We start from the raw sequence: 70,220 nt of genomic DNA, 5'->3' as shown, positions 1-70,220 counted from the left end.
ATGAAAATTATCACTCATACGCTGGTATACGCTGACATACGCCAGGGGAACGTTAGGCATAGGTTGTATACGTTTCAAGCACGCTGGCATACGCTGGCATACGCTGAGGCAGAAATAAATTTTTGAACATGCTCAAAACTTTTGTGCGTATGGTTAATACGCTAAGCATACGCTAAGCATACGCTGAATACGCTAGAGGTACGATATAGGTACGTTACTGATAGGTCGAGAACGCTGGACATAAACTGCCATATGTTGGCATGAAGGTGTACCGTACAGCTAGCGTATTTATAGCCTCCGCCCGTCTGCCGCCTCCATCTCCGCCAGACGGGCGGAGATGGAGGCGGCAGGCAACTGACGATTCACGGAAGCGCTCAGGAGGAGGAGTTGGGGATCTTGATCGCTCAGAAGCATGTAACTCATCAGCCGCAGGTGCATCAGGCATTTCAGCAGGTTTGGGTGAGAATGATTCTTGTGTTTTTTTGCCTTTTCCTCGGCCCAGGGCCGGGCAAACGACGATTGCTTCTTGGGAGGCATGATCGAGATGAATGTCTCGAGAGATGTTGATAGCGCGTCGTCTACTGCAATAATGGAGCAATGTGGAAAGGCTGCTGAGTTAATGGCGTTGCCCCTGGCAACCAATAGCGTCTTCTGCCAACATGGCCGACCGGAGTCACGTGACTCCTCATTCTCAATAGGCGCGTTGAAACGTACGCTGGGCATGCGCAGTTCATATGCTACTCATACGCTAGTCATTCTTTATTTTCAAGGACTTTGCGTGCGTATGATTAATTTTCATACGCAACTCATACGCTTCTCTCATACGCAACAGTGTGACAGGGCCTTAAGATATTCATGGGTTTATGTGTCGTGTGTTATCAAATGTGATCAGAACCGCACGGGGCAGCTTTCCGTATGGTCTCGCGGTCTCGTTCAGACTGTTATGATCCTGGCTGTCACACAGCAATGAGTAATGTGTGTAACACTAACTGCATGAATGAGGAAGACTTCCGCTCAGATGTCAGAGGACTTACACAAACGCTGAAAACACAGCTACATTATAAGATAAGGGGCTCATGGACTTTTCTGCACACAAACTTAGCTAAGCCGTTTTTTTAAGCGAAGATGACACAGCGCCACGCTCGAACACGCTAACGCCTCTGCCGCCATCTACAGACCAGAGACACGAATTTCTCAGAAGCTACTTACGTTGGAAGCCTGAAAGTATTCGGCTGTTTACAAATGATGCAAAACCTTTCATACGAGCGTAACGCTCATATTTGGTGGCCGATTGTCGCATTGCAGCCGAGTCGCAAGCACTGCATTTAAAACCCCACCAGTCTGAGAATTGAGTTGCCAGCGTTACCATGGGAACTGCAATACCCACATACACAGTGTGAGCTCTCGTAAGATCAACTACACTTTCTTAGCTCATTTCAACATGAACAGTGATGGACTCTGAATCAGGGGGATCCAAGAGACCCTCTTAAAGAAGTTTTCTCAAGATGCTCAACTTAAACAGAAGTTTGTGAAGTGTAAAAAAAAAAAAAAAAAAAAAAAAAAAAAATCTGTCACTCTGTCCAACATGTACGAGCTCCCGCGTTTAGGCTACCTTTAATCTGCGTTTAGACGAGCGTTTTAGGGTGAAAATCTGCGTGCATACGGAAACGCAAAAGTGTGTGACGTTTCATATTTATCGATGCAGTAAACACCCACAGCTGTCTAGGTGGCCTGCTCTCTCTATGAACTTCAAGAATTTCGAGAACGTAGTTCATATTTTTGGTCTGTTCTTTACTAGTCTCGCTCATCATTGCTGTTATCTGATGAAATGACGCTTGAAAGTCAATTACCGCGCCTAAGGCGAGTTGAAAGTCCGCAGGGACGGACATGTTGATAGCCTACTGATGTGTTTCCCACGGTTTTCTGGCGCTTTATTATGCTTGTCACGTCATTTCTATGTGACGAGTAAACGCAGTTTTGCGTTTTTCATCCTTTACACGGTGGAGCGTTTTCAAGAATTCTACTCTGGAGGGCAGTTTCACTTTTTTGCGTTTTCATGCCCCCAAAACGCTGTTACCATCTAAACGATATAGTGCATCCGCAAAAAGGTTTTGCGTTTTTAACCCCTTTTCGTTTCCGTGTAAAGTGCCCCTAGTTTCACTGGAAATATTGAAACCGGCCTCTTGGGCATACGCTTTGTGTTTGCTTTGATCTAGTGGCTCAAAGTGTCCTGCGACTTCTCACACACCGTCAACGACTCTGCGCACATCCATCACGTATGAAGGAAAGGCGTACAAAACTCCAGCCGGCCGATGCGATGAGAGACCGTGACCCGCCAGGTCCACCGCCACATATCTGCATTCTGATGGGAGGGACGAAGAGAAACCGAGTCAACATTCCTCCACTTATATACAAATACGTGTAATCACACTTGAAATTTCTTTACGTTGAATTTGAGCGGGCTGGCTTCAGTCGAAGGGACAGAGCATGAATGTTCGTCACAGAGACCCCACAGATCTTAGTAAATGGCGTTAGATTCAATTCAGGTAAAATTTGATTAAAAAAGAAAAATGCTGAAATGGGGGCTCGGTTTTTACTTTTTAGTTTGAGGCAAAACATAAAATTTCTGTGAAAATATGGGGAGCAAAGCAAGGTTTTACATGAGCAGTGTGAGATCAAATGTGTTTTCTGGTACCTTTTGGTAGAAGGGGAAGGAGGGTGTCGAATGTACCGCAGTTGTCAGCCCAGCCGTGCAGGCACAGAACCGGGTGACCGTGATCAGGACCCCAGGCTTTACCCCTGATCTTTCCCCATGGCACCGGCACAGAGAGGTCTGAAACTGGAGGAAAGAAACGTTTTACAGACCATCAACAATTCTGATCACCGACTTGCACATTTCAGCCCGTCAAAGTACAGGATTTGCTTTTTTTGCTCTGCTGTCGGTGACTGAGACAAAGTGAAACTATTAATGAAAGTTCATTAGTTTAACCATACCTCGTACATTTCAAAAGCGATAATAACCCAGAATTTTTTGACTAAACACAATATGGCGTATTTCACGTGACCATTTCCCTATTTTCATTTCCTGTTTTTCTTTAACTTCCCCTTCCTCTCAGTCATAATATTATTTTATTATTATTTTTTTTTTTAATAAACTTTATTTATTTTCACAATATCACAGTAACAGTAGTCATGAAAGAAATAGCGTACAGTAATGAACAAAGGACATAAAATGAAAAAAGAACATAGTTAAAAAATACAACGATAGAAAACTGTTAGAACAGAAGAGAGAAAAAATAAATAAAAAATTACACAAGTAAATGCGAGTTACAAAAATAAGTTATAGTCTTTTCAAATACTTATTGTTTTTATAGCCTTTTTGTTAATTGAATTCGAGATTGAGTCAAGATACAATTTTACATCTATTACAAAGAGGTCAAAAAGTGGTTTCCTGTGCATTATTTTACTTTTATGAATATGAAATTTAGCAAGCAACAGTATTAGACTGATAAGGTATGTGGGAGAGGAATCTTTCGCCTTGAAATCTGTGATACCAAACAAAAGATTTTCAAAGAAAAGAAGGAAATCTGGTTGGATATAGTTGGATATCAGAGCAACAATGTCTTTCCAGAACTTCTTCGAGCATGTACAGTTCCAAAACAGATGAACAGATGTTTCTGGGTAACCTCTCAGTCATAATAAGACTTCTGTGGCACAGAGCTGTGACACATCGATCTGGAGCTCCTTCCCAGCCCACGGCACATTTCAGAGGACTTTCTGGGATCCGTGGCTCAACGGGACAAAGCTGTTTGGGCAACAAAAGGCCAACGCAATCTTAAACGAGAGGTTTTAATGCTGTGGTTGTTCCCTCTACGTGTTTTGTTTGTATTACTTGTGTGCCTACTGCCTACTGCATTGGTTGAGATTGTACCAACAGAAATGTTCATTTTTATAGGCTAGTATTCAATGAACAAATGCATTATTCACAGTAAATGATGCTTTTACTGAGGAAAACGTTTCAAAACGTGAAAATCACAAGTACATGAATTTCACATCAAACAAGTGTCACAAAAACTATCTATAAAAAAAATGAATGGATGGATGAATGAATGTATGAAGAATTCAGTCTCTTCACTCACATCTCATCCCATTAGGCTAATACAGTACGTGACCAGTTAGTAAAATTATAGTTTTATAGCCTACCTTCCTATTTCTCATTTCACATACCTTTATTTTCCATACTTATTAAGACTTTCAAGACTTGTGCAAGTACCCTGTTAAAAGTTTTTCTTCATATGTGACCTTAAAAGCGACTTTAATCATTAATAAAGGACACTTTGAATAGAATTATTTCCCGCATGTCCCTCCTGTGACTCGGCAAGTTTTAAAGCGAACGAACACTTGACTTGATTGTGGTTACCTGCTTGTTTCACTGAACTGGATGCCATGTGTCTGACGCCTTTCAAAACTTGTTGCATCTCGGGGAACACATCTGCTGAAAACCGGATACACTCAAAACCTTATGAAACAAAAGCAAATTTTGGGAAAAACTTCGAGAAAGACAACTTTTAAAGCCTTTTTTAAAGTCCGCTGATGCTTTCCGGGTGTTGAAAACCACGTGAGGTCAGTTGAATCTGCTATTGGATAGAGTTCCATGTGACACTGTGGTCTGGGCCAATCAGCGTTTAGAAGAGGAGGGGCTTACCTTTCACCCAGTGTGATGTTACCACCGTAACCAGCAGAGGGCACGTGCAGCACCTGCTCAGGATCCAGCAACTTTTACCTGCACAGATGTGTCAAACGGAAGCCCAGTAAAGATGATGATGTCATATCACAGCAAACTTTTGCATGAAAACGAATTGATGAAGATTAAAATGGAGGTTTCCATCCTCTTTGGCTTCTCACGTCTTACAAAAATGCGCGAGGGTTGACATCACATATGTCCATAATGTAACAGCCCCAGCAAAAAAATTTCTGAATGATTCTCGATTAATGCTCAAATGATCCAAAATTCAATATGATAGAAAGAGCTCAGCAGCTTGGAACTGATTTATGAATCGGAACATAATTGGTACCAGAATGACTTAGATTCAGTTTGTTCTCTTTACAATCAGTGACCCTTGGACTTCAGATGATTCTTAGAAAAGAGGTCTGCGTTGGGTCAGAAGGAAAGTTCAGGCAGTGTAAAGCAAAACCTGACCTTGAGAAGAGCTTGATAATGAGAATCAGAATACTTGAAAACTCATTCAAAACCATGCAACATAATATAATTGGTCTTTTCTTTTATATTTAGTAGAAATGCGTGCCTTCATTTTATGGCTTTATCGATATATTTTTTTAATCCTCTTAAGATCAGAACAATAATTCAGTGAATATTTGTATAAGTTACAAAAATAAATAAGGAAACTGTGTCCAAAAGAAAACTACCAGAACCGAATGAACTTTTTTTTAAAAACAATACAATAACAATCTGTGGATAGCTATCGGATAACTAGAGACGATCATAAATGGGACTTCAAGATAAACTTACATTTCTAAGTTTAGTTTATGTTTAAGTATCATTTTAGTGGAAAATGCAACAACATATGTCATTCAAAGCTTCGCTTATAATAATAATAATAATATTAAATTTATTTATATAGCACCTTTCATACATAAAATGTAGCTCAAAGTCCTTTGCAAATAAGATCAATATACAAAGTAAATAAAGTAAAACAACCACAAGAACAACAAAACAGAGCACAATAGAACATGTTGGGGGGGGACAGAGCGAGGAGGAAACAGACACAAACCAAAGACAAAGCAGAAAAATTTATTTACCAATAAAATAGAGAAACAACAAATGCAATATACAAATAGTAATAATAATAATAATAGAATCCATAAAACTGGTAGAAGGCGAGGGTGTATAGATGTGTTTTTAGTTGCTTTTTAAAGTTTGTAATATCTGTTGACTGACGAATGTACACTGGTAGAAAGTTCCAGATTTTTGGTGCATAAAAACAGAAAGCAGCTTCACCCGTCTTTTTATATTTCATCCTAGGAACACTTAATAAAGTAGCACCTGATGCTCTCAGAGCTCGACCCGGAACATGGCTTATTCTGGTTAGCAATATTGCAGCTGCTTAGGCTGGAAATGGCCATGCAAGGCCTCACAGATTACAATCACTTACAGGGGGAACTTCCAGCAACCATCCCTCATCAGCTGTAGAGCAGACTTTTTCTAATAGAGTTCATCCTGGGACCAAAAGTGAAATACCTGCGTGAGACTGGAGCAGAAGTTGCACCGCTGAACTTGCTCGTACGCTGAACAGCTACAGGGCAATAAGTAACTCAAGCATCCCCTGAATATCAAACAAACCATGTGTGTCAGACAAACTAATTCATGATTTCTGATGATGCATCGTGACAGCATATTTTACATGCATGGTTAATGATCCGATTGCTGCTGGTTTATACTAAACATCTAAGCTGCTGGTGTATTACTGGTGTATTTACCTCCCGCGAGTGTGTGTGTGTGTGTGTGTGTGTGTGCATTTTTATGGGATAGGATAAGTACATTAATAAAATGTTTGGCCTTGGGCACAGAAAGTTTAAGGGTTCTGCAGCTCAGCCATTCAACAGCTTCAACCTCCAGACTTACTTTAGGGTGGAATCAACAGCTCTCTAAACACATTTCATTGCATCGCCTGCCTCTACACACACACACACACACGCACACACACACACACACACACACACACACACACACACACACACACACACCTATGAGCATTTTTCTTTCTTTGAATATATTTTCTGATGATTTCATAAATGCAGTGGATCATGTTTAAGCAGGGCATGACAAGAAAATGAGAAGATTTCCCAGGTAATCACTTCACGACCCCCTCACAGTCATCGTTTGCTCTGAATCAGAGGTGTCCAGATTAAACATGGAACATTTTAAGAGACGTGCAGTGAGAGAGGTGCACTGATGGGAGTGTTTGGTGGCGGGACAGAGGGAGGGAGTATAAAAGGTCAGCTTTGAGAGGGAAAGCCAGGCCAAGAAGAATTAAGTGATAATCACACAGGATATTTCATAGCACCATCCAGGTAGGTGATGCCTTCTTTTGTTTGTTTTTATCACTGAATCTTCGATAGAAAATCAGCTGATTTAGGCTAGATCGGCAAATAATGAAACATATTTTGTTTGGAAAGAATGGACAGTAAAAAACAAATCCCATGACTGAGGAGAAGTTTATTTAAAAAAAAAAGAAAACATTATAAAGAACTGCTAATAGATAAGAAATACTCCTCTCTGATTTTATTTGATTAGCATTCAAGGTGAATAGGAAACGTCCTTGTGACATAAGGTGCTTTAAAATACCAACTTTGCTGAATTAAAATAAGCAATTTTCCGCTCTTAAGAAACTGACGTTTACAGAGCAGAAATTAAAGATAACAGGTAACGGTCCTTGAAGATAAAAACTCCTGTATTCAAAAGAAAAACCTTTTTCGATTTACATGCTTTTTGCAGCCCTGAAGCAGCTTCAAGAGCAAACCAGCCGTTCATTTGATTTCACTTAGAATAAATTATACAGGGCTGTACTAAGATTACATTACAGACACACTGAGGGCAAACGAGGTAACTATGCCTGTTAATGAGGTGCCCTTGAATCAAGTGGCTCTTGGCCTGGGGCCATCAAATCAAACAGGAGAAATGCAACGCCACACATCTAGATAACACTTTCTGTGTAACTCTCAGCAGCGTAATAAAGTAAGGAGATTCTATTTTTTGTCCTCTTTCCAGAAGTTTAATCCTAAATGTTTTTTTTATCCACTTCTTTCTCATCAGACTCTGTCTCCCGAGATCATGGCCGACTATGAGATGGTTTTGAAGCACTGGGGTCCAGTGGAAGCAGATTTCACCGCCCACGGGAACATGGTTCTGACCCGGTCAGTGGCTCTGGCAAAGCAAGGTTACTCTCGTTGCTGTGGGTCAGATTGTTTGCAGAGAATCGATTAGTGTTTCAAAACTAGAAAGGTTTCTCCCAGGCAACTTGAGATGATTTTAATCGTGAACTTTCTTTTTTAAAATGTGCGCCTGTAAATGGTTTAAGTTGACTCAGTGACCCACTCGTACAATTCAGTCTGTCTGTTCTGTAAACATGAGCGGGAACACCATCAGCATCACGAAAAAGGGAATTCCAAATGAATTTACACATTCCTGACAAAGTCAAGAAACACTTTAACTCATGAAGGTGTGGACAGCCTGACAAATCTGTGCAGGTGCAGGCTAAAGCGGCCGCTGAGTGTATTTTTCTGTGGGTTCTAAATCCCAACATCAAAACCTAATGAAATGCTCCAAAATGGCCAAAAACCAGTGTTGTACAAAGTACTGAAATCTCACACTCAAGTAAAAGTATAGGTTCCCCTCCAGAATATGACTTTGGTAAAAGTCCAAGTCACTGACTGAAATGTTACTTGAGTTAAAGTCTTAAAGTATCCGAAACGTCTTCTACTTAAGTATGAGAATTACTGTAAAAATAGATGTACTTAAGTAATATAATGAAAAGTATAAGTAAAAAGTAAACAAGGCAAATGCAGTTTGAATGACATTTTTTATATTTTGGTAAACTTTGAAGGTCAAATACACTTAAAATCTACACACAACCAAGTGCAGGCAAAATTTAGACCAGGTTTAGACAGAAAATACAAACTTTGTGAACCTTTAAGTTTTTCTTCTTCAAGTAAGGTCAGTGCTGAAAATGAGGCGTACATTACACCATTAAGAAAAAAATTAAACAAAAGAGGCTGCTACTGTTATTGCCATCATTATAAACAAAATTTAAGGAAAAAAATAGGAGAAAACTGCAGCTTATCTGGCATCTGAAGAGGAAGACCTTTTTTTGTAAAACTACCTTAAAACCTAAAAAAGGGGAGTTTCTGTAAGATAGAATTTCCACGTCTTTGGGCAGGCATAACATGCATGGGGTCAAAACACTGTTGCATTTTTTTCTCTCTCTCTTTTTTTTTGTAACGAGTAACTAAACCGAACAATGAAAATGTATTGGAGTAAAAGTATGCAATTAAGTTCGGAAGTATAGTGAAGTAAAAGTGAAAGTTGTCAAAACATTTTAAACTCGAGGAAAGTACAAAGTATTCCAAAATATACTTAAGTACAGTAGTGAAGTATTTTTACTTCGTTACTATACAACACTGCCAAAAACACATCGTCTGTGCAGCGGTTTTGATCCCGGTGGTGTATTACCGTGTGCTCACCCCCCCCTCCCTCCACAGTCTATTCACAGAGCACCCAGACACCCAGAAGCTTTTCCCCAAGTTTGTCGGCATTGCCCAGGGAGACATGGCCGGCAATGAGGCCATTTCTGCCCACGGTGCCACTGTGCTGAAGAAGCTTGGCGAGCTGCTGAAGGCCAAAGGCAACCACGGTGCCATCCTCAAACCGCTGGCCACCACCCATGCAACTAAGCATAAGATCCCCCTCAATAACTTCAAGGTGAGGCTGGTGGACGCGTGGGCTCATTTCATTCCTTATTCTTACCCTCAGATTGCTCTGTGACCTTCACATGGAGTGAACCCAGCATCCATCCTTTTTTTCTGGGTTTTCTCCCCTTCAGCTGATCGGTGAGGTGATCGGTAAAGTCATGGCGGAGAAGGCAGGACTCGATGCTGCCGGGCAGCAGGCCCTGAATAACGTGATGGCTGTTGTGATGGCAGACATCGACGTCACCTACAAAGAGCATAAATTCTCCGGCTGAAGACCGAGCTCACTGGGCTTTAAAGAAAAGAAAATCTACTTGCAAGTGCCTTTTACTTTTATAATGATAGCAAGCTCCTCTGTATCCTATATGTTTAGTAATCAGAGTGCAGATTTTGGTAACGTCACTCATAAAGAACCTTATAAGCTTCATAAAACTTGGTTCATGAAACTCGACTGCATTAAATCGTATAGATTTTCAAGTTTCAGTGGATTTTTGAGAAACAGGTTTAATCTGCTGGAAGTGATCACTCCATTTTGCCAATAAACCTCTGTTGCTCTTCTCTGCTCATTCCTTTTGTCGTCCCAATGTTTCACTTGCTGACACACCGATGCATCGCTCAGACTGGAGTTCTAAATCAGTATTAGTGTTGGTGCTTCCGTTATTTTTAAAACACAAGCTCATCTCTCTGCTACTAGTCTGAGAGTCCATCAGCTCAGAGGGATCGAGTGCCCACAGCTGTGTCACCAAAGACCCTCCCGCGTTGCTCAGTCCTGATGTGGAATTATCAGGGCCCTTATCATTCCCTCCGCATCCTGTGAGCGTCCAGCCCTCTAACTTCAACAAAACAAAATGTTCCTCCCTAACCCATCTCTTTAATTCAAACCGGGATTCTTCTGCTCTCAGTGAATTATGAATCTACTCAGCACGAGGTTCGTCTTTACTTGTAACTCCCTCGAGGTCACATGAGTTTCTTAGCTACGAGCGGGTGGTTTTTCCCTTTTGTTTTTCCCTCACATGTCATTAACAGAATATTAGAGCTCCCGAGCAGGTTAAAGGATTCAGCGTGTCACAAAAAACACTTTCAGGATTTGAAAAGTTTAACTCAGAATCAGATTAGAGGGGAACTGATAATCAGACTAAACTGCATCGCTTTCTAATTTGATTGTCCTTATATTCATTTTACTCAGTAACTGATTAAACATACAGTACACTCCAGGGTTTGGGTGCAAAAAATGCATCTCAATCCCAGCTCACACCATGAGGGAGATTTGCTTATGTGTTTCCGCACAGAACCTTCATCAGAGCATCAAAGATGGTTGAATAATTAAGTAGTTGTTATCTCATTGCAACAGGGGAAGTTGCTTCACGTGGTGTTTTTCTTTTTAAACCTTTATTTAACTGAACAATTTGGCGGTACATTTCTGACAAATTTACATGAAATCTGAAAGCCAATTACCAGAAGAAAACCAACACATCGACCTTAATTATCAGAATCAGAATTACTTTATTAATCCCTCGCAGGAAATTCCTTTGTTGCAGTGCTCTCATTACAGAAAAAAGAAAAGATAAATAAAATAAAAAATATAAAATAAAAAAAAATCTCAATATGTACAAAAATACAATAAACAGTCTTTACAATGCTACTCAGTAGCTAATTATTATAGTTATTGCACATGGTGAAGTCATGTCAGACACTGAAATTGTCTGACTCTCCCAAAAAGACCAGGAGAAACTCTTCCATGCATTCATCTCCAGTAGACTCGATTACTGTAACGCTCTTAATTAGCCAGGAGACTAAAAATCATCTTCATCATGAAAGCTTAATTTATATATACAACACAGGACTCTGACAGGAGAGGTCGTCTCAGATGGAAGTGTTGCTGAACCGATTCTCACGGGAGGAAATGAAGCCAAACCCGGGATGAGCTACAGCAAATGTTAAGCTCAAGCGTAGACAATAAGGAGAGCTGTCTGTACAGTGAGCACCAACGTAAAAAATGTCGTTTTGTAGGGGAAGGCAGATGCACTCTGGTCACACTTTTTTTTGTTGTCCTTGGATGCGTTAATCAAGCACCCTCATCGCATTTCCACAACCGCATTTGTGTGAATAAGGGGAAAAACTTGATCATTTCCTCTGGCCGCAGCGGTCAAGTGTTTCTGTCTAAGAGGACAGACGTACAGTTTGTGACAGAGCCAAGAGAGTGCAAGATATCAGCGTTATCACTGACATTCCTCACTCCCGATGACTGCTTGCTGTCCTTCCAGTTCCTCACTGGATGCCAAAACATTGTTCGGTTAAGTTGTCTGACAGATATATGCCGTGATGATAACCTTTTATTATCGTGTGTGTGTGTCTGTTGGTGCGTGCATGCAGACGTGACACCAGGCACGGTTCATCTGGGGAGACACACCTCTGAAGTCTGAGCAGCTGATGACAGAGCTGAGGTTAAACAAATGCTGATATTAAACAGGACTGTGGATCGGGGTTATTTGTCCATTCAGTGAGCAACAGGAAACCATTCATAGTTGCTGATTTTGTAGCATTTCAATCAATCAATCTTTATTTATATAGCGCATTTCATACCACAGGCAACTCAATGTGCTTTACATAAAGACATACAGAAAAAATATAACACAGAAATACAGGTAAATAAAAACATTAATTTTAGCTAACAGTAAGATTGGTATAACTATAACAGAGCAAAAGTAATTTTAGCTAATAGTAAGATTAGTATAACTATAACAGGTAATTTGAGTAAACTAACAAAAGCTAACAAACATGGATAAACTTTCCTCTAAGAGGAAGCATTTAAAAATATAGCTAATAACAGAACGGTTGATATAATGAATGATAACAGATCTTCAATATATGAATATGACTAAGTTTGCCTCCTAGTGAAGCATTAATAAGATCAGAAACATGGATAAGCTTTCCTCTAAGAGGGAGCATTTAAGAAACCGTTCAATGGTCCATAAATTAAATCAAAGGGGACTTGGGTAAAAAACTTTCATCTGAGAGGAAATATTAAGGTTTATACAGTGATAATAGGTCTTAATAAACCATTTGAATATGACTAAGTTTTCATTAATAAGATAAACCATTTGAATATAACTAAGTTTTCATTAATAAGATAAACCATTTGAATATAACTAAGTTTTCCTCTTAGTGAAGCGTTAATGAGATCATTTGAGTAAACTAATAAAAGCTAACAAACATGGATAAACTTTCCTCTAAGAGGAAGCATTAGCTTCACTGGTTTGATTCTCTACTGCTGTTTAAAGACAAAAGTATGGCATTATATCCCTTCTGGAGAGCCTAATTCCAACAGACGGTCCTATGGAAAAGAAACTACACATTCTTTCGAGGAGATACATCAGCAATGATCAAAGAGGAACAATCGGTGCGGCCAGAGTCCATCACCGTACTGTGAGAATTGTGATTGATAAAAAAAAATTCCCAGCAGTTGCCAATCTTCCCAGGCATGGGGCTACCCAGAAGGTTCAGCCCAAGATCAGGCCACGCAGTGCTCAGAGAAACGGCAAAGAACCCAAGAGCTCCATCTCAGATTCTACAGGCCTCAATTAGCATGTTGAATGTTAAAGTTCATCACAGTACAAGTAGAAAAAAGCAAAAACCGCAAGATTTCTGGAACAATGTCCCTTGGGCAGAGAAAACCAAAGTGGAAACGTTTGGTCATGATGCAGAGCACCGAGTTTAGTGAAAACCAAACACCTCATACCAAACGTCAAGCACGGTGGTGGAGGGCAGATTATTTAGGCTTTCAGCCACGGAGCCTGGGCACCTCGCAGTCATGAAGTGCATCGTGAGCTTGTCTGTATACCAAAGTATTCTAGGGACAAATGTGAGGCCATCTGTCTGACAGCTAAAGCTTGGCTGAAACTGGATCACGCAATGAGACAGTGATCCCATGCAGAGCGGCAAATCTACAACAGAACGGCTGAAAAAGAATCGAAATGATGCAATGCTCCAGTCGAAGTCCAGTTTTCAACCTTTTGTTAAATAAATAATGGCACAGCGTTATATGTCATGTGTTGCTGTTCAGACCTGTTAGGGATCAGATGATTTTACACTTTGTTCTGACACATTTTAAAATGCTAAAAAACCTGTTTTTTAAACAGGACCTTGATAAAAATTACATGGCTGTCTACAGCAGACCTGGCTTTGGAATTTTGGGCCTCGCAGAGACACAAAATTCAATGGGAAAATCGATTGAAAAGCACTTAAATAGCCCCAAAATGCATTGTGACAATGCCATAAAAGCTGTAATTTAAACAGGACCTTGATAAAAATGACATGGCTGTTTACAGCAGATCTGTCTTATGAATTTTGGGTCTCGCAGAGGCCCAAAATTCAATCGGAAAATCGATTGAAAAGCACTTAACGAACCAAAAATACCAAAAAATGCCCTGTTTTGGAGGCCTCATAACTCACCCATACGACATCACAAAGACCTCATTCAAAGTTTATATGTGACAGGAGACTCTCATATTTATAGGGTTTCTTCCAGGCATCAGGATTAAAATTCATGGTCATAAGGAGAGAAAAAGAAGGCACTTTTGCCTCAAATGCCAAAAACTGCCTTATTTTCGAGTTCTCATTACTCAGCCAAACGACCTCACAGAGACCTCATTCAAAGTTTATATGTGACAGGAGACTCTCAACTTCAACTAAACTAAACATTTTTTGTTTTTATAGGGCGGGCAGTAGATTGGCACCCATCAAAATTTCTTCAGAAATTTTCTAGTTCAAGTTAGAATTCGTGCCAAAGAACAACACCTGAGCAGAGTTTTAACATCTTTAACATCTGTAACCAGTAACGTGTGACAAATCTAGCTCCGAGACTTTAGAAAAGCTCCTGCTGACTCCCTAATATGGTTTACTGTCACGTTTAATGGAATATGATTGCATTTAATGACAATATCAAACTGAAGATTAAAGCATTCTTCAATCCTATTTCTTAATAAGACATTCAACCAGCATCCTGAAACTGACTCATCTTAACAGCCAGCTCCAAAGTTCATCATCTGCAACTGACGTGACAAGCCGTGGCGAGTGAAATAAGGTGGCCGACTTCCTCACATTTCTCTCCACATTCGAGTAAGCGGTGCTCATCGTTTGTGAAAAGAACAAGGAGACGTTGGAACTGAACACTTTGTACGTGTCGGTAAGTGGACAGAAGCAGTCTAAGCACTTAAGTGAACGGTCAAGTGTTTATGTCAATGATCCACCGTCGCACATAAACTCTCGACAACATCCAAGGTTCAGGACTCGTCTTTGTCCCGAGTTGCCCTTTCACACATAAACTAAAGAGCCTTGAAAATGTGGGACATGCTCTCATTACTGGAAACATTCCCCAGTGGGTGGAGTGCACAGGAGGCGTGACATGTTTTAAAAATTTCTACGTTGGACATCTGCATTTTGGTGCTTTGGATCGTAGACAGGCCTACTGGCTCGGTCTGTAATTACTGTGCCGATATCAACAGATGTGTGACATGACCTTCTGTTCGTCCTACTGGGCTGCCGGGGTGAAGTCCGGGCCGACTCATCCGGACATTTATGCTTTCGCAAACGGCTCCTCTGGGAAAATGTGAAGGCTGCATTGCATGTGTGCAAACACCCTCGATGTGCCAATAAAATCAAATATATCAGTTGCTGAAGTCCCTCATGTCCACTGACTCCTTGTTGTCCTCACTTAAAGCCATAACAGTGTTTGATTAACCTGTATGATGGCCAACTACCATGATGATGATAACCTGACTATTAATAGTGTGTGTGTGCGTGTGTGTGTGTGAGCGCATGCAGACGTGACACTTGGCATAGTGACTCCGGTCACACTCTGGGTGACATACTTCTGCCTCCTTGGTCTCATCACCTCTAAAGTCACGGAGCTACTCAACAGCACAGAAGACTAAACTTAGTAGAATTAAGTTTTTTTTTTTACACACACACACACAAAATCATATTCAGTTTTATTATGATCATAAACATGGCAATATGTAAGACAAGCACAGGTGTAATTCCATAACATGAACTACCACTAATAAATATAAACCCCACACCTAATCAAAGCTTGGCTGGTCGATGTCTGGAGGCAGCGTGCATTTAGTCAGGTTTGACAGGTACAGAGCAGTGGTGATGGGAACCAGGCCGGCCGCCACCTTCAGGATGGTCAGCAGCCTCTCTGCAGCACTGGTCACGCCTTCTGCTGTCTGCGTGGGGGGGGGGGGGGGGCGGCAGGCAACACACAGGACAGCTTTTATAGAAACACAACAACATACTAAAGTGACATTTAGGGTTTTATTGTCACCAGTGCCGACGTTTAAAAAAAAACGCATGACGCAGGCTGTAACTGAACGCCTGCTTAACAATACAGGGGGAAGCCCAACACATCAGGACTATTTGGGCTCAAATCATTATTACAGCATCAAATGTTTGTTCTTACCTCCCAATAGGATCACATATCAGTTTGTCTAAAGACAGTGTTCATCACAGTCTTTAATGGAGTTGATTAGAAATAATTTGAGGGGCAGTGGCGTAGTGGGTACAGCAGTCGCCCCATGATCAAGAGGCTATAGTCCTCGCTGCAGCTGGCCCCAGTTTGAATCCTGCGTGTTGTTCCCCCTCTCTCTGGCCCCTGCTTCCTGTCTCTCTACTCTGTCCTATCTAATAAAGCCATAAAAAGCCCCCATAAAACAAACAAACAAAAAAAAACAGGTCCAAAGAAATCATTTGTGAACAAACAGCTTGCAAACAGACTCAAAAATATCATATAGCCAACAGTACTCTAAGAGGAGGGCACATGAAAATAATGTCAACAAGTGTGAAGTGGAAGGCCTTCTTTCAGGAAACCAAAATGACATTAATTACAACTACAGACCCATCTCAAATCTTCCTTTTATAGCCAAGATTGTTGAGAAATTGGTTTTTAATCAACTCAGTAACTTCTTGAACTCCAGTGGACTCCTTGACAAATTTCAATCAGGCTTCCGACCTCACCACAGTACAGAAACGGCTCTTATTAAAGTGTTAAATGACATACGGTTGAACACTGACTCAGGCAAGGTGTCAGTTCTGGTCCTGTTGGATCTCAGTGCTGCATTTGACACTGTGGATCACAGTATACTGCTGAACAGGTTGGAAACCTGGGCAGGACTCAGCGGGACAGTCCTAGAATGGTTCAGGTCCTACTTGGAGGAGCGGAGTTATTTTGTGACTATCGATCAATCTGATCGAGTGGCTATGACATGTGGAGTTCCTCAGGGGTCAGTTCTTGGACCCCTTCTGTTCACTCTATACATGCTGCCTCTGGGTCAAATTCTGAAGAACTCTAAAGTCAACTACCACAGCTATGCAAATGACACACAGATATATCTTGCACTGTCTCCAGATGACTGCAGTCCTATAGAGTCATTGTGCGACTGCTTAGAGCAAGTCAAAAAGTGGATGAACCAAAATTTCCTTCAGTTAAATCAAGAAAAAACTGAGGTCATTGTGTTTGGCCACAAAGAGAAGAGGTTTGCTGTCAGTAAACATCTTGAGTCACTGTCTCTAGAAACTAAAGACCAAGTCCGGAACCTCGGCGTGCTGATAGACTCAGACCTGACCTTCAACAATCATATCAAATCAGTCACCAAATCAGCCTTTTATCAACTTAAGAACATATCCAGAATGAAGGGTTTCATGTCCCAAACAGATCAGGAGAAGCTGATTCATGCTTTCATCTCCAGCAGACTTGACTACTGTAACGGTCTTCTGACTGGACTCCCCCAAAAGAGTCTCAAACAGCTGCAGCTCATTCAGAACGCTGCAGCCCGAGTTTTAACCAGAACAAAGAGATCACATCACCCCAGTTCTCAAGTCTTTACATCGGCTCCCGGTCAGATACAGAATAGATTTTAAAGTTCTGCTACTCGTCTACAAATCACAGAATGGTTTAGGTCCAGAATACATGAATGACATGCTAGCAGAGTATAAACCCAGCAGAGCTCTGAGATCTGCTGACTCAGATAGTGGAGCCCAGAGTTCAAACTGGACCCGGTGAAGCAGCTTTTAGCTGTTATGCTGCACACAACTGGAACAAACTACCAGCAGAACTGAAATCAGCCTCAACTGTAAGCACTTTTAAATCCAGGTTAAAAACATTTCTCTTTCGGTGTGCGTATGGTTGAGTTTATGTCTTTCTTTTTCCCCTCTTCTTTGATTGCTTTTAACTGTGTTTTTAATTTTTATTCTATTTTTTTTCTCTTTAAAATGCTGCTTTATGCTGTTCTTTTAAATGCCTTGTCTTTATGTAAGGCACATTGAGTTGCCTGTGGTATGAAATGCGCTGTATAAATAAAGATGCCTTGCCTTGCCTTAATAGGTCTGTCAAGAAAGATTTTTAGGTGTTGTCAGTCCTAAATGTCTGCGCCACAAACCTGATCCTCTGCAAACAACAGGGGGCAGTGGAGGGACGCGGCCAGCTTTCTGACGGCGTCCAGGCGCTCCGTGGGGACCGAGGCATTGCGAGCTATAAAAGACAGAAGCATAGGAAAAGGTCAGCGAGCCCCAGAGAAGGTTGAAGTTGGGCGTTTCCAGCAGCGCAGGGGGTGAGGGATGTGAAAAACTTCAACTTAGTTTTATCTCGTCTTATCTTTCTTGTCCTCGTTTATGCGATTCAGGAAGTGAGAGCTGAAAACAAATCACAGAACTGGCTGCCTTACCATTAGTGACCATGAAGCAGACTTTTCCGAGGAAATAACCAGGGTCCAAGTATTTCACAGACGCATCTGCTGACTGGAAACTGTGACAAAACAAAATAAGAATACGTAGAACAGAATTGATTGTTTCACGCATCTGATGTACACTGGAAACATGTACTATGTTGATGAAAGCATGCCAGAGACACTGAGGTTCCCGGTCTATACGACTGGACTCTTGCAGTTGTTTTGGCAGCACTATTCGATTTTACATGGATCTGGTTTTGAGGACGGTTCATGTCATGCTTTGGACTTTTCTGAGTTTCATTCAGGCAGATCAAAACTGCAAAATTATTACATCTAACTTGTGTGTTCAGGTGGCTCGAAAATGGAAGAATTCATCTGAAAGTTACCTGAGCTCCGAAGCCAGATTGATGATGAACACCACTAGGTCGATTCTCGGGCGACTCTCATCGTTCTCCATGGGTAGAGGGAGACTCTTAGCTAGTCTCCTGTTTGATAAAAAAAAATGAAGGCGCATGCCGTCAGATTCAACAACAATCAGCGTTGGTAGAGATGCATGAAGCTCCACGCTTGAAATTAAATGAGAAAATAGTCTAGCAATCCCAAAGAGAAATGTTCTGCGTCGCTACAGAGCCGAAGAAGCCTCTGACTGAACGCACCCCGCTGGTTCAACGCTAGGTTGAAATGTGCAATAATCCAAATCATACAACTCCAAGATTTTTTGTGTGAAAGTAAGAAATACTTTGCAAGGACTGTGGAGCCCCATGAAACCGTGATTAAACGACATTATGTAGCACCAAGTTGGATGCTGAAGCTGTGACTAAAGGTTAAAGCTAAAGTAAAAACCTCAATGGAATTACTTATGATGTGAAAACCATGTTACCGGTTGGAAACTGGTAATTACACAGGGGGGTGAATGGAGCATTACAACTGACCCATCTATTTAAAAAAAAAAAAAACAATGTTACTGTACAAAATTCTGGAGCCACCCCTCATTTATTTTTATTTTTCTTCCAAGAAGCCAGGCTTTTTTTTAAATATATATCTTAAGGGGGTCTTAAGCAATAGTTCTCCAGTGTTTCTGAAGGTCTTTCAAAGTTTTTTCTTTGGACATTGGCTGCGTTTTCCACACATTTTGAGTCCAGTCCAGAAATGCGTGTTTAGGCCACTTAAACACATATTCCTCAAGCATTAAAAAAGGCACCTAACTAAAGGGATGAACCAGTCTTGTGTCTACAAATAACAATTGCACTTTTTGGCACTTTGTTACTAGCAGCCTATTATGAAGACACATCGTTTGTTGACATTTCTTTGCATCTGTGAGAAATGCCAAAGATAATAGCATCTTTGCACCAGCAAAGTGACACAGGAGGAGCTAAAGACAGCGCTTCAATTTTAAAAAATGACAAGAAAGCTTGTCTATGAGGGTTCAGGCTGTGTTGAAGAGTGAAGGTGTTCATACCAAATATTGACCTTCAACCTCATTAGACCTGTACACGCTCTGTTTGTGCCTCATATACTGTAATTCTACTTGTGTTTGTTGTACACGTTTCAATAAATCTCTGCATCCATTACCCAAAAATTATCCAGAAAATGTATGAGATGAGGAGTAGCTCAAGATTTTGCACAGTACATTAACATTCCTGTAAATATAAATCCAAAAGACCATACATTTACCAACTACCATAAAACTAATCATCAAAAATAACTTTGAATTCAACTATAAACTATCACAGGTGATCAGATTGAAGCAGGTGCGGTCCCCAATTGGACAATATTTTCCTAATCCGAAGGCTGGCCTTAGGTTACAGGATGCAGTGAGCGCTACTCACACGTTCACAGTGACGCCAGTCTCCTCCACAAGAGCATCCGCCAAACTCTGCTGAAACTGCTCCTCGGCCTCCACCAGCTGCAGGAAAATCACTTCAGTTCAGCACAAAAGCAGATGCGCGCGCCATATTGGAGCACTATCACACAGCACGGCATTAAAAAGAAAAAGGAAGAACAAAAGATATCTTAAAGCAGCTGTCGAGAGGGGGCGGGGGACAACAGCGGTGCTGGAACCCCATTTAATAGTTTCCCTTGCAGGGCACTGACCTTTACTCCATCATATTCTACTAGTGTTCTTTCTGACAACACTTCATAGCTGCTGTTACTGTGAAATTTAATGTCTTAAGACGTGTTAAACTGATGCACTGTACTCCACCTCAGATTAAATAGATTAACGTGATTTCTGAAGGTTGGCATTTTTTATCTGTGCCATGTGGCATCCTTCACTGTTTTGCACATGCTGTATATGAGCTAAACACACACACCGACGTGCTGACCTGTCCAGTATTTTACAGTAAAAGCAATTTTTTAAAAAGACAATAAGATAATCACTATTATTTTAAGTAGCAGATATGTGTTTTGGTATAACCGTACAGACGTTACACTACTATATCAAGTGGAATAGACTTCACAATAAGCATTATAAACAAAAATAATGCTCAGCCATTTTGTCAAACAGAAAGTACACGATAGCTTTTCGTCCAGGACAGACAACAGCTATAATGGTAGATACCGTTATGGCTGTTTCGAAAGCTGGATTTATAGTTGACGCGTCGCTCACGGCGCGTGACGTCATAATGACGCTGAGAACGTCAAACCGGATGGACCAACTCGAAAACAGGCTCACGGCTGACAGTTGTCATGTAAAATACTTTGTGCAATTATTTGTAAATAAATGATGTCGTTAGGAATTTGCTGTTGTTTCATTCACTGGAAGCGGCTTTGAGTATTAAGCGCTATATAAAACCGATCTATAATTATTATTGTTGCATCCTTGAAAGGTAACAATAATTTCCAAGTGTGTCCACTGAAGCACACTATTTCTTAACAAACAAATAAAGAAAAGGTAACACAATACACTTAAAAGTCCTATAACAATATTGTAATTACTATATCAGACTATAATGGTGATATAACACACCTATTGAAATTTCAACTTCTGCAGGCTCATCAGTTATTATGCAAGTAATCTTCATCTTTCGTTGCCTTTTCGTCGACAAGGTTCTAAGCAGCATTTCATCTTCCAGATACTGCAGCAGTATCACTGATGACAGTGGCATTGTTTTCTTCTCCACTTTCGTCGTTGTAGAGTAGTTAGCGGTAACCTTTACGTAGCAGCGTCACCACTGTAACGGAGAAAATTGTAACTACTGGCGAATCGACTATGGCCGGTGTTATGCCGAGAAGTGCATCCCCATTCGCGGGAGCGCGCGTAAACCGTTTCAGGCGTGTGGATTATTACATTTTTCCAATAAAGTTACAGCGATGATATTGAGCTGACAATGGTTTTTCATTCGTTCATCTTTTTTCTTCATGTAGATGAATAATACATGTACAGTACACTTATGATAATCCCACAATTGTACAGTTTAGAGCATCTCTTACACCTATTATTATAATATTGTACAAATATTCCAAAGTAAGGGCCTTGTGACTATCACTTTTGCAGTCAAGAAGCCAGAAAGCCGGTTGGAGACATTTTCTATGAATATCAGTCTTTACTCAGTGTAGCCCAGATAATATAATCCAAAAATGAACCTAGAACTATGAAATTTGACTATTTTAATTTAATTTTAGAGACAATTTTGGACTTGTTGAAATTCACATCTGTTAATTTAATCGGGTAAACAAATTCTAATGTAGTTATATCATTCCATTCCAGACTCTCTTTAAAGCAGGGGCCTGCGAATGGGGATGCATTTCTCGGCAGGCGTGCACTTTTCGGCATAACACTGTTCTGTCGATTTGTGCTACTTCGTCGAGAAATGCTGCCGCCGCAAAAACCAATAGGCGTGTCTATCGATTCAAGCTACCCTATCAAAAAATGCAACTTTATGGTTTTCTACCTCTGTATATCAAATAAAGTCATAAAGTAAGTGTTTTTGTCTCTCATGTGTGTAATTATAAAAAGTGTAATGAAATTGATTTATTTAAGAGGGTAGTATATTTTGATAGTCCAATAACACCCTGTCAAATGATGCTCCCCCTTCTCAATGCATTCTTCTAAGACGACTTATCACCTCACTGCCACTGTAGGATGAATGGCAGCATGTTCATAACATTTTCTAATCAATATTTAAGAGGGTAGCACAATTTGATAGTCCAATAACACGCTGTCAAACAGAGGCGCACCTTGTCAACAGGCAAGGCAGGCAACTGCTTGGAGCCCCGAGCCACTAGGGGGCCCCCGAGAGCTGAGGTGCATTCAATCAAAGATTGTCTAGTTACTTTATAAACTAGACTCAAACAGTGGCGAACGTTCATGGTGAACATGTTTTCTTTGAACAGTTAACTTTAAATGATTTAGTCAAAGGTTGTCTAGTTAACATGCCATTCTATAATTCCATAATTGCATTGTTGACTTCGTCAAACTCACGTCAAGTTCCACTGTAGGCTATGTTGGCGGAGAACTAGCCCCTCAGAGTGTTTGCGATTGTTGGCAACGTTCGCCGGAAATTCAAGGCTAGTGGAAAATAAAAATCATACTTATGAAATCGATATCACGAACAGCTTTACTTGTCACAAAGAATCTTTAAATGAACACAATTATTATTGGATGGCCAGCTACACCCGGTAGATAAATAGCAACAGGCGAATATCAAGTGCTAACGTAGACAACGTAGTCTTGTTTTAGTTATTTATTTATTCTTTACATGTATATTTTAAAAATAACAATGTTTTTCATGTTTGGAATAAAAAGAGGTTTTATTTCATACATTTTTCGTTGGTGTCAGATGTTTTGGTGACGAACATTGATAGGTAGGGCCCCCTAGGATTTTTTTGCTTGGGGCCCCCACAGACTCTAGAATCGCCACTGCTGTCAAATAATGCTCCCCCTTCTCAATGCATTCATGACAATGATGGAGTAGAGTCACCTAAATAAAGACAGAAGTGTCCCAAATACAAAAATCAAATGGTGAATGACACCCCCATTTGTGCATGTTAAGCTAACTGCTTGTTAATACGATAAGTGTTTTATTACTTTGCATGTCTTCCAAAAGACATAATCAGACGCAGGGTAGCAAAACATTATGGGCGTGAAAACGAAACTTAGAAAATCGGCTCGGCGCATGCGCACACATGCGCAAAACCACAAAGTAGCAATTCGGCAAACATGCTAGAAGCTTCTCATTAGCCATTTCAAAACCTCTTCCCCACTTGGAGGGAAACGCCTTCTCTTTAGGTCCATCTCTAAAGCTTTCAGTATAAGCCGTCTTACTTTTACTCAGCTGTTAGCTCGTCCTGTTGTCACACTGTGTGGACTGTCTGTGCAGCCACAACAATGTCCGCCCACCGTCCAACACAGCACACAGGGTCAGTGTTTAAAAAAATACAAAACTCACCAAGATATTTGCCGTGTTCAGACCAGGGAGCTTACTATATGGCTTCAGCAGCGACATCTTTTTTTTTTTTTTTTTTTTTACATGTAAATACAGTCTCAGCTTCGTAAACTTAACAAAACAAACCCGGTGTTAAGACTCATTTCGTCAAATCGCGCTTCTTTTTTGGAGCGTGCGTCTGACGTAATTACGTGAAAATTTCAGCAGTGGTAGTTTTCTGCCCCCTAATGGCTGCCGGGTGCACTACAACTCACCCTTGAATTTCTGTGCTGGCATGCCTTTTTTTTGTTTGGTTTCTTCTTCAAGTGATTTATTGATCCAAGGACAGAGAGACATGCACAATCACCTACTCTTACAAAGCCCTAAACCCTATTTTTGGAGTGATATACCCCCTGTATATTAATAAATCAAATTAATGAAATGGAAAGTGGTAATTCTACAGCAGAGGAAAGATGAAGCAAACCAGTATCGAAATGTTGATGCGAGGTCACAAAAATGCTTCATTCAAGTTGTTAAAAAAATAAAATAAAATCTATATCACATGTATTTTAACAGAATATTTTATTCACTTAGTGGCGGCATCACAAAGTAGAACCTCAACCCCGTCCCCCTCCCCAAATAAGTCTACGCTGTATCACAGCAAGTATCAGTGCGTAAATATACATGTCATTTATAATGATTTACAATTATCTCTCCAGATCTGAGTGGAAATGTTTAGATTACATCTTTCAGGAGGACAAGCGGGTTCATTTCTGAAGGTACACGCGCTTCATCGCCGCATCTTGGGAGGATGTGTGTCAGATTTCCTTCTAAATGAGGCGTTTATGCTCGAAGGCAGCAAGTAAAACACAAACATTAGAAGTGCCTTCAATCAGCCACGGTTCATTTCCAGCAGAACTGCGAGGGCCGTGTCACACCCACTAAACTTCAGTTGCTAATGGAACAGGGGAAAACTGAATTAAGGTACAGGTCCAACTAATCATTAAAAAAAAAAAAAAAAGCAAAAAAAAAAAAAAACAGCACTGAGAAAAATAATAATAATAAAAAAAAAAAAAAGACTTCAAGAAGGGTTGCCATCTGTTCACTCTCTCTTCCCTTGTCACTGTGTAAATAACTGTACATAAAGTCAACAAGTTGACATAAAAATGATGACTGTACCGATCCCATGTCAGGCTCGCCTCAATCTTATAAAAGTCGCCATCACTGAAGTTCGTCCCTCATCTCCACCATGGACATGCATACAGCGCTGACAGACAAATACACTGGCACCAGCAAACTCATCATCCCATGCTCCTTTTTTTTTTTTCTTTCTTTTTCTTTTTTTTTTACTCAATATCTTCAAATCAAAAAAAAAAAAAAAAACAGAACTGTTCATATCTCTCCGGACTCTCTCTCCTCGGAGCTGGAGCGTCGATCCCGCTCGTACGACAGGGATCTCTCTCGTTCTCTGCCCCTGGCCGTGTCCGGAGAGGTGGACCTCTCCTTCTCCTCCCAGTCTCCGTGATTCGGTCTGTCGTCGCGCAACCCCTCTGCTGGAACCTCTCGCCACGGCTCCTGGGACAGAGAGCGTTCTCCGTCACGGGGGTGAGATGATCCGTCTCCGGAGGACCTGAGGGGAAAGCAAGCCGCCACAGATTAAAGGTAGGGTAGGAGATCCTGGATTTTGAGTCCAGCGAAGCTGCATTTTGAAAATACACAGGTCAAAAGTCCCAACCCTTTTCTTCACTTTCCCCCCGAAGGCACGCCTCTAGAGTACATGAACGCGCACCAGCGCTGTTCTGACAGCAACCATCGATCGTTGCCGTATTTAGTATTTAGTATATGCTAACTATACGTTTAATAATGCTAGGTGCTAGCCAAGCTGGCTCTAGTTTAGCTTCCTGCCAAGCTTCTGGACGCGTAATTCGTTCACGGAGCAGGGTATGCGCGCAGGGGGGGGGGGGGAGCAGATTGCAGTTTGATAGACGGCATCAGAATCCAATCATTGTTAATGGTCCGTTCAGTATGATTGGATAGTGTTTTTTCTAGATTGTACGTTCTAGAGGCCACTAAAACTTTTCATATTTGTGTCAAAACTTTTAATTAATTGGTTGCAATGGGGGTGTGAAGAGTATTTCAAGCAATATGTAAAAAAAATGCTCCAGAAAAAGATCCCCTACCCCGCCTTTAATGCATCCTGCTCACAGAGTTTGTGTCCTTGCATTCATTTTGTTGTGTGGATGGAAAGAAAAGAGTTACTTTGCGACTCTAAATGGTAGGGGTGGGACGATATGCTTTGGTTACCATTCGATTGCATCACGATTCTAAGGTGCCGATTCAATTTGTATCACAATTCTTGATAATTTGCGATTCTACAAGTATTGCGATTTGATATTATCAGTAATTGCAATTTTCTTCCTCCTAAAAAAAACAAACAAGTTGACTCATACACTTCTAAAATGAATGTTGTTCCCATAAACGATGCACATCAGTTGAAATAAACGTCAGCTGCTGGACTGACTGACACAGACTGAGACAAAAAAAAGAGGCATTTTTTAAAGTTTACAGTTACAAAATGAATTGAAATGTCCACACAGCACAAATGTGGGCTAGTTTTAACATAACTTAATGTAATAAATTGATGAAGTTTTTCTGGACACAGATATGATGGAATATAATCGATTCAGGGGAGAAAAATCGGTTTTTAAAAATAATCCCATAAAAAAAAAAATAAATAAAAATAAATAAATAAATCGCGATATGTACATGAATCGATTTTTTCGCCCACCCCTACTATATGGGCGCTTTCAGACTGAGCAGCCATATTAATATATTCTCTGGGAAAATTAAACAAGCATGTGGAGATAAATCGCCTTCCCAGCAATATGGCCCTCCGCTTATGTTACACTCGTCGGAGGTTCAAATGACACGTTGGCAGAGACTTTAGAGGTTACATAACAGAAGTTGGTGACTCTCTGGTTGTGGAAAAATCAAACTTGTTCTAATAAGGTTCTAAAGTTGAACTGCCTCCGACGTGGTTATGAGAGGACCAGCCCTGAAAAGTCCCAACACACAGTCCCACAGACATCTGGGATGAAACATGTTCCCGCTGCTGAAATGTATGCACACCTCTTCTTTTTGTGCCTGTGGGAGTGAGAGCGTGAGCGATGCCTCTCCTTGTGCCGATGTTTCCTCTCTCGCTCCCGGTCCCGATCAGCCCCGTCTTCTCTGGGGCGAGAGGAGCGGTGGCGTCTCGAGTGATGAGACGACGAACTGCCTCCGTCCCTGGATAAGCATTTGCATCGAGACAAAAACTGATTTTATTTGGCAGGTAATAGAAAGAGACACCGTCTGACCGCTTCGTGCTGCAGACTAATCTCAACTGGTTCCTTCTGGTGTATAAATGACGCCAGCTACATACAACTGTTACATGAGTGGCATTTTCTGTGTCCCGCCGTCTCTCTGCTCTGCTCCTTTTCCCCCCAAAATGATGGTGGATGCAATCATAGCCTGACAACACTGGTCTGTCTTGGTAACAGATCGATCAAATGCTGTTTATGTAGAACCACTGAATCATCCGTCTTTGTGCGAAATGCCAACCTCAGTCACAAAAGAACCGGGACGCCGCGTAAAAATGGGAATGAAAACAGAACGCAGTCATCTGCGGATCTGACAACTATCTAAGACATTTTTTTTTAGATACGTTCTTGTTCTCAGCGATGTCTCCAGATTCATCCAGATTCTTTATTCTACACGGCGTCACAACTTTTTGGTGATTGGGGCCGTAAATACCTCCGATACATCACTCAAAGACAAAGTTTCAAACAACTTTGGGCACGGCGAGCATACCTGTATCGCTCTCCGCTTCTAGATCTTGACCTGGGAATGTCACACACAAAGAAATAAAAGGTTTCCAGATGAGCAGAAGCTTCTGACTGTACACAGCGGCTGCTGATGCTGCTGACCCGTTTCCTACCTCCTTCGCTCCCTGTCTCGGTCCCTCTCCCACGCCCTCTGTCGCTCCCGCTCCCTTTCACGCTCCCGCTCCACCTCCCACTGTCGCTCTTTTTCGTCCTCTTTTTCACGCTCCTCTCGTCTCCTCGTGCGCATTCTCTCTTGTTTCTCCACAACAGCTTTCTGGATTTAAAAATGAGAAAGCAAACGCATCGTCACAGGTCATACGGGTTTAGCGCGACTCCAGCGGTTCGTCCCGACTTTCCGTGGCGTCCTCACCCGTAGCTTTTCAAGCTTCTCGCGGATTTCAATGAAACCGAGGTGAAGTTTGCCCCCAAAGTGGTCGGCCAGACGGCGATCGTTGTCGTGGAGACCCAAGTATGCCGAGCACACCTCACACACCCGTAGTTTTTGTTGTTGAAAGCTGGAGGCTGGCATAGAGTTCCTGTAAACATCCTACAGGAACAAAGATTTTGGTCTTCAGGAGGATTTACTCTTCGTGGATTCTTTGTTAACTCCATTATCAAAGCTGATGAGTTAAGCTGATGTTTAGCACGTATCCTACTCACACATCACAACAACATTAGTAACCACGTCTCACCTCTGCCTCCTTCTTTAAGGCTCGGGTCTTCTCCACCTTCTCCAGGATCTGCTGAGCTTCGTCCACGTTCCCCTCGCTCCCAAGTTGCTCTGCTTTGGCCAGCAGCTTGCCGATCTCCTCGTTCAGCTCATGGACTCGCTCGGCCTTTTCGCAGACCGAAGATAAAGAAAAAAAGATAATGAGCTCGAAGCTGTGAAGAAAAAAAACTGAACTGCAAAGATTCCTGATAATCAGCTGACGTAAAATAGTGCTTTTCCCCAGGAGAGTAATTACTCTGTGGAAGGAAGAGCACAGCGGTGATGGTAATGTCACCAAAGAGCGTCGACATGGTGTTCGTCACCTTTGCAGCTACTTCAGCGCTGATCTCATCCTGAGTCTCAGCGAGTCTCTTCTTGGCCAGCTCAGTCCTGCGGTCACAGTCGGCGATGAAAGACTGAAGGTGTTCCGCAGCCTTAGAGGAAACACATCAGAACGTTTCACTCATTGCCTGCATGCACAACAGCTTCGCCTGGGCCCGTTACACAACGTGTGAACCAACAACACACATCCATAGTCGTAGACTGTGTCAAAAACTGTGCCATGTGTCAACTTTAGGGTACTGGTGACTCACTAACAGTTGCTGGAAAAATAACTTTCTTGGATAGAAAAAAAAAAAGTAGAGTTGAGGAAAAGAGTATATGTCTGCAAAACTTACATCAAGTTCAAAGAAGTATTCTTGCTCCTTGGAGGCAATCTCGTAATCTGCTCTGAGGGCCAGGTCGTGGACTTTGACACACTCTCCCAGGTCCATTCTCTGTAGGAAAGAGAGCGATGTCAATGTGTAATGTCCCCCTGCTGTACGTCCCGGTCAACTTTTATCCCGAAATCTTAAACCGTTCGGAGCTGCGAATCGCTTCGTGCCTCGCCATTTCCTTTTATAAAGACCGCAGCAGGTGAAGGGACTCCATCAAGGATGGAACATATCATCTCTCTTTTTATTTGTTCCAAACACGCTCATCAACTTTTGGCCTTTTCTTTCTGTAAATCCTAGATTTTTAATTAATACTGCAACAATAGAATTGTCCTCTAGGATTAGGAAAAGTTTTCAATGCAGTCTCGATGTCTTTTATCTTTATATTACTGCACGGCAACATATTCATTAATAAGGATTAGCAAATCAGTCTGAATTCTCTTTAGTTATTTGGGGAAAAACAAAAAAGACCAACCATAGTACTGTGCATGCTGCAAGCTAAATACAAATCAGTTGCCTTTGAGGTCCATAAATCTCATATTGGCTATTAGCTACTGAATTCTCTCGCTCGACTTTAATTCAGCTGTAAATTGCAGGTAAATCGGAATAGTCTGCTCACACTGCAGCTCCAGAAACTTCAACAGCTGTCGAAACCTTTTTTTTTTATAAACAACCAAACAGAAATTTATCAGTGAAGGCTGCCACAGATTTGGCGACTCTCGGCTTCCAATCACAAAGCTGACCGGACCTCGTTATTACTTGATTGATTAAAGGGGAAGTTTGTTTTTTTAAACCTGGACCTTATTTATGACATAAAATACGTTCATCTACTCTCCGATAACAGTTTGGTGAAAGTCGGCGTCCTTCGGAGCATATTTAGATCACTCGAGATCCACTTATATCCATATAACGGGAGTGAACGGGGCAGAGACAATACAGCCTCTAAATAAGGCATCTGTCTTTATTTCACCAATACTTTAAAACCAATGATTGAATGAACGTGTACTATTGCACTGTTAGCTCATAGCTGCCATGTTGTTGTTATCCGGGGCTATCGAGGGGGCTTTCTACACCTGAGTCATGACACAGCACGTCATTACTTCATTGACGCGCGCCGCTGCAGCACAGCTCATTCTCTCTGGTAAGGACCTTCATCGTACTCAAAGTTGTCGTCCACATCGTCAAAATCTGATAAATATCCTGCCATGTTGTGCAAAACTAGCAGCAGCAAACTCGGTGTGAAGTTAGCCGACTGTCACAGAGCACGGAGTATACCAATTATTCACCATCCTCCAAGCTGCTTACCTCGATCAACAAACTATGCCCAGTCCTCTCCCGTTATATCTCGAGTAATCTAAATATCCTCCGAAGGACGCCGACTTTCACCAAACTGTCAGCGGTGAGTAGATGAATATATTTTATACCAGAAATAGTCGTCCAGTTGCCCTCATTTAATCTCTTGTGATAAAAAAAATGTATAAATCATTATTCTGCTACTGATTTCTCTTCTTTGATGTTTTAAGGCAGGGGAATGCAACATAAAAGTACGTTCAACTTTACTGTTCCAGAGAAACACTGTTTTACCGATCACATATCAATCAGTCATTTTGTTTCTGCTTCACATTCTCGATGACGTTCGCTCGAGACATTTCAACACCTCCACAATAATTCCCTCAAGTTAAAATGTTCTGGGTTTGAAGCATTGTCACCATCATCACTTAGGGAAATGGAAATGTGACAACCATAACCTTTGAGTTGCAGCATGGCAGAGCCAAGTCTGTGACTGACTGTTATTTTACAGCATTGGCACCAACTGAATATATATTTAAATTTTACACAAGGGATGCCACACTGATCTCAAAATATCAGTGCTACTCTATTATGAACTTGTGACAAATAAAGGTAAAATACAAGCACAAAGAAAACTTCAAATTTGCATTAATATAAAAATTACAGAGCTATGGGCATAGCTGCCACACACAAAGAACTTTTCGCCGTGTTCTTTGGCATGTTTCCGCTTGAGGAAGAGAAACCAAACCTTTTTTTTTTCTGCACCAATTATTCACCATCCTCCAAGCTGCTTTCCTCGATCAACAAAATAGTTTAGAGCGTTAATACCTTTTTTCTTTCTTTTCAAAGGCAAGGACGTTCAGTAGACCCTAACCAAATCAAAACAAGTGTGGGTATACATATATATATATATATATATATATATATATATATATATATATAAAAAAAAATATATATATATATATATATATAAAAATATATATTTGTATGACTGTACCAATGCTCTCTGTGTGATTGTGTGTAACTGGTACTCACGGTGCCTGACAGGATGTCATGAGGACACGAATCCAAAAGGTGGCTTTTGCAGACTCGCTCATCTGAGAATTTGATCCTCTGCCGCATGGTGTCCCCTTAAAACGGAAGAAGCAAACCCGCAAACATGAATTTACAGCCTTGTTTTGTGAGCCAACTCGTCAATGGAAATGTCTTCCCATAGAAAAGAAGAAAATCTTGACAATACACATGCTAACTCTAGTCGGGGCGGACGCACACGGCCAGTCATTCCTGTGCACCGTTAACTGCCCGCATATATCTGAACAGGGAAGCCTGAAGTTAGCTGCTTGAACAGAGCAGAGCAGAGATCCTAACAACCTGCTTGTAACAAACGTTGAAATGAAGAAAAGTGTACATTGAAGGTGGCTCATTATAACTCCAGGCTGTTCAGATATGTGTAACGTCACAACTAGCTTTGTAAACTCAAACACAACAGGTAGCTAAGCGGCTAGCCGTCCTCATGTTAGCTAGCCCGATTTGTGAAGCACGCCTCACTGTCACTGACTGGCAGAGAGATTAGCATGTTGGCTAATGCTAGCAACAGTCCTAAAACTCCTGCAATGATTGTTTATTAGTCACCCGTCAGAAAATACTACGGGCCTCGCTCACCGTCTCTCCCCGTTCCCATTAATTGGTCCAGCATCGCTCGCATCTGTGCCTGGGCCGACATGTTTGTCCGGCGTTGTGTGAGTCAGTCCTCGCCAGCTGCGATCTTCACACATGCAGCCTCCTCAACTACAGGCCTCTTTGGCTCCTCCAACAACAGCACGAACAACTTTCCCCCACAGAGGAGGAAAAAGTCCGAGTCTCCGAGAGCGAGCGAGCTGGTTGTGTTGGGTGTTTGTTCAATTTACTGGACGTCACGGCACTTTTACGGAAGCTAAAATGTGACTTTGTGATGGTAAATTGCCTCGGGTCGGCTGAGCAAGTGCAACGTCTATTTGCAAACTGCTCTGGTCCACTGGTCGGGTCGGATCGTGTGACGAGTTAAAACAGCGGTGACTGAATGTAGTCAGGGCGTTTGATTAGCTAACTAAATGTGTAGGAAAGTAAGAAACAACGTCTACTGTTAACATAGTATCGACGTGTATTTCTAGCCAGTCAGCCAGAAGTGTTCAAGTTTGTTCAAACGTCCTCTCTTCCGCCTTCCCAGTTCCTCTTCGTGCGCGTCACCGCGAAGCGCGCTCACACTCCCCTCGAGGTGGTGGAGGAGCAGTGAGCCCCGCGCGCTGGTTTGACGAAAGGAAAAGCCTATGGAAGTTTTTCTATGCCATCAGAGTTTGAATACGAATTTCAAATATATCGATTTTTTTACAGCATCAAAATCAGACTCTGAATTTGAAAAAACAACAGTGTAAAAAAAAAAAAATCAGTGGAAACAAAAATTCAACTTCCAAAAATTCAGTGGAAAAAAATTCAACTTCCAAAAATTCAGTGGAAAAAAGATTCAACTTCCAAAAATTCAGTGGAAAAAAATCAACTTAAAAAAAATTCAGTGGAAAAAATTCTATTTAAAAAAAAAAAATCAGTGGAAAAAAATTCAACTTCCAAAAAATTCAGTGGAAAAAAAAAAAATTCAATTTAAAAAAAATTCAACTTCAAAAAAATTCAGTGGAAAAAAATTCAACTTCCAAAAATTCAGTGGAAAAAAATCAACTTAAAAACAATTCAGTGGAAAAAATTCAATTTAAAAAAAAATCAGTGGAAAAAAATTCAACTTCCAAAAAATTCAGTGGAAAAAAAAAAATTCAATTTAAAAAAAATTCAACTTCAAAAAAATTCAGTGGAAAAAAATTCAACTTCCAAAAATTCAGTGGAAAAAAATCAACTTAAAAACAATTCAGTGGAAAAAATTCAATTTAAAAAAAAATCAGTGGAAAAAAATTCAACTTCCAAAAATTTAGTGGAAAAAAAAAATTCAATTTAAAAAAAATTCAACTTCAAAAAAATTCAGTGGAAAAAAATTCAACTTCCAAAAATTCAGTGGAAAAAAAATTCAGTTTAAAAAAAATTCAGTCGAAAAAAATACAACGTCAAAAAATTCAGTGGAAAAAAAATTCAACTTCCAAAAATTCAGTGGAAAAAAATCAACTTAAAAAAAATTCAGTGGAAAAAATTCAATTTAAAAATCAGTGGAAAAAAATTCAACTTCCAAAAAATTCAGTGGAAAAAAATTCAACTTCCAAAATTTTAGTGGAAAAAAAAATTCAATTTAAAAAAAATTCAACTTAAAAAAAATTCAGTGGAAAAAAATACAACGTCAAAAAATTCAGTGGAAAAAGAACCAGACATCCAGGTAAACATGGAGAAGCAATCGAAAAGTAAAAGCCTCACTATTAAAATGTGACGGTGTAATTGTTTTTGCTTTGAATGTTTTGCTCATTGTGAGAATGCTTTAAGGCATTCTCACAATGAGCCAAACAATGAACAATGAGCCAAACAATGAACCGAGATCAACCTCTCAAATTTTCTGACTAACTCCAATGTTAAGTTTGGAAGTAAACAAAAATCACAAAAATCCTTCAACCAAGACCTCAGCAGCAGTTTTTACTGCTAAAATTGAACTATTTTCAGCCTTTTTTTTTAGCATGGTCAGCTATCCCCATTCAGCTCATAAGCATTCTCACTGCTGTTTCGCAGGAACAGTTCTTTCTAGTTAGAATACATTTTATGGTAGGAACAGGTCAACGTTTACTGGTTCCGTTTTAGTTCATTTATTTTTCCGTCGAGAGCTTTCTACCCCAATTTGGATCAATTTCACAAGCTGTTTCAGCAAAAATATTTGTCTACAAAATCTTTATCTGGAATGATTATTATACAAAAATGTTTTCTCTTAGTAGCCAATATACTAATGGACACATTATCTCTTCTAACGACAGCATGCACCCTCCTCCAGGTGACCCAGTCAGGGCTAATCGGGCCCAAGATTTTTACTTATACTTAGAAATAGAGTATATGTCTCTTTTATGGCTCTCTAACCACTTTGCATTTGGGTTTAGCAAATACATGCTTCCTGAGTGCAGTTTCAGAAATATATGTGAAACAATCTGAGGTGTGGGCTTTTCTTATTTGTGTTGGCGTACCCATGTGGGTCCGTTAGCTTTTCTCTGCTGTGGAACAGGCGGAGGTCGTACTGCTTTGGAGTGAATAAATGTGAACATAATGACGACCATCCACAACCACTGTTGTCATTGCTCTTCATCCACACTTTTCTGTTCGTTAGAGCTGGACAGGTGACAAAGAGGAGGGTTATTAGGCAGAGCCGCCCCAAGCGTCCGTGGGGCCCTAAAAGAAAATTGGATTTGGGGTCCCTCTATTTCTGCCAATAATATTGTTGTTGATCATTTACACACCTGCTATAAACTCATTGGGGCTCTGGCAGTGTTGTTTACATTATCCTGACATGTCTTTACACATTTAAGGGGGTGGCCCAGTTAATAAAATTGAATAATACCAATGCAATAATAATGATACAAGTAATACGAATGAATGATGTCCAGGGTGCCACATATGTTTTTCAATTGCAAAATTCGGCTACAAGAGCGCCCTGGGGTTGATTTACGCAACATTCCAAGTGATAAAGCAACGTATTTACTGTAAAAGTGTCATCGGTTTAAAAAAAAAAACTGCAACAGTAATTTGTATTGCAAGAACAGCAGCAAATAAAATCACTTAGATATATAAAAATAATAACAAATTCAATTGTACATAAACAGACAGAATTAAATAGAATACCAAGCAAATACTTCAACAATGATTTAAATGAACAGAGTTACCTGAAACAAGGTAGCAAAAATGGTTCAAAGTTGAACAATTAGACCTTAGTCTTAAAACTATGTAAATGTATGTAACTATGTGCAAAAGCTTTTGTTAAAATTAGGGCTGGGACTTTAGCGCGTTAATTTCGATTAATTAACTACACACATATTAGCGCGTTAAAAAAAATAACGCATTTTAATCGCACACTATAATTTATTTATTTATTTATTTTTTTTAAATACAGACGGATGGAAGCGTCGACAAGAGCGTGGTTGTGTGCAGATTATGCAACAAGGAATTTGCGTATCACCGCAGCGTATCAAGCCTCAAATATCACCTCAACGCTAAACATGTAGCAGCTAGCGTGGAAGCTAACGGGGGCCCAACGCAGCTTAACATCCAAGATTCTATATACTGTGTTTTCATGCATGCTACATTCAGATTTCAAATAGGGATATGTTCTGTGTTTGTTGAAATATTGTTGAAAATGTTAATTTTCTAAAGGATAAAGTATATGCGATTAAAATGCGATTAATTTCGATTAATTAATTTCAAAGCCTGTAGTTAACTCGATTAAAAATTTTAATCGAGTCACAGCCCTAGTTAAAATAAATAAATAAATAAACTACCTTAATCCACACATTTGACGTTTTTTTTGGTAACTCTGTTCTTCCTCAATACTCCACCCACTCCTTAAAACCTGCGCTTCCTGGAGGCAAAGTCATTTATGACATCACTGTAAGAAATCTGATGGCCAACTTTGTTGTTAATACTTATCACTGCCAGTCCACTCAGTCTTTATTGTGCCATGGAAGATCTCAAGTAGTTCTTTATTAATTTGAGCTTGGAAAAGCTCCGCTCTGCAGATGCAACAGTCACAGGGAGAGTGCAGGCTATCCGTAGAGCTACCCAAAGATTTGGGTTCAACTCACAGATCTCATTTTGAGCAAGCTAAGTGAGCAGTTCAAATGGGGTCATTTGTGCTTTAGGGAGTTCTGGAAGGTTCTCCATCTCTGTAGCCAGTGCACTCCCATCAATATCAGACTGTTCTCCGAAGGTGAGTTTGTCTCTGAGAAGTTTACACTGGTCCTTCCTTGTCTGTGCATCAAGCTGGCCAAAGTTGAAAAGCACTCTTAAAATACTTCTGACCTCCCTGAGGGACTGAAAGCGGTCCTCCAAAGACTGGATGGTACAGTCTACCACAGCATTAAAAAAGGATACTTCCAGCCTCTTCATTGCATCAGATTGTGGCTCATCAGGTATCTCATAGGCAAAGTGCCTTTTTTTCGTGGTTCGCAATCTCTTCTGTTTCAGCACTGCTTCAGCGTTCATTCGTTCGTATGTCTCTTTGGCTGAGAGCTGTGCATCTTTAAAACCAGTTGTCCTGTAACTGATTCAATTTTCTTTGTTTTTCTCAGCTGGGTCAACTGGCGGAGCTGATGATGATCCATAGTGCGAAGGGGACGTTGTAAGTTGCTGAGGAAGTGACCAATTGAAAGACAATGACTAAAAAAGAAGGATCTATAAGGACATTGAATTACAGTTTTGGACATAATTATTAATCTCAGAATGTTCTGCAGTACAATGAGCAATTTTGAATTTTAACAGAGGAAACACAACGCTAACTCAGTTTGTGACTGTTCCAAATCAACCATTGTCACATGAATGATTAGATTAAAAAAAAAAAAAAAGGTGTTAACAGCTTGTAGCTTAGCATCTAATTTTACCATCAAAAATAATATTTACATGGCACTAGAAAAAAAATGAATTATTGGGTAAGTCTGATCAAAACTGGACTTTGTAATTTAAGTAAACAAGTGGAACAAAATTAAGCTTCTCAAAACCTGACTAAGAAATCCAGATGAAGCAGGTGGGGTTTGAATCCCCCCCTGTGTGTATATGCTCAATTAGATTCAAATGGGCTTTGGTGATCTGTAAATGCTGGGATGTTCCATCTTTTGGCATTTTCTTATAGAAAGAGTAAAGCGTGCGTGTGTATAAACGCAGCCGAATTTCCAATAAAACTGCTATCATTATTTCTTTTGATAGACGGCTAAATGTGGCAGAAGTTATAAGTGAGACAATGTGTCTTCTCACACAGTCCACAGCACCATAGCACTGGACATACTTCAGTAAATATGTCAAGGCCTTAATTTCCTCTTAATATTTTACTCCCGCCATGGGCGTCAGTTTGATTTCAGAAGTGCTGGGGACAATTACCATAAACCTGAGTAAGTTTTGAAAAGTGCTGGGTACAAGCTAGGCCCATTACATCCGAATTGAGGTTTCATGATAAATAATAGGCATTGCATTAGATGATGTGTATTGACGTGATATTGTCCCCAGCATACTAAAAGTTAAAAGCCATCGGTCTTGTTTAGGCCGCCGGAAACATCCTGTTCGGTTATTGCACAGCCCTTGACACACCAATTAATCTCAGACAAACCTCGACCAAGCAAGAGCGCATCAGGAGACGTAGCCTGGCTACAAACAGCCCTTGCCCTGACAAAGTTTTCAAACATTGCCAGGCTATGAAACGACGGGCAAGAGTGAACGAGCAGCAACCCCTCTGTGAAATAAGTTTTCATTCATTGTCTATCTCGCCTGATATGCATCATAAACACTGACGAATATTCACCTGCAACACCAGCGACGTCTTTCATTACACTGTAACAGACTGCAGACCGCAAGCGCAGTGTGTGGGAGCGGAGCGGATTCAACATAGTTGCTATTCAGCAATGGGGGCTGATCGCAAGTGCATTCATACAAGGACAGTGAAAGTAGAGTGGATCATATAGTCTTTGGTTAGGAGAATGCCATGATATAAAAATATAGTTTTTAGGAAAGCAGAGTAGTCTGTTACATCTTTCTCTACTTTTTTAAAGTGGTGGGGACAAATCTGCTCGTCAGGCAAAGTGCCGGGGACGTGTCCACCGTCCCCGGCGGAAATGACGCGCCTGACTCCCGCTGCAGCAACAGAAGAGATTCATGAGTTGATTAAGAATTTCGATTGTCATTTTCTTTTGGTTTCACGTTGTTAAATAGTTTCTCTGACTGCAGCTTCAGTAAAGTATCTATCTATCTAAAGCCAGTCTATGCAAATGACTGGTACAAGACATCTTACGTTCATTTCACTCACTCATATATATTTATTTGGCCGGCTTCTGAAGAATCTATCAGCCAGCAAGAGGTGGATCCTGTTGAATGGCCTTCAGTCGGGTTTGGTCTGGGCCCTCTGCACAATAGTTCAACAAGCCCAAAGGGAATTTCCCAGTTTGTGTGATGTAAATATCATTATGTGTACCACTCATGCAGCCTGAATATTTGTAGCTGTGCAGACCAAGCGCTAAGAAAACACATGCACCTGGATCACCTCGATGATCCAGGTGATCCAGGTTAATTCATTTTCTATACCCGCTGAATCCGTCGGTCGGGTCGCGGGGGGGCTGGAGCCTATCCCAGCGGTCATCGGGCGAGAGGCGGGGTTCACCCTGGAGAGGTCGCCAGTCCATCACAGGGCCACACAGAGACAAACGAGACAAACAACCATACATGCGCTCACACTCACTCCTAAGGACAATTTGTAGAGACACCAATTAACCTAACATGCATGTTTTTGGCCCGTGGGGGGAAGCCGGAGTACCCGGAGAGAACCAACTGTAAAACCACTCTCTCTAATTTAAAAGGGACATATTATGGAAAAATCCCTTATTTTCGGTGCTGGAAAAGCATACAATTGGGTGTCTAAAGTCACTGCTAACTCAAAAACTCAGAAGAAACACAACACTGGCATTTTGTTTTGGGGCCCCATTATCTGAAAATATGTTATTAAGTGAGGCATTCAGGTCTTCGGGGAAAAAGTACATCACTTTAAAGGTCATCCATCCTAACTTCAACTTGAGATGATGCTGCATTTACGTTACCTCGAAAGTGGGACTCTTATTATTGATTCTTTTTCTTTTTGCTTTGCTATTAACATCAAATCTCTACATATATTTATATTTAAACAATTCATATTTTTATACATATTTATATTTAACTTAAATGAAGAAATAAATGAGCTAATAATGGGGAGGCCGTGGCGGTTCGATTCCCACTCTCGTCACTCAAAAAGATTGGTGAAACTGACAGCTGGAGGGGTGTCAGTCCACCTCCTTGTCACGGCCGAAGTGCCGTTGAGCAAAGCACCGTACCCCAATGCTCCCCGGGTGCTGTGAATGGCTGCCCACCACTCCAGTGTATGGCATCTGTCTCCATGAGTGTGTCAACAGGTGCAAACCTGGATGGGTTAAAAGTGGAGGACAAATTTTGCGTGTATGCAAGTATGCATGACCAATAAATCTGATCTTAATCTTAATCGTAATAATGCTCTACCAGTACTTTGTTTAAAGTCTTATATCCTGACAAGAAAGTTTGACTTCTCATTAGTGTTCATAAATCTTTTACCAGTCAGAAGTTGGAAATTCCAATACCCCACTTGTAAAGTAATGTATCAGCACGGCACTGATAACTTCAGTTTCAAAAACAAATATTGGTGAAACATTAACCATTTAAGCAACAGTTCTCAATGTTAGCAACTAAAAACTTGAACACTGAGGAATGGAGCAACAGTGAAGTGCATAGTTTATGGAGTTGATATGTTCTGGAAGAATTGCAACACGAGTTCTCAGTGATGTTGTATGTTCTAACAACTTGGTAAGTTCAATGTGACTTGTGATGAGACTGTTCCTAAAAGAGAGATCAGCCTACCAGCTGTCCAAGGTCTAACTGCAGAAAAGGCAAGGGTAGGGGTATTACCAGAATACTATGACCAGTCAAGTATTGTTCTATTAGTTTGGTGTGTGGTCTGAGGTCTCAGGCTTTTTATTACATGTTCTCTCATAGCATAATAAGAATCAAGGGCAATTGAGTCCTACAGATCTCTTGAGATCTGTAGGCGGAGGGGGGTGGAGTGGACTTGAGTGGGCCGCTTGCCCTCAAATGATCTACTTACATAGAGGTGTATATTAATGGATCAAAGATAAAAGATGCTGTTGTACTGTCTATGTTTAATTTTGATCCATAAAAATGCAAAGACATTTAATTTAGACCGCAGGAAACTGCCTGTGAAAAAAATGGCACAATATGTCTCCTTGACTGCCATGTAATGTATCAGCCTGGGTTATTTTTCTGCAAGATTACATTTTATCTTTTGAATGTAAAAGAAAAATAGAATGTTTACATACGTAATCATGCTGTATCTGATCTAATGGCCCACCCAGCTCTTAGCACAGGCCATGCTTATTGCTCACCTTGACTATAGTGTATACCATGCAATAGGCATGGCCTGTGCTTCTAAATATTTATATATAGTCCAGAATGGAGCAGCTTGTCTGGTGTTACCTCACCAAAAAGGGCACATGTCACACGACTACACATTGAACCCCACTGGCCCCCCATGGTTGCCTAAATGAAAGTCAAGTCACAAACTGCTAGCTGCTTGTGCACCCAGCCAGCTAATCGCAGCCACACAGGCTTGTACATCCTCTCGAAAACTGTGTTCCTCATAGGAAAGTCATCTGGCACTGTCATCCCAATGCACAAGGTATTCTCAATCCTGACTGTTCTATTTGTGGTTCCACAGTGCTGGAATAAGCTACCAAATGCTATCAGAGATGTGGTATCTTGCTCTACCTTCAGGAATCTCTTGAAAACGCATCTCTTCCAGGAACACTTCCTCACACTTGTAACACCCTAAAACGCGAAGTCTGCACTTACTTTTAGTGCTTAATGCCAGGGTTGCTTTGGATAACAGCATCTAATAATGACCGAAAGTAGCTAAAAGTAATAGGCTACTGGCTGTAATTAAGAGGTAAAGTTAAAACCCTTCCTCGTGTATTGTTTCCACTATATTTACATCAACTTGTTCTTTATGAATATGCAGGGTTTTATCAATAGCAAAAGGGAATAATTGTGCACATGGGTGTCTCTGGAGGGATGTCATATTACTATTTCTAACAAAGTAGAGGAACCATTTTTTTGTGTATTGAAATGGCAGGTTTTTGGTTTTAAGCTACACATTAATTAATTAACATAAGATATATTATTTAAAAAAAACAATTTATTAAACTTCAAGATCAATGTTAAATACATTAATGCAAGCTGCTTGTAAAAAGTATATTATTATGGTTTTTATGATTACATTGTTTTTCTTATGAATGCAGGTACAACATAAAAAAAACAACAATACAACACATGAGACACATATAACAGACAGTGTGTGGTTCTGTTCCGTGGTATTTATATACTCTATAGCTCTGTTTCTGTCAAACTGCGAGTCACGCCCATAAAGTCAACCCAGCCCAAAACAGAACCGTCCCACACTGCGTCTGGAAAGAAAAATGGCGACGAGTCTGCTGCGGCTCCCCCTGCGACTTTCAACCAGGAATACGGGCATAATGAGCCGTAACCCTGGCTTGAAAACATCTCCCATATCAAGGACGACTCAGAGCAGGTCCGTGGTGTCCACATCGTCCGGAGCAATCCTCCCCAAACCAGATAAAGTGAGTGTTTTCCTTTCTTGGTTATAGAGAGAAACCGGACAAGAAGCATTGGGCGGTGTTTACTCTGATGGACACCAGTGTTGACCAATAGAACGGCAGTATATGCAGTAGCGTTGTCATGACAGCCAATGAACGTGGTGTTTCGCAAACCCAGAGGCACTTACAGGAAGTAATTACCCCTAATTTTGTAAATATGAGTACATTTATTGATTTATAAGTGAAGGCGATGTGAAACTTGGGCATTGAGCAACTTATTTCGGGGTGGAGCAATATTTGAGCTAAAGATCATATTTTGGCATACATTTATTATTGTTTTTTTTTCAGGCAGCATAAATCTAAACGAATCGGGGCCAACGATGGACATACGCTCATGTCACTGCAAAGCAAGTCATTTTTAAAACAATAAAGCGTTCTTAGGATGGTAACATTCCTCAAATGAAAGTCACAGTCACTACCTTATTACTGACACTTCCGTTTAACAGAAACAGAAGGGTAAAAGAGCACTTGGGTCAAAAGTAAGGACCATAGGCTGTTAAGAATATATGTTACTCACTCTTATTGTTGTGAGTGCAACTTTAGGATATTTTCCTGTCTGGTTCAGTGCTGTTGGGAGAAGCATTTTGCACATAATCATAACTCTAGACCTAAACACTTCACAGCAAACTGAGGTGGAGCCACTTGTTTAGCCATAACTTCACATGACGCTTGCTTTTTGCAGACTGCTTTTGGTCTCATCCGCATGACAGCAGTGGTGGTGCCTTTCCTCTACGTGGGAACTCTGATAAGCAAGAACTTTGCCGCTCTCTTGGAGGAGCACGACATCTTTGTCCCCGAAGACGATGACGACGATGATTGAGCCGAGCTCGCAGCATAATAAAAGCTAAAGGTATTGTGTCCTTTAGCCACACCTTAAATACTCAGTGTAAACATCATTGGTTGGCCCTTTCATGCACAATCTTTTTTCTGTGTAAAGGGTGTGTTCAGGCACACTGGCATGTAACATCAGGGGTCCGTTTCACGTAGCAGGTTCAACCAACTCTGAGTCTATTCCTGATCTCTGAGTTGATCTACTCTGAGATAGAAAACTGAGTTTTCGGTTCCAGAAACGCTGATTTGAGTGAGGTTAATCAACTTTGAGTAAGTTCACCTTGAGTTTAGCTCGTGCACCACAACTTTAAAAAGCCAGCATCAATGGAGCCCCGATTCGACGAGTCACCTTGGCAACGGGGAAGAGGAGGGGCTTTTTTCACCAACCTCGAATTGGAAATCTTAATGCGCTCATACGGCGAGTTTCAATACGTTTTTAGAAATAAGTGCAACACCGCTGCAGCAGCAAAAGTGTAAGTTTAAATGTAGTCCTTTGCAATCACAATAATATTACAGGGAAACTGCTTGAATGGTAGCCCATTCATTTATTTCATTTAGGTGCAATCCCGCAGGGGAGAAGCGCACTTGGCAGCAGTTTAAGATGAAATATAAAAACATTGTTCAAACAGGTGAGACCTCGGCATGGAGGTACCTCATTTTCATCATGGTTTACACTGTGAAATAAATATTAAGTGGCTATTTGACTGTGCAGTTATTTTATTCCCAACATAATACTGTTTTCACACACATAAACTATGTCTTCTCATCTATACCATCCATCCATCCTGTATCTATACACCGCTGAATCCGTCAGTCGGGTCGCGGGGGGGCTGGAGCCTATCCCAGCGGTCAATGGGCAAGAGGTGGGGTACACCCTGGACAGGCCACCAGTCCATCACAGGGCCACATAGAGACAAACGATACAAACAACCATGCACACTCACACTCACTCCTAAGGACAATTTAGAGTCATCATCTATATCATGTTCTGTTAAATAATTAAGCCTATTTAAACTAACACAGACTTCTACTGAGCCAACGGAAAGAAGGCAGATGCCTGTAAAACGAGTGGTGCCCAGCACCGCCACCTCTAACGGGAGGGCAGTGGCTGAGGGAGTCCACCCCCAAGACACGAGTGCCTTTATAAAATATAATAGGCCTATATATGTCTTTTTTAAGCCTATTCATACAAATATTTATTTGTCTTTTATGTCTTTTTTTTTCTTTTGTCCCAACACATTCTGATGGTGCCGCTCAAAAAGATAATTGTCTGTAAATGCAAAAATCTATGCGCGGTCTGATAACCATCTCCGACGAATATTTATTTCTCTGCGCAATAATGCTGCACCTTCATCCACGGGATCGTTGTCAAAAGGACATGTTCATGAAAAAAGTCGCCTCCTACTGTGCCTAATGGATTTATAGAAGTAGAAGAACTCGCTCTGCTGACTGAATGAATGAGGAAATCAAATGGCGTGTGTGGCTGAAAGAGGGCGGAGACAGTTAGGTTCAGAGAGTCTGTTACTCCGGTAACTGACCGTGAGGTTAAGTTACCTCTCTTTGTGAAACAGGCTAGAGTTACCCCTCTTTCTCGGGGTTGAGTTACCTCCCTTTGTGAAACGGAAAACTCAGGGTTTCCCTCATTTCAGGGTTAATCAACTCAGAGTTTTCACTAAACCTGCTACGTGAAACGGACCTCAGGTCTTAACGCGTTAAAGGGTGCAGTCTGTAGCAGGTTTGCCGCAACGACAGCTGCTGACGGATGATTTTTTACTAATCCACAGGATCCTTTGCAATATCCACCGCAAGAATACCAGCAGGCTCAAGGAAGTTGAGGAAGATGGGGAAGATGGGGCACTTTGACTTCCTAAAGCATCCTCTACCTCCACCCATCTCCTTCCTCTCCTCGGATATTTATCCTGTTTTTCAGAATCTCATATCATGTGAGGCTATCAGAACTACGACTGATGCCTTCACTCTTGTTTGCATGTTTGTGTCAGATCAATAAACAGAATCTATTACACATGGAAAACACTTGTTTGTTTTTTGTTTTTTTATTTCAACAGTCTTGACATTATGTTATTGGGATGTAATTATATTTAGTAAATGCTTGTATTGGCTGGCTGGCTTTGTTCCTCTCAGTAGATTTTAAGCGTTGAACTCATCAGGTTTGTCTTGCTCCTTCCTGAAGTGCAGCGTTGGTCAGTCTCAAGTGTTCGTTGAGGGAGCCCAACTCCAGCTGGCTCCGACCCCTTGTGTCACTCAGCTCTACGTAGGCCTCCTTATAACGCTCGTAAGCTTCTTCTTTCTCCTGAAGCAAAGGTAAACATAGGAAATCAAGGACAAGCAGAGACGTCTGTTTAAATGTTTAAAGTTGTTTTTATCGTTTGCGTGATGCACAAAGTCGACTCATACGACATACGTACCTTGGTAAGAGATTGCACTTTGTCATGTAGACAGCTGATTTCTTTTTTAAGATACTGAACCTCATTTTCCTTTGCCCTTAACAGCGTCTGAAAGACACAAGTTTTCATCTCTTGTTTCAAAAAGACCGCGACCAACTTTTCATTCTTCAAGATCAGTTCATTCGCCCGTCATAGAATTCCTTTTACTCGTTGCATGTTTGCAAGTGTAGAAATTGAATTATTTTGGACCATTACGAAATACGGAGAATGAAATATTAGGAAAAACTAGAAGGGCAATCATTGCATCTCATGCCATAGCCACTTTTAAAGTACCAGTAAAAAGAATTTAGATGGATTCTTCACCCATGCTCCTCCTCATCACCAGGTTTAGTCAAAGTTGATCACTTTTGTGTCACCTTGCCGACAGATACAGAAACATCAGAGGAAAGAATACAAATGGAAAAAAAAAAAGAAACTCAAACGAAATACTTTAGAAGCCAAGTTAACTTTTGCAAATGGGTTTGTTGGACCAACAGTCGTAAAACCAAGAATGTCAAACTTAGAAGCTGCAAATGTCGTGTCAGAATAACAACAAAACAAGTGCCAGTTAACTTTCTTTTGGTCACCTTGTCTCAATTAACTGAAAAAATTGTTTCAGCTTACTTTTACTGGAAAGTCAAAGACTTCAGAATATAAATGCCCCCATAGATGTATGGAAGAGGAGAAACGTGGTGTAATTCACCCAGTAGGTGGCAGCATAATGCTTCAACATGAAGCCTCTGGCCATGAACGCTTCACGCAAACAAGGCCATAACAGAAAAACAGGAAGCAGGTGAATATGAGGCCTCAGGGAGACATTATTGGGAGCACAAGACAAAAAGGTTAAACTGCTTTGTACCATTTGTTTTACATAAGAGTCCCCGAGCTTAGAGTTGATATTGCAAGTGGTGTGATGCGGTGAGAGGTTGGAACGTCTTTGTACTTTGGACCTTGCACCTGCTTTTGTTTTGTTTTTTTCAGTACCTCTAAATCTGAAGTAGTGCACTCAGTGGTCCCTAGGGATAGCACATCTGACCTCTGGCCTGTGATGAAATAACGCATTCGACTTATCTCTTCAGCCAGTTTCTTCTTAAGCTCCTAAAAAAAAGGAAGAAGATTTTTAGCTCTCATTATGTTACAAAGAAACATTTTGACCTTAGATGTAAATGTACTTCAAGATGTGACCTTGCAGTTTAATATTAAAACAGAATCTATGGAGACGTGTTCAGAAACCTGGTTCTCTCTTTGGAGCTGCTCCAGCTCTCGCTGCTTGCGGTCCAGCTCGGTCTCTCGGCTCTTGCCGCTCCTCTCGGTGCGGCTCAGCTCCAGACACTTCTGAGTGTAGCGTTCTGACAGCACGTCTAACTCGCTGTGCAAGGAATCCGCCTGAGGCCTGGCACAAACAAACACACTCACAAGTTCTGGAGTGAACTGCAATCATGCATGTGGTCATTGTAGAGTGGAGAACATATCGAGCCTGCAGCAAGAGCCTGTGAGGAAATGCCTGTTTTCAGCATGATAACAGAGGGCCTGTAATAAACTTACGTGTGGCCTCCGTATGAAGAATCCATGCATGCTGCTCCCTCACGCAAACCCCTGGCCTTCTCCATCTCTCTCTCCAGCTCCTCCCTGTGAGATGCTTTGAGTGCCTCCATAGCTTCAGTGAACATATAGTTTATTAGTTAACACTATTCCAAAAGGTTTGATAGTGCAACCCCAATTCCGAAAAATACGAGACGTGTAAAATGTAAATAAAGACAGAATGCAATAATCTCATAAACCAATATCCTATTCTCAATAGAACATATCACAAAATTCAAATGTTGAGAGTGAGACCTTTTACTATTTCATTAAAGATATTAGCTCATGTTGCATTTGATGACGTGAACACATTTCTAGATTTGGCCCCAAATCCTGAAAATCAATCTTTGATGCTCGTGATCTTCGTTCTCTCAGGCACGATTCTGTCATGGAAATCACTGCATGGTTCTCAGAAGCACTCACAGAAATCATTATCTGTGAACACAGTACACCATGCCATCCACAAATGCAGGTTAAAGCTCTGCATGTGTGATATGCTGCTATCTTCTCTGGGCTAAAGGTAATTGAAGTTAACCGAGACGAAGGGGAAAACTGTTCTGCGGTCACCCAAATTGAAATTTCTTTTGGAAATCATCGCATCCTCCAGACTGAAGAGAAGAGCGATCATCCGGCTTGATCATCAAAATCTTGCGTCTCCTTGGAACTGCTGACTTGCAGAACCAGAAAGGCACCATCAGAGCTGAGAGATATGCACAGGTTTTGGAGCATCCAGACAGCGTGTTTTTCAGGGAAGGTCTTGCCTGTTTCAGCAAGACAGACCTAAACCGCGTACTGCATCGATTACAACAGCATGGCTTCAAAGTAGAAGAGACCCAGTGTGTACTGACCGGACTGAACACATTTGGTGCTTCATGAAAAGCAAAACGACCCAGGACTGTTGAGCAGTTAGGATCCTATATCAGCCAAAAATTAGACCACTCAAATCCAAGATGAGCCAATATTTTTCTGGATAGTAAAATGTCTCACTTTCAACACTTGATACGTTTTCCATGCTCTGTTAAAAAATGTTTTATGGGATTTGCAGATTGTTGTAAGTTACGTTTTGCACAGACTCACAACCTTTTGGGGGTTGTGCTTCTCTGCTTACCTTTAGCTGCTGATTGGCTCTCATCCTGCAGCATCCGGTCTCTCTCCTCCACCAGCTCCTTTATCTCCCTGGCATGTTTGTCCCGCAGCTCCTGCAGTGCTCTCCTATGGGCTATTTCCATGGCTTCGAGCCTGGCTCTACAGGGTGCCTCTGGGCCACATGGGCTGTCCACCTCTATTCCCATAGCTGCACGCTCCTTCTTGATGCTCTCTACTTGCTTTCTAAGAGAGACGGCCTGGACGATAGTTTTGCACAGACAATATGAGCAGGAAATGTTGGGAAGACATTCACATATTGCAGGGAAGGCAAATCATTGTAAGCTTTTTAAACTTTTTTTTTAAATGGGATGAAGATGAGAGGTAAGGTGCCCCTTCTCATCTAGCCTTCAAATGACCCCCGACATCCTGGTTAAACTATTTGATGACCACTACTCTTTGATCCCCAAAAGAAAAGGACCACCTTGCTTCTACAAAATGGAATGACAGGGCCAAGGGGCAGAGCCAACAGGGGAAACTGGGATTAACTTACCTCCTTTTGAAGAGCGTCAGCTGTAGTAGTTTGGAAGATTTGGGCACCGTTTATTGAGTCAAGAGACTCCTTTGAATCAGAGACACGAGTTTGTAAACCAGCGACAGACTGTTCAGCATCTCCAGGACTTGAGTTATAAGTTTGGACACTAGCTAGAGACTCTGACGCCTGTGGGGTGCCTGACTGATAACCCTGGGCTCCAATGAGAGACTGAGCACTCAAGTCCCTAAAAGATAAAGTCTCAAATTCTGTCCACTTCCTGTTGACCTCTGAGTCCAGAGCTTCAATAACAGGGACAGGTACACTCCCCTTTTTCAGCTCCATGGAGTCCCATCTGCTGCCCATCTCACTGAGAGGGACCCCCTCCTCAAACCACTTGTTCCTCTCCTCCAGTCGCTTTGCTTGCTCACGGTCCCAGCCCTCCTCTTCTTCTCTCTGACTGACCGGAGGCAGGTCTGCACCCAGGTCTCCGTCTACCCTTTGGTGGCGGTGGCCTTCCTGGTTGGAGTTTGCAACTGTGGTGGTGTAGCTGGAAGTGGCAGGTTCATAGCCGGAGCCCCTGCAGGTGAAATGAGCAGGCGGTTGGCATGGTGACGGTCTCCGGGAGAGGAGGTTCTCTTTCTCGCTGCTGTATTCCGATTGGCTGAAGTGAGAATGGGGAATATATAGAGGAGGGTAGGGTTACACATCCGAAGAAAGACAAGAAAGGCGGTTCGCTGAAGGCAGACCACCAAATCAGAGAAGTGTTCAGGTCTGTTGAGCACTTGCTTGTGGTATTAGAAAGATGATTTTCGTAAACATTGTAAACTACAAGCTATGAGTTGTGTCTCCCATGACATATTTCCCCATTAAGATGTAACACCAGTCAATACATTTGAATTCTTTGTTTGATGAAGTGGAGCGATACATTCCCTCTCTACACCATACACCCGGTGCTAATTTTCAAATCATTTTCAAAAGTTCAGTCACAGCCCAGGCCGCCCTTGACATTGCTTGATTTCCTTGTATTCATCAGCCCGTCTTTTTAATCACTCGTAACGTTTTCCTCTCAACCTTAAATCGGGCCATCTCTTACCATTAAAATGAGCAATAGTGACATTCAATACACAAAACATAAGGCTGTACCGTCAGAGTGTCCATCACATGCATTATAATTTTGTTTTTCATTCAATTTTAACAGATTTGCAGTTTAAATACTAACCGACTGACTTCAATATGAATATGAATCCAATATGTCCCAACCAACCAATCTCGCAATTGCAATGGTCATACTTTTTTAACAACAATAATGACATGATAATAGTAAACAGTATTCCAGCAGTATTAAGTGCTTAAGTGATATATTACAAGTAGGGATGCACAAATACATCGGCCTAATATTCAGCTTGTTCACTGCAATTTACATATCGGTAATGAGGATAACATCAACTGAAGGCTGAGGCAAATATCTATCTGGTGAATTCTAGTTTTGTTGTCTTTAACTGCTCTTAAACTGACAACATTTATTTATATAAAATTTTGTTTTTGCGCCAAAAAAAAAAAAAAAATTTAATAAATTAATTTGAAATAGTTTTATTTATTTATTTATTACAAATAATTTTTTATCTTAAAGTTATATTAAAGTTTTTTTTAAAAAATACATTTCTAACCACTTCAAACACAGTATCACAGATATTCACAGATAGTGTGATGAATTACTTTAAAACTGTTCAGTGAATCTTTATAATGCAGATTTCATCAGCTCCCTGGCATTTACACTACTTCAAATCAGAGGTAATACTCAATGCTTAGATTTGATCTCATGGAGTACTTAAGGTACTTTTTGAGGATAATACTTGCATGCTTTTATTTAGGTAACATTTCACATTTAAGAACTGCATGTGAGTATATCTACTGTATATCTTGTGGTAAAGCTTAAGTAAAGGATTCAAATATTTCTATCCATTACTGTCTCTAAGTATAAAGTCAAACTCACTGTTTGTTGCTCTGGATTGCCTGCTTGAGTAACTTTACCCAGTTCCGCCGAATTCTGGATGTTATTGCAGACAAAGTAAGCACTGCTGTTTCTGTCTGGAAGATATCAAGAGACGCACGATGAAGTTAAACAGGAACTAGCTATAACAAGTACGGTCTGTCTATGAGCACAAGAAGAAGATGGTTTGACTCACTGCCGATCTGTCTGGTGGTATTCAGCAAAACATGAGCAAAACGGGTGCTATAAATGCATACTTGTATTTGAAGGCCATAGTTCTTCTCGATGTCGCAGTCTGACACACGCACACAGGATGTCAAATCAATCTGTCCGTCCAAATCATCTGACTGCAGCGAGGCGAGAAGAACTCAAGTTTAGTCCAAAAAGGCTGCAACTCAAACAAATGTTCCTCAAATGCAAGCTTGTAGAAAACTGATGAAATCTCATGGTGGTAGCAAAAAAAAAGTAATTAAAAAACCTAAGTATTTACTGCATATGACAGTGAAAAGCTTTTTGAGTCTTTGACACATCGGGTCATACCTCCTCGGCCTCTGAGTCTCTGTAGTACCTCAGCGAGGTGTCACCGAGAACAAACCAGTGCTTCTTCCACTGAGAAAAATACAGCAAACATTGTAGTGACGTAGTAACCGAATCATCCAATCCATTAGGTGGCAAATTCATATGTAAAATCTCTTGTACTTGAAGGGATGAGTCATGTTCCAGGTGAGAAATTTGACATGTATAAAAAATATTTAGCAGTCTGTGTTACATTACATTACATTACATTACATTACATTACACTTAGCTGACGCTTTTTATCCAAAGCGACTTACATCTATTTAGATACAGGGTATTGGTTACAGGCCCTGGAGCAATGTGGGGTTAGGTGCCTTGCTCAAGGGCACTTCAGCCATGAATGGAGGTGTAGGGAGAGGTAATCTCTCTGTGTGTCTGTTGGCTTGCAGAGGCCTAAATATTAATTGAAATCTACCATCTATGTTTTCATATTGAGAGTGATGACACTACGCTGACCTGCATGGGGATTAAACTCTACCACTAAGCCTTCAACACATGATGAAATAAGAAAAAATATTTACATGCGTTCATACACGAATTTCATACATAGGTTTTTTTTTTTACATTATAATAAAATACGTGTTTTTGTTCGAGGAGTGAACGTCACGTGGATCGTCTGATCACAACCATTTCAGATGACATAAATGTCCTGTGAAATGTCATTCTTTAAAGCTTACCCAAAAGGCTTGGGTGGGCAGGGAAATATTAACAGGTTTTCTCTGTTTTACTGATGAGAACCTTTCTTAAATGAAACAAAAAAATGAAATCTGCAATTTGCTAATTTGTTTATTAGCTTTGTTTAACAGATACAAGTAAATTAAATTACTTTTAGTGCCTTCAATGACCAACTTGATTATATTTGGAAAATTTGTACAAATGTAGACTTTGATGTTGACAATGCATTAAAAAAAAAGTTGGGAGTGAGGCAAAGAAAGACAGAAAAGCTTATAGAATGTAAAAGTAAGAGTCTAAAATCTGCAAATTAACTGGTGACAGAGGGGGGTGTCAGGATGAGGGGAATTTACCAAAAGCTTTGGTTTTTCCAAGCAAAGATGGGTCTGCCTCTCCACTTTATGCCAAATTCCATCTGAGAATCATCAATCAGTTAAAATCATGGCGTTTATATTAATTATGTCTATTGACACCTACAGTGAACAATATTGTTTGAGATTCAAGGAGTGTTGGGAAATCTGGTAAACACTGTTGGATCTGACCTTTGAGTTTCCAGGCGACACTGCTTGAGAAACCATCATGTAACCATGTTCAGTGTAGCCATATGAGCCCAGAAATACTTTGGAAAAGCCTTGTCACGTAACACAGTGCTGCATCCAGAAATAATACTGTCTTACTCAGGAAGGAAGACATATATCAGTTCTCTGGGCATGAGCTCCTCTTAGGAATGACATGGATGACTTGCAATTGCATGAAGGGAGTGCTGATGCAGAGGTCTATCTTGGAATGTTGGTGAGAAATAGGCCAGGGTGAGGGGTTATGAAGGGGAGAATCAGACAAAAACATCCACAGACTGCTGACAGTGGAAATCTTGTATTCAGAAAGAAAGGACACATATTCATCAGATTCAAAGTCATTTGACATTTGGTTATCTCACCATCCAAATGATCAAATCGTGTAGTTAACGGGAGAGGTGATGGAATACAACAGTAAAAATACCTCTAACCCAGCTTTTTGAATTGGTTAACGGTATGAAATTCTACATACAACAAAGTTACAATGAGCTTGGTCAGTGAAGACACTGAAAATCACTTCCTTCATATTTGTGTCTGTTTCATAAATGTTCAAACTAATGATCAAATTACAATTTTTGAAAACCTTCCGACTATTCCGGAAATGGGATTTGAAAAATATATTCTGATTTCAGGGTATATCTAGCCAAAAAAAATCCAGACGTTTATCAGAGCTTCAGCGTGTTTACACGGCATCTCGTGCCCTTTGGGTTTGGTCTGTCTGTGACAGTCTGAAACTGTGGTTACAACAGGAATTAGCAATAAAAAATGACAGTAACCTCTTTTTTTAAAATATCTTAGAAAAGATACTCGGCGACAGCCATTTACCTTGCCTCGTTCATCCAGTCTGGACATCCACCCCTTCCAAGTGACACCATCTGCATTTAAAGTAATAAAGCCAAGCAGTTTGAAAGCGCTTTGCTGTGGTTTGTGTCTCACATTTGATTGTGAAACTAAAGGAAGCGGAAACTGTCAGCAGCAGACAAACGCGGCTTCTTTTTTTTCAAGATAACAACATCTTTCAGAAGCATGCATGGAAAGATGGACAAATGTCATTTTTGAAAGGTGGGAAACATCTTGCAGAGTGGGAACATATAACAGGAAGAAGTGTAGTTCCTGCGAAACCGTGAACAAGGCTGGAGGAGAAAGAGGAACCGTTGAAACATTATCAGAATCACTTGAAAGCATGTTAGGGCAACATAAAATACTCACCAGACATGACGTTGGTATTAGTAATGTGGGATGGAGAAACAAAAAGAAACATTGAGAGAAACGACTGTGCATGACTTGAAGTCGAAAGAGGAAGTCACAAAAGTGTGATCACACATAACGTTTATTATTATCGACAGAAAGGCTGAAAGGTTTTTGACCCACTTAAAAGTGTTTTCGTGGTCTTCCACCAGTTTATATTGTACAGCAAGTCAGCTGTTTCCTGCAAGATACCTCTATAAAGCTATCCATGATGCTATTAATAAAGATAATAAATCATGTGCACATGCTGTCCTGAAACATAGAGAGCTAAGTAATGGAGCTTCAGTGAGAGAATAGTCCAGGGAAAAGAGATGCAACAAGCTGCACCAGAGTGAATGCACGTAAGACCCATTTTCTTTCAAACACTCGTGCTTCACACAGGTGCAGGAAGTAATGAGGGTGTGCTCACCTGTGTCTGCAGGTTCTCAGCAGGAGCTCGCCCCATCTCCCTTAAAGATCTGTGTTTCCCACTTTGTTCATCCGAGGTCTTAAGTAGAATAAGCAGGATCTCTGTCATCTGTTTCAGCTTTTATAGTTACTACAACTGCAGTTATTGCATCTTACCAGGGTGTGAAGAGAAGCTGTGGACTGTCTTCGAGATAATCGTCCATTCTCAGAGTCCCGACATTTCTCACGTCTGTCTCTCCCCCTCTCTCTGCCCCTCCCCCTCTCCTCTGACTCGAGTCTTGAGCTGAGCAGTCTTGAGTCTGTTTCATCTTGATACCTTCAGAGACAGTCATGTTCAAATGACACTCAAACGCACAGTAGGTAAAGTTTTAGTAGTTTTTTGTTTTTTTTCTTGCTGAATTTTCATTCACCTCTGCAGAAACCTAAGGAGCTTGTTTCTTTTTGCACAGAAAATTACTCATGGTCATAACAACCAACCCAGTTGTTAGATGGATGCATCTATCAACTGGGTTGGCAGTAAAGAAACTCCACCATCTTATCCCACCAACCTGTATGTCCTGGGTCTGTGGTCCCTGCATGGACTGGGACTCTGGTTTCGCCATCTCAGTCCTTGAAACTCTTCTTCTGACTCCACCTGGATCTTCGGTATATCAGCCAGCATGATGTAATCCTCCATGGTCATCGCCACCTTGGATACATTTTTAAAAATGTATTAAAATTTTACATGATTTTTCACATGGAGAGTTGCCTCTAATCCAAACTATATATATAGTAAGAATAAAAGTGGCAGCTCTGCAAGTCCAGAGTGGGATTTGAAAGCTTAAAAGTTTCTCACAAAACAAGGAAATCCTTGTCTTGTAACGGTCTTCTGACTGGACTTCCCCCAAAAGAGTCTCAAACAGCTGCAGCTCATTCAGAACGCTGCAGCCCGAGTTTTAACCAGAACTAAGAGATCAGATCACATCACCCCAGTTCTCAAGTCTTTACATTACATTACTAGCATGTCATTCATGTATTCTGGACCTAAACCATTCCGTGATTTGTAGACGAGCAGCAGAACTTTAAAATCTATTCTGTATCTGACCGGGAGCCGATTAATTTAGATTTTTTGTCGTAAAGTGGGTGTTACTGACGTCATCGTCGTGCTACTACCACAGACAGCCCACAGACCTGCTGCCTATTTATTCATTCGGCTAAAATTCAAAATTACAGTAACCCGGATTTTTTTAAGTAAGCGACGCACCTCCACGTTATCAGTGCTAGTGTACAGTAATTAATAAATTATAAACAGCGTAGTTTGTGCCTGTATAACGTTGCCCATAGGAAACCGTTTCATGGCCGAATATCTCAAGAGAGCAGCCAGACGCCTCTCGAATATCTTCGGAACAGCTCCAAATTACCAACAACAAGCAGGGGTGAGTAGAACATCATGTTATAATGTGAAATCAAGGGCCCAATGTCAAAAAAACGGTCTTGTCCTTTAAGGAGATCCTCAAAGTGATCCTTCCACCATTCAACAATATCCTCAGGTCGGGTTAGCAGTTCTCCACCCAGCTTGGGAAGGTCCCTGCTTTCCCTTTCTGAGCCTTCAAATTGTTTACCAGAACACCATTGAGGCCAACCAAATGTCCTTCTCCATAGTCTCCCCAAAAGCAACCAATCCTGCAGCCCTTTTAGAAGCTTGGTACCTGTCAGCTGCTTCAGGTGACCCCCGATACAACTAAGCCAGACAGGCACTGACAACCCTCAGGCCGCAACTCTTGGAGGCAGCATCCCCAATAGAGGTCTTGAACATGGTCCATTCGGATTCCATGTCCTCAAACTCCCTCGATATGTGAGAGAAATTCTCTTGAAGGTGCAAGGTAAAGACCTCGCCAATAGGGGCCTCCCTCACTACTCGTTTGGGCTTATCAGGTCTGTCTGGCAGCCTCCCCCCCAACGGATCCAACTTACCACCACGTGGTGATCAGTTAACAGCTCTTCCTCTCTCTTCACCCAGGTGTCCGAAACATATGGCCTCAGGTCTAACGGCATGACTACAAAGTCGATCATCGACCTTTGGCCTAAGATGGCCTGGTACCAATGATACCTTATGTTCCACCCTAAGCTCGAACATAGTGTTTGTGATGAACAATCCATGTCTAGCACAGAAGTCCAAAAACAAGACACAACTTGCGTTTAGATCAGGGAGGCCGTTCCTCCCAGTCGTGCCTCTCCAGGTCACTCCATCACTGCCAACACAGGCATTGAAGTCCCCCAGAAGAACAATGGAATCCCCAAGTGAGAACTACTGGGGAAAACTCTAATGCGGAGGCATTCAGCCGAGGGCTTGTGTATCCCCACACCTGCCCGACGCCTCTTTTCTTCAGGAGTTTGGGTCCAGAGCCAACGCTGTGCATGGAGGCAAGCCCAACTATATCTATTTGGTACCACTCCACCTCACACACCAGCTCAGGCTCTTTCCCCACCAGTGAGGTGACACTCCACATCCCTAGGGCCAGTTTGCATCGTCTAGGATCGGCACACCCAGGTCCCCGCCTTCGCCTGCCATCAAGCTCACATTGCACCCGACATCAAATTTCCTCCCCGCGAGTGGCGGGCCTACGTAGAGGTGAAGGATGGACAATCTATCCCATAAATTATAATCAGGAAATTTCAGGGCGATTCAAAGTGACCTACATTACACCTAATACACGTACCTCCTCAAGTTCTGCTGCAGTTGTTTTTGGGTCAGAGATCAACAAGGCCTCCATGCCTCGCCTCATGTTGCTCCTGCTTCTGTCAGTGCTGACCTTATAACTTCCTTCATCGGCCCTATCAGTATCTGTGACCGCAATGTGCGACAGTGAACCACCAAGGACCCGAGAGTCTGCGCCCCTTCTTGAGCAAGAGGAATCGTGTGATGGTGGGAGACTGAGTAAAGACCCCTGCCAAGAGCCTTGAGAACGACTCAGTCTGCTGTCCCTGGAGTCAGGCTCCCTTTGTAAGGTGTGGCTGTGAGAACTGTTGCCGGTCCTGGATGGTGATACTTCACGACTGTTGTGAGTTTGAGTGTTGGCCAAACTGCTCAAGGCTGTTCTGGTTTGAGGCGATGCTCGAGATCCATCATATGAGTTTTGCTTTATTGCTGTGGAACCACTATGGGATATAGACTCAAGATTTCTGTAAAGTTTATCAGAATCCAAACTGTGCTTATTTGAAGCTTGTGATTGACTTCCTGACTCTCGGCTGCAACCATTTCGAGAATGTTCCCCATTCTGTGAGAGGAGAGAGTTTGTGCGTCTGTGAAAATGGGTAGCTCGAGATGGTGACTCAGTACGAGAGGCTGTGGACCCCTTCCTGCGGGATGGACTGGACCTGCCTGATGTGCGACATGAAGGACCCCGAGACGGATGCTGAGAGGAACCGTGAGATGAATCATGAGCCCGCGGCTGATTCCTACAGAGGGAGCTCCCCCTCCGCGGTCTCACAGGAGATTCAGTCAGCTTGTAGCGGTCAGGACTTAAGGAGCTGTTACGTGTTGGAGAATTTGTCTGGGAGTCAGCACCTCGTCTAAAGTTGGAGTGGTACGTGTACCTCTGTGGGGATTCACTTCTCCAAGTTTCCTGCATGTATGTCTCTGGGTTTCTTCTCTGGGAGGGCAGTCCGAGGCTGACATTCCTGTAAGGGACGCAGGCTTTAGGCTCAGGAACATAGTTGCTTGGGAGGGGATGGCCCTTCTCGTAGTAACGATACGCACGTTTTTTGGCCTCCTCCATCTGCTGAACACCATCACCTCTTCTATCTGGGGAGAAGTAGCCACTTTCTTTTCCCCGGTCTCCCCTGGATTCTGAAAATCATTCAAGCCTGTGATCATTGTCTTAATTTTTAGCCTGAAATATCATGGATGACAATTATTTGGTTTTGCATACAAGATGACGCAGATTTAGGGATGTAGTGTGTTTGTAACTAACCTGAGGCCCGGCGGGACCTGTCTCTACCCCTCCTTTCATCCATGCAGGAGCTTTTAGAATCTTGGGGTGGCGATGGGTCCAATCGAGTCATTTCTCTTTGAGCTGCACAGAGCCTCCCTGTGCTGGGAGATCTGCTCCTCTCTGAGCAGTCCCACTGATTGGGAGAGCTGGAGAAGGTAGAAGACAACTGAATCAAAAACTATCAATACAGCTACAAGCATTGAGGATATTTAGGTAAATAAAGTTATTGTTTTTTGTTTGGAGCCTCTTTAAATCATGATATCCGTTTTGCATCAAGTGGGTGTTTCACAAATATTTCACAAATCATTTCTCAAATAACTTCACTGGCGTTCCCTGGAAGTCAGACCCCCCTTACCCACCCACCCAAACCAAATTTTACGGGCACCTCTCTGGCTGATAAGCAGCTTAACTTGACTTTCTGACTCATCTTTTAGTTACGCATTTCATCAGACAGATAAATCTGTTTTTTTTAAAGAAATTTGTATTGAATATTTTTACAGTATTTATATAGAATCTATATAGTACTTACTCACCATCCTTGCTATTATTTGGTACTGATGTCTCTATTCATGCTCTGCTGAGGAATTTTATGTATACATTTATGGGTAGACTTGTTGGGTCCAGCAATGCCATTTTATCTTTACTTTGTGATACCAGGCAGAGTGATACTTCTCTGAAATGTGGAAGCACTGGTATAGATGTCTGTATGTGTTTGTGTCCTAATTACCTGGTGTTTGTGTTGTACTGTCTGTTTTAGTAATGTTTTATGTGTTGTATGTGTTTTTTATGGAACATAAAAGTTTTCATTCATTCATTCATTCTATAGAGTGTTGTTGGTTTAAAGGTGTCCTCGATTAGAAATAAAATGCTTTGAAACTTTGCCAGTTATTGTGAGATGTGCCTGAGGTGGGTTACTGAACATACCTCTGGTCAAATTGCTATTTTCTGTTACTATGTCTGGATGTATACAGTGTGAATAAGTCACGCCCACGTGACTTTCCTCATGTTTTTAGTTTTATGTTTTATCATGTTTTAGGTCTTGGTTTTTGAGTTCATGTTTAGTTAGGTTTTGCCATTGTTTTTCACTCACTCTGTTTGTTAGCTTCACTCACTTCACCTGTGTTTTCCCCATCAGCTGCACTCATTCACTAATCACTCCTAGGTCCCTATTTAGTTTCCAGTCTCCCCTGTCATTTTGTGATTTCCTTACCATACCTACATACCTACCTACCACAACTCCTGATTTTGACCCCCTCATGCCATGCCACGACCCCATGTATCAAGCTAAGTATTTATTCCATGCCATGTCAAGTTATTTGTTTTGTAACAGTTTAGTTTTTTTAATCCGGCTCAACCGCGCTTTGTTTTGTCCTTTGTTTTTTGAATTAATAAATCCAAGTTTGCTTTTTGAAAAGTCCGCATCCGTGTCCTACCTCATTACCCCTCCCTGACAGAATATAGTTCTACTGTGGTTTATGGAAATTATATGTAGACATGGAATGACTGGGTTTACTGTATATTTTTTCACTCCCAACTATTCAAATAGCAGGAAAATGTTTCTAAGATTTCAGACTTATTCGCTTCTTTGCTAAAATGACTTCTTGCTCTTTTGTAGTGAGCTGTGACAGGAGCTGCCGACAGCAAGTCAACTGTATGACAAAGCAGTACATGTTCTGCTCTTATTCAGAAAATAAACTGTGGCATAAAAAAATGTGCACGCTCTCTATTATAATTTTCTGCACAACACTTAACTGAGGAATAGCTCGGACCAGCCAATCTTAGAAAAGTGTAGCTGATGTGGTTACATCCAGTGAATGGATCATATTTTTAACCCAGCACATTTAACCCAGCACATTTAACCCAGCACATTGAATGACACATATCAGGCAGTTAGCTTAGCTTAACATACAGATTGTTTACAGGTTGACAGTACAAGGTACAGACAACAGAGGCCTCATGAAATTAAAAAATAATTTAAATCTATTGAGCAGGTAATGTTCGTCAAGATTTTTTTCTCTAGCAACTACTTATTTCCTATAAGTTCTTAATAGTTGAATAATCCAGCTAATGTCCATAGCAGCTTTGTCAGATATAGGCCAGTTGTTTAGTAAAATGTGGTTTCTAAAATCAGGTTACAGGATAGAGTCACCTGGATTGTATGTCAATGTCACAGTTCTCAAGTTCCCACTCAGGACTCAGGCTGCGCACCAGACTCCACTCATAGGTCCAACCACCAGTGACATCATCACTACTGACACTTGTGGTCACCTCGGACAGGGCGCGATCATCATCATCAGCATTCTGGTTTGAGGAGCAAAAAATTACATTTTATAATAGTTGGATAATTCAAGAAGAGTCTATTTAAACCAAGCAATGATTGAATATACATTAAAATGATGAGATATATTGGAAAGTTTGGCGACCAAAACGTTTGCAGCATTCTTATTGCATTTGACTACTTCTGTAAATGATTTATTTAAATGATTAAATATATATATATAAGGGCTGGGCAGCGATTAAAGTTTTTAATCTAATTAATCACATGATTTCCCTGATTAATCACATTTGTACGCAAAATCCGAAAATTCATTCAAAAGTAGTGTACAGCTTTTAGCATTTAGTTTTATTTTAAATGTGCTGCCATATAAATGAAAGTGCCATAACATTTGTTGTGCTAACACTCTTTTAACATCAGCATCTTTATGTAGTTTTTATGTAGAAGCCTCGCTCCACTGTCTGTTTCCTTGAATGACTTGCTGCTATCAGTTGTGTGTTTTGCCTTTAAGTGATATTTTAGACTGGAACTACTACGCTGAGAAGACAATTCAACTTGGCAGTGTTTACAGATGACTTTGGTTCTGTCGACTCCGCCGTCTGGAAGAACTTTAAAATGAAAATGGCCGAGTAAACGTTCCGTACCCTTCTCCATGTTTGGTGGATCCGCCGATTACTTTCTTTTCCGGTTCCACAGCAGACGGCAACAGACTTTTACAAAATAAAAGCCTGTGAGCAACAGACTTTTACAATAATTAAAAAATAATAAAACAGGGGTGGTCCGTGGCGTAGTGGGTTGAGCAGGCGCCCCATGTACAGAGGCTATAGTCCTCGCTGCAGCTGGCCCCGGTTCGAGTCCCGTCGACGGCCCTGTGCTGCGTGTTGTTCCCCCTCTCTCTGCCCCCTGCTTCCTGTCTCTCTGAACTTTCCTATCCATTAAAGGCACAAAATCCCCAAAATTTTTATTGATTTTTTAATAAAAAAAATTTAAAATAAAACATGCGTTAATGCGCGATAAAATATTTATCGACGTTAAATAATTAACAAGTTAACGCCATAATAACGAGTTGACTCGCCCAGCCCTAATATATATATATAAATATATATATTTATTATTTTGTTATCAGAACAGCATGTTTTCAATTTTATTTTGTTTTATAACTTTTGAATATCTTTTGAAGAGAGTCATTAACACCGAATTGTGATCATGGTAAAACCTTAACAGAGTAAACCTTAAAGAACAAACAACACACAACAACACAAACTTTCCATACAAACACAAATCCTTATGCACCTAACAAGCCAATTCTAAATATTAAAGACATTATTCACTTACTGTTTTCACCAAATCTGCTATCAAGGCTGCACAGCTGTCCTCCTTCTACATTTTCTTCTCTGTTTGCTCTAGCTGCGCCCGTACATTTAAACTGCACAGGACGTAACTCAAGCTAGTCTCTGCTCATGCTCATCATTATTTCATTGCTCTAGTGCTTTTACATTAACAGAACCGCCCACTCAGAGCCTTTCTTGTCAATATCTTGATACCTCTTTTCACTTCTCCCTTTCATACACACAGACGAGAGAAATTCCGTTGCTCCTTTCAGCTCCCGATCTTTCAACCAGATGTAGGTTCAAAGATTTTCAAATTTTGTCTTTCTTATTTGAATGAAGTCTGAATTGGGATCATAACTTCGACTAATTCGAATATTCTCTGCAATATTCTACTGTATTTTAACTAGAGTGGATCTGTGCCGTTTGAGGGTGTGTGTTTGCATTATGTGGGCATATTGGATTGCAGCTCATTCCCAGAGGACTAAAACAAGCTTTCATTAATTAATGATACAGAATCAAATGCCACGCCGTGGTGTTATCCATCTCCCACCTCCGCAGTAGTTTCACTTTGGTGATTGTGTTACAGTTTGGCATCATCACCTCACTATACAACTTGTGGAGCAACTTTTTTATCACACCTTAATCGTTCACTGATATATAGTCAGTAAAAAATACTTTTACCTTTTCCTCATATTTTCTTCAGCTGCCATCACTGATGTGCAGTCTTGACATTCTCTGTATTTATCTTAGCAGGGTTTGTACAGTCACATATGTGCCTTGAGCTGATTGTGAGCTTCAAAACCTCTATACCCAGTCACATTGAGGCCTTAAGTTATTCTCTCCTGGAGTTTAAAACATTTCATTCAAATTCCCATTGAATAATAGAACCAACTGAAAATATAGTTTTGGGAGGAATTTTTTTGTGACTTCTTTGTTTCAGTTATTTCAGGTGTTTGGGTTTTTTTTGTCTTTTTTTCCTATGTTATTTAATTACATAGTAACTCAGGATCACTTGTGATCACTTGAGAGTTGCTCCCAGATGGTACCTCCATCTTGCCCTACAGTCACCAGGTTTCACTTCACTAGTGAAGCAAATGTGAACTTATTTTTCCAAAAGCCACAAAAAAATAAATGTGAATCATACACGTGTCCATAGACTGGTTTGAAGTGAATAAATTGGGCTGTGTAGTAGCTACATTGCTAGTGTTTATAGTTCATCAGAAGAAGTAGCTGTCTGAACCAGAAAAGAGACCTAATGTCTCGAAGAGGAAAAAACAAAAACAAAATGCCAATGAATGCAGCATTGACATCCACAAGAGGAATATGAACAGAGCTCTTCTTGAGGAACTGTTTTTATCTCTGGGAATATTTTGAATATTTTATCATATCTGGGATGGTCCTAGTGAGTCATTTAGATTTACTGTTTGCTGGCTCAGGCCGGAAACAGAGAAACACCCTCATGCATATCAAGTCCTTTTTGGAATTATTCACACCAAAAATGGCATTGGTAATCCAATCCAGTCCAATCCAACTTTAGCGCTTTAAAACAACACAGTTGGCCAAAGTGCTGTACACATATATAAAATACAAGTGAAACATAAAAAACATAAAAATAAAAACACTAAAAATAAAACAATAAAAAGTCACAGTGAAACACCTCAGACTGAGGACTTAAACACATTAAGTGAGTCAGCCTGCCTGATGTGCAAAGGTCATTCATTCCACAGTTTTGGGGCAGTGACTGAGAAGGCACGGTCCCCTCTAAGTTTTCTCTTTGTTTTAGGGACGACTAACAACAACTGATCTGCTGACCTGAGAGAACGGGAAGGAGCGTGGGGCTGAAGCAGGTCAGACAGATACTGTGGGGCAAGGCCGTGAAGACATTTAAAAACAAAAAGAAGAATTCTAAAATCAAATCTAAAACGAACTGGAAGCCCATGAATTTCTTAAATTTTTTTTAGCTCTTATCAAATAACTTTTTTCTCTTATTATGAATAGCCCTTGTTTGTAAAATACAAGCCCTCAAGATTAAAAAAAACTACAGATTGAGGGACGCACGTACCCACTCCTGTAGATCGCCCAGTTGCTCTGCCTCCGTATATGCTGCAGTGGTGCCGCTGAGGTGCATGTGATTTGGCCGCAGGCATGCGCCACATCGGGAGGGGTCAAAGGTGTTGGGCTGGAACTGACGGCAATAGTGGTCTTCACCAGGAGGCGCCATGTTGATCATGCCCTGTCAGCTGCAGCATGTGGCACTAAAATAGCCTTTGATTGACAGATTTCAATTGAACTGGTGTTGTGTCATTTCCCAGGAGGCTGTCTGTGGGTTCTAGGCACAGGAATTACCATTATATAATAACAACCGTCATCAAAACAATTGAATTCTTATTAGTTATAATTAGTCAGGCTTTTAGGGATTATGGATTACTTATTCAGATTTACATATTTGAATTTCATATAAGCAGAAGAATAGCACTTAAAAAGGACTTTGTCCTCCTGCTATGAACAGATCTCTGTGAGCCATACCTCCATGTCAGTCGTAATGTAATATCTGTTTATGGGTGTTTGTGAGCACAGTTACTCAAATGTCCGGTTGATGTGAACTGAAACACACACCACTGTTGATCGGATAACGTTTCACCTTTACGTAGAGGGAGTCATTCATAAAGTGTCTATGTCACATGCACATGAAAATATCTAATACAAAATAATAAAACTTTTTACCTCAGTGACGTAATCCAATGATGCATTAGAAGAAAAATTCAAACGAGGAGATCCTTAACCGAAAGCTCTGTGTCATGATGCCAGGGTATAAATGGCCCGGCTTGATCACGGAAGCGTTAGAGACTGGGGTCTTTAGTCAGAAAACAAACTTTCATTGGTTCTTACATGCCGAATACGTGGAGTATGTCCTATCAGATATCGCCATCCTTAGAAAGAGAAACTTAGCACTAACTCCCCTGAACAGATGTCTTATGGATAGTGGTGGGCTGTTGCACAGATGGTTTCTCTGACTGGGCAGTCACAAAGAGTTAAAGAGAGATAAAAGGGCATTGATGGGCAAGCCTCAACTGGCATGACATGACATGAAATCCTCATTGCAATGATGATATTGAATAATAACACAACCAACAACTGATATTTTGAGGACCTAATGTGAAACATTTGGAAGAATATTTGATGTTAAAAGAGTGACAATTTTAATTTATAACCATAAGTTGACAAACTCGAGAGCGTCCCTCTATAGGTCCATATTACATACATCACCTGCGTAGTTAAAAGGTTGCCTATTGTGGTTTCCCTATTGAGTATACTTGTACTTAAAGCTGCAGTCGGCAGGTTTTCAAAATTCCGAGTCTAAAGTCGGAAAATTCGAACTGATACAACTTTCAGGTCCCTCCCCCAACCTCTAACAAGCTCCAAACCGCCCCCCAAACCCCTCCCCCTCTGTGGACAAGGTTGTGCATGTGAGTTCACACCAGTGTGCGCGCACACAAGCTGGGGCAGACTCACGCTCAGCATGGAAGACGTGGTTGGTGACTGTTCTGCTCAGATAATAGATAAATAATAAACCTAACGTGATTGGTTAAAAACAGCCGGGAGCGCTCGATTTTTGCAAGCACGATCACAGGCTTTAGAGGGAGCTACAGAATTCGGGATTTTTCCTAAACGGCCTATTTAATATTCTACTTCCACAATCCCATGACAGTTCAAGCTAATATGACTAAAAAAAGTTGCCGACGGCAGCTTTAATACAATTATATATGTGACTGGTGTATTCCCCTGAATACGACCCATACTGGTGTATGGGCTGTAGCTCAGGAGGAAGAGCAGTCGCCCACCAATCGGAAGGTCGGTGGTTCGATCCTCAGCTTCCCCGGGCTACATGTCAAAGTGTCCTTGGGCAAGACACTGAACCCCACGTTGCCTACCTTGTAAGTCGCTTTGTATAAAAGCATCTGCAAAATGAATGTAATGTAATGGTGTACCATAAAGTACTTTCACGTTAAGCAGTAGAAATAAAAGTACAAGTGTATCCACATTAGAGCCGACATCATTCTCAAACTTTTTCCTGAAGAAGTCACAAAATAGTGTTTGAAAAAAATCATCTTTTGTGATTGTGACTGTCACCATCACCTTCATGATTAAGGTGTGATAAAAAAGTTTGCACCTCCAACATAGAGGTGCAAATGAACCAATTAGGTTCCTTTAAAAGAAATTGAAAAATTATACTTGAAGTTATTTCCATTAGCAGCAAACACATTTATCAATATGTGAAATGAAGTGATGACTTTGACATAATCATCTGATGTTTGGGAGGCATTCTTCCCAAATACCAGATAAGACCACGAATCGTACAGTAAAAACAAAGCAACACGCTGCTGGTTAGCTCAGTTTAGATTAGAGGACAGATTGATGAGGATAATCTGCACATTACACACAATCACCTTATTGTGGTCCAGGTTTAAAGATAAGGTATGATATGTTGATGATGGGCTTTTAAAATTGTTTGGTTGGATACTCTTTCTTATTCATGCTAAAACAGGCCAAGCTAACAAGCACAAGTGGCTTCATACAAACAAGACTGAGATAACTCTTCTCTTTTAAGACGAAGAGGCTTTTAGTCACCACTGAGGCAACTCAGTGTGTGCCAACATATAGTATGCTGTTCAAGGTTGTACACAAACCAAGGCAAACATGCAGCATTTTAAACCCTCTGCCGCCTGTTGTGCACATACACACTCAAACACACACATCAAAGATGGCTGTACACCATCTGCTTGTAAATTCAACTCTGCACATCAACAACCCTAGAAGATGTGTATTTAAAAGTGCTCCTTACTTTGTGTCTGACCTAAAATGACTGGTGAGAGCGTGCGCTCACTCCCAGTTCACGTTACGTACACCAGTGTCTCATCTTAGAGCATGTCCACAGTTTGTGATGATTAATTACAGTTTTCACAGCCTACATTTTGTCAAGCAGTGCTATTTACTCCTAAAACAGAGGCAGTATAATTAAACATTTTGGCACAAGAAATGACAATTAAGGAGAGATATTTTAGTCCTCTGCTCTGTGACACATGCATTCTGTAGCTACAGGCAGCCTCTCTGGCAGACGTTGCTGTAATGAGAAAGAGGAGCTGGTATCCATGGAAATACAGTTGGAAAAGTTCAGCTTGTTCATCAAAAGAATAACAGTAAGGTTAACATTTTAATTCCATTAAAGCTGTTTCTTTCTTTTTGCTCGTATATCTTACAAGATTACATTTATGCATGTTAAATCCACTTATCAACAAAGGTTTTAAATAATTTCTTATTTCACCCTGTCTCAACTGAAAAACAAAAACTGTGTGTGTTGTATTATGAAAAGAATTTTGTTTGCATGTGGTGGATGCTACTTTTTCACATGTTGTTTAATTTGAAATCACTATACAGAAGTCTAAAAAAGTCTTTAGTCATGCCTCATTTCTTTTATATATTGCCAGGAAATGGGAAATAAGTGCAGAATATAATTTAAAACGTGCAGTATGTAAGGAGAATAAAACAGTTCTACAGTTCTTGTACAACCCTGACAAGTTTGAAAATCAGCATTTGGTATGATTCAGCACAGCCTGGGCCCTCTTAGACAATCTAGACTGTCTAATTCCTTTAAGTAGTCTTCAGGAATAGTTCTCCAGGCTTCTTGAGGGACATTCCAAAGCTCTTCTTAGGATGTTGGCTGCCTTTTGTTCTGTTCTCTGTCAACATGATCCCACACCGCTTCACTAATGCAGAGGATTTATCACTCCATATGACCTGTTGCCATTGAATTTCTGTCAAGTTCTTGTGTCACTTGGCATAGCTAAGCCTTTTCTCCCAGTTTCCCGTCCTTACGCCACTCTTCCATGGTGAATACAAGGCTTCAGTAAATAGTAGAAGGATCAACTGAATCTCTCAAGTCCTGTTTCAGGTCTCTGCTTACTAATCATTTTACAGATGCTGTTCATCTGCTGTCGGTACTTTTTTAGGGCCTGTCACTTCTTCTTTTGTCTCTTCTTATCCAGTTCTCTAAAATCTTTTTGAAGATTCTACCTTTTTGGCTACATATCTCTCTCTCAAATCAACTTGTTGGTGCAGTAATACTATTCTGTGCCTGCCAAACTTTATCTTTGGCACTTTTTGGAGGTGCAGTAAGTGAAGTGAGAGGATCTTATGTTTAATCTGTTGCGGGTAGACACAACATGAACATCATAGACACCATGACCTCCAGACTTAAAAGGAGAGGGACCTTTCAGCTTATCAGTTATCAGTTCAAAATCCTACATCTTTGATGGTATGGTGGTGCATTAGTGTCTGTGGAACTGGCAGCTATGAATCTGAGAGAACGGCTATGACTTGTGGAGTCCCCCAGGGGTCAATTCTTGGACCTCTTCTGTTTAACTTGTATATGCTCCCTTTGGGTCAGATATTGCAGAACTTTAACATCAATTATCACAGTTATGCAGACGATACACAACTTTATGTGTCTCTGTCAGTAGACGACTGCAGCCCAGCAGACGTACCTGGATGAGAGAGAATTTTCTACAATTAAATGAAGACAAAACTGAGATCATTCTGTTTGGGAGCAAAGAGAAGAGGGTCAGTGTTGGTAAATATCTTGAGACTCGGGACCTTACAATCACTGACTAAGTTGGTAACCTCGGAGTGTTGATAGACTCAGATCTGACTTTCAGCAGCCACATCAAAGCTGTCACCAAGGCAGCTTTTTACCACCTCAGAAACATCAACAGAATTAAAGGTTTCCTCTCCCAAAAAGACCAGGAGAAACTCATCCATGCATTCATCTCCAGTAGACATGATTACTGTAACGCTCTTTTAACTGGACTTCCCAAAAAGAGCATTAAACATCTGCAGCTCATCCAGAACGCTGCTGCTAGAGTTTTAACCCGGACTAAGAGATCTGAACACATCACACCAGTTTTAATATCTTTACTCTGGCTTCCAGTCAGTCACAGAATAGATTTTAAAAGCCTGCTGATGGTTTACATCTGTGATATGTTCAGAGAATATAAACCCAGCAGAGCTCTTAGATCCAAGGACTCAGGTCAGCTGGTCCAGTTCAGAGTCCAGACTAAACATGGAGAAGCAGCATTTAGCTGTTATGCTGCAAACAAGTGGAACAAACTGCCAGTGGAGATTAAACTTTCACCAAATGTAGGCATTTTTAAATCCAGGTTAAAAACATTTGTTTTCTCATGTGTCTATGCATGAAATCTGCACGCTATCTTTTAATTTATTTGGACTGTTGCTTATTTTTAAATTCATTTAAATTATTTTAATTGTTTCTCTTTATATTCTTTTATGTATTTTAATGCTTCTTCCACTCCCTGCTGTAATGCTTTTATTTTATGTAAAGCACTTTGAATTGTTTTGTACATGATATGTGCTACACAAATAAATTTGATTTGATTTGATTTGAACTTGAAGATCTGGAAAGCCACCATCAATGCTAAAAAGTTACAGGCTTTAGAGCAACTCATCCACAGAACATCTTTTTCAGGGAAGGCCTTGCATATTTCAGTAAGTTTTCGATGCATCTTAAAATGCAAAACGCAAAAAATAAGACCCAAGATTGCCATATCAAACAAGAATGGGACAGTGTACCTGTCTCAAATGTCCAGTAACTGGTCTCCTCAGTCATCTGATGTTTACAGACTGTTGTTAGAAGAAGATATGATGCCACACAGTGGTAAACACGGCCCTATCTCAACTTTTTTGAGACATGTTGTTGCCATCAAATTCAAAATGAGCAGATGGTAAAATGGTAAAATGTCTCAGTTTCAACATTCAATATGTTTTCTATGTTCTATTGTGAAAAAAAGTATATATCTTAAAGAAGAAAAGAGATAGTAAACAGCCAAAATAGATGACATGCATATAAAAAGCTGTACAGGGCTTATAAAGGGAAGTGGTGATGAAGAGATGAAAAACAACCACACAGACATGTAGAATGTCCAAAATGACACATGAAAAGCTATAAAGATAATTCTAATAAATGGACACAGAAAGGCTACAAATAGGAGCAAAATTACCAACATTTGACAATTAAAGAAATAAATGAATAAGTAGACCAAAAATTTACACAAATGAGCAGAGATGTAAAACCACCACAGCTGGGTCACAGAATGACAACAATAAGCTGTTAACTGACCAAAATGTGTCATAAAAATCACCAATTAGCAACCCCCAGAGAGATGCATAGTGACCAGAAATGATGCAAAACCATGCTAAACATTTGCAAGAGATGCACTTGCCTACACTGCACCTGCATTGTTAATGGTTGTTTTGTATCTCTTTCAGTCTCTGCGTTTTGAGGCTTGTTTCAGCCAGCATGGGGGCCCTTTTCCACACCTGTTCCTATTGTTGTACAATCTCTACATGTGCATGACAACTGTTGGAAACTTATCATGTTAAAGCAGACACTAGGTTACTGCTGGGTTATCTGCTTCCTGTTTCCCAGCTGCAGATAGGAAGGATTGTACTTTCGTTGTAAAGAGTGTGTTTTGCTGTCCATGAGCTAGTTCTCTTATTTCGTCCACCCTGCAGAGATTCATGAACCTATGGGATAGCTTTTTCGCATGGAAGGTTTTACGTCAGAGTTACAAATCTTTTCACGTGTGATCGATTGTTCTAATCTGCTGCACTCTGCCCATCACTGTTTCCTAGGACAGAAGCCTGAAAATGCTATCAAATCAAAACGAAAGAGAACAACAGAACTCCATCGCAGTGTCCCTTAATATTACTAATTATAAATGACTAATCAAATCCCGATGAACAATCAATGGAGTATAGGAGACAATTAATGATCGAGCACTCCTAACCCTGATCCTACATCTAACCCCAAGGCAAATATTGATCATGACCACCACCCCTGCTAATAACCTTTTGAACTCGACAACCTTTATCTTTTTTTCTCACTGCCAGATCAACAATCCAATACATTTTATGGAACTATATTTATACAGAAACTTTGCACATTTTCCGCAAAATTTTGTTTGATACTACTTATCAGCTTATTTTGATTCTTTATCTTTGTTGTTCATCATGTATCCGACAATCAAGCAACCACAAATCATCCACACGGAGCAGCTGCCAGTCTATAACTAACAGAAAT

The 70,220-nt window shown here is 40.8% G+C and overlaps 6 protein-coding genes across 7 annotated transcripts in view; 2 read left to right on the top strand and 4 right to left on the bottom strand.

The window, feature by feature from the left end:
- The window catches only part of serhl (serine hydrolase like), a 12,090-nt gene extending 7,472 nt beyond the window's left edge, over positions 1–4,618 (bottom strand). Inside the window, exons 1-3 of the mRNA XM_075462708.1 lie at positions 4,421–4,618; positions 2,696–2,839; positions 2,249–2,362 (exon numbers count right to left, since the gene is read on the bottom strand). Coding sequence (XP_075318823.1) covers positions 2,249–2,362; positions 2,696–2,839; positions 4,421–4,478 — 316 coding nt within the window. The 5' untranslated portion in view covers positions 4,479–4,618. The remainder of the gene's footprint in view (positions 1–2,248; positions 2,363–2,695; positions 2,840–4,420) is intronic.
- A 2,363-nt stretch (positions 4,619–6,981) lies between these two features.
- Positions 6,982–10,052, top strand: mb (myoglobin). The gene is made up of 4 exons (XM_075462707.1): positions 6,982–7,092; positions 7,835–7,935; positions 9,280–9,499; positions 9,621–10,052. The coding sequence occupies exons 2-4, from the start codon at positions 7,853–7,855 to the stop codon at positions 9,759–9,761; spliced, it is 444 nt and encodes a 147-aa protein (XP_075318822.1). The 5' UTR covers positions 6,982–7,092; positions 7,835–7,852; the 3' UTR covers positions 9,762–10,052.
- A 5,412-nt stretch (positions 10,053–15,464) lies between these two features.
- pane1 (proliferation associated nuclear element) lies at positions 15,465–23,782 on the bottom strand. Its single transcript, XM_075464364.1, has 6 exons — positions 23,603–23,782; positions 20,042–20,118; positions 18,599–18,697; positions 18,210–18,289; positions 17,925–18,016; positions 15,465–15,716 (listed from the first exon to the last, which is right to left on the bottom strand). The coding sequence occupies exons 1-6, from the start codon at positions 23,657–23,659 to the stop codon at positions 15,567–15,569; spliced, it is 555 nt and encodes a 184-aa protein (XP_075320479.1). The 5' UTR covers positions 23,660–23,782; the 3' UTR covers positions 15,465–15,566.
- Positions 23,783–24,143: 361 nt separating this feature from the next.
- LOC142378338 (putative RNA-binding protein Luc7-like 1) lies at positions 24,144–32,396 on the bottom strand. The gene is made up of 10 exons (XM_075462706.1): positions 31,816–32,396; positions 31,189–31,283; positions 28,828–28,926; positions 28,474–28,584; positions 28,134–28,277; positions 27,812–27,988; positions 27,555–27,715; positions 27,428–27,457; positions 26,708–26,863; positions 24,144–25,208 (listed from the first exon to the last, which is right to left on the bottom strand). The coding sequence occupies exons 1-10, from the start codon at positions 31,874–31,876 to the stop codon at positions 24,971–24,973; spliced, it is 1,272 nt and encodes a 423-aa protein (XP_075318821.1). The 5' UTR covers positions 31,877–32,396; the 3' UTR covers positions 24,144–24,970.
- Positions 32,397–41,323: 8,927 nt separating this feature from the next.
- Positions 41,324–44,406, top strand: smdt1b (single-pass membrane protein with aspartate-rich tail 1b). Its single transcript, XM_075464363.1, has 3 exons — positions 41,324–41,507; positions 42,226–42,393; positions 44,159–44,406. The coding sequence occupies exons 1-2, from the start codon at positions 41,346–41,348 to the stop codon at positions 42,361–42,363; spliced, it is 300 nt and encodes a 99-aa protein (XP_075320478.1). The 5' UTR covers positions 41,324–41,345; the 3' UTR covers positions 42,364–42,393; positions 44,159–44,406.
- A 34-nt stretch (positions 44,407–44,440) lies between these two features.
- On the bottom strand, positions 44,441–53,709 carry LOC142378337 (TRIO and F-actin-binding protein-like). Of its 2 annotated transcripts, XM_075462705.1 has the most exons (13): positions 53,643–53,709; positions 53,488–53,565; positions 52,656–52,705; positions 50,548–50,616; positions 50,265–50,354; positions 50,011–50,105; positions 48,036–48,678; positions 47,508–47,742; positions 46,364–46,475; positions 46,052–46,211; positions 45,803–45,916; positions 44,801–44,887; positions 44,441–44,685 (listed from the first exon to the last, which is right to left on the bottom strand). In XM_075462705.1, exons 3-13 carry the CDS (start codon positions 52,680–52,682, stop codon positions 44,539–44,541), a joined length of 1,779 nt encoding a protein of 592 aa, XP_075318820.1. In that variant the 5' UTR covers positions 52,683–52,705; positions 53,488–53,565; positions 53,643–53,709; the 3' UTR covers positions 44,441–44,538. The 2 variants fall into 2 exon arrangements, with proteins under 2 accessions (XP_075318820.1, XP_075318819.1); XM_075462704.1 differs by lacking the exons at positions 53,488–53,565; positions 53,643–53,709 and having other exon boundaries at positions 52,656–52,785.
- Between the last annotated feature and the right edge of the window lie 16,511 nt (positions 53,710–70,220).

This window comes from Odontesthes bonariensis, chromosome 4, assembly GCF_027942865.1.
Source record: "Odontesthes bonariensis isolate fOdoBon6 chromosome 4, fOdoBon6.hap1, whole genome shotgun sequence".
In the NCBI taxonomy this organism is placed as follows: domain Eukaryota; kingdom Metazoa; phylum Chordata; class Actinopteri; order Atheriniformes; family Atherinopsidae; genus Odontesthes; species Odontesthes bonariensis.
The sequence above is the reverse complement of the archived record's forward strand: the minus strand, read 5'-3'. Positions and strand labels throughout refer to the sequence as shown.

What these genes read in the sequence shown, in the direction of transcription:
- mb (XM_075462707.1), top strand. Translation starts at nt 7,853, where the DNA reads ATGGCCGACTATGAGATGGTTTTGAAGCACTGGGGTCCAGTGGAAGCA. An exon ending in GGGAACATGGTTCTGACCCG is followed by an intron (nt 7,936 to 9,279) that starts GTCAGTGGCTCT and finishes CTCCCTCCACAG; the next exon opens with TCTATTCACAGAGCACCCAG. An exon ending in TCCCCCTCAATAACTTCAAG is followed by an intron (nt 9,500 to 9,620) that starts GTGAGGCTGGTG and finishes TCTCCCCTTCAG; the next exon opens with CTGATCGGTGAGGTGATCGG.
- pane1 (XM_075464364.1), bottom strand. Translation starts at nt 23,659, where the DNA reads ATGTCGCTGCTGAAGCCATATAGTAAGCTCCCTGGTCTGAACACGGCA. An exon ending in TGAACACGGCAAATATCTTG is followed by an intron (nt 20,119 to 23,602) that starts GTGAGTTTTGTA and finishes ATTTTCCTGCAG; the next exon opens with CTGGTGGAGGCCGAGGAGCA. An exon ending in AATCTGGCTTCGGAGCTCAG is followed by an intron (nt 18,290 to 18,598) that starts GTAACTTTCAGA and finishes GTTTTGTCACAG; the next exon opens with TTTCCAGTCAGCAGATGCGT.
- LOC142378338 (XM_075462706.1), bottom strand. Translation starts at nt 31,876, where the DNA reads ATGTCGGCCCAGGCACAGATGCGAGCGATGCTGGACCAATTAATGGGA. An exon ending in CCTTAAAGAAGGAGGCAGAG is followed by an intron (nt 27,989 to 28,133) that starts GTGAGACGTGGT and finishes TTGTTCCTGTAG; the next exon opens with GATGTTTACAGGAACTCTAT. An exon ending in CACAGGCACAAAAAGAAGAG is followed by an intron (nt 25,209 to 26,707) that starts GTGTGCATACAT and finishes CTTTCCCCTCAG; the next exon opens with GTCCTCCGGAGACGGATCAT.
- smdt1b (XM_075464363.1), top strand. Translation starts at nt 41,346, where the DNA reads ATGGCGACGAGTCTGCTGCGGCTCCCCCTGCGACTTTCAACCAGGAAT. An exon ending in TCCTCCCCAAACCAGATAAA is followed by an intron (nt 41,508 to 42,225) that starts GTGAGTGTTTTC and finishes TGCTTTTTGCAG; the next exon opens with ACTGCTTTTGGTCTCATCCG.
- LOC142378337 (XM_075462705.1), bottom strand. Translation starts at nt 52,682, where the DNA reads ATGTCCAGACTGGATGAACGAGGCAAG. An exon ending in GCAATCCAGAGCAACAAACA is followed by an intron (nt 48,679 to 50,010) that starts GTGAGTTTGACT and finishes TTCTCACTTCAG; the next exon opens with CCAATCGGAATACAGCAGCG. An exon ending in TCTTCATACGGAGGCCACAC is followed by an intron (nt 46,212 to 46,363) that starts GTAAGTTTATTA and finishes TGTTTGTGCCAG; the next exon opens with GCCTCAGGCGGATTCCTTGC.